Here is a 72089-nt window from a genome sequence, read left to right on the forward strand (position 1 = left end):
CTTCATGAACATTATCTTCTGTATGAACATTGTTAAAATGCACGTGGAATATTTTCAAAGTTCATTATTTGCTAGAGGGTAATGGTTATCCTAAATGAATGTGTCAATAAGTACCAAATAATTAATAAACAACGTATATTTACTTGGTACTGTGATATAAATGGAATTTTGTTAATTTCAATGGGCAGTAAAAACATCTCTTTGGAAAATACATGAAAAATAGAAAATACTTCTAAGTAATTTATATTCTTAAATGTGTAATAATAACTATACTAAAATTTATAGAATTGAAAAAATGAATAAATTTTAACCTGAAATATAAGAATGTACCCAAAGTAATACTTTTAAGAAAAACAATTATTCCTAAGTTACTAGGAAACATGAAAGTTGTTTTGCCTTAGTTATCTCATTAAACTCAAAGAACAGAGAAAAATAGTGATTAAAAAGTATAAATTGGTCCTCTGGGAGAATGTTCCCTTAATGTACTTATCACAACTCGTAATAACATAAATATTTTTTTCTTTTAATAAAATATTTCTTAACAAAAAGTATAAATTGTTAAAACAGTAAATTTTCAGAAAATAATATAATTCAATTTTGCATCGTTTTGAAAAAACTACTAACTGAAATAGGCAAAATGGATCAAAATAGGAGTGAATATACAGTTAACAACATCAGCTATGAAGAGGGGATATTGCTTCAAATACAGTTGAATGTTTTAAAGCATAAACATAATATTATTTTAAATTTAATGCAAATACTTAACCATGCAGGAATGATTATTTCTTAGAAAAACTATGGTGAAGGCTGGGGTTATTTTCATGGTAAAGGGCTTGTTTAGCACAATCAAGATTGGATTCCATCCACAGAAAATGCTCTGGTTTCCATCAAAGGCACCACATACAAAAATAATAAACAGACAAACAAAACACAAATTGCCTAAATTGATGTAAGAGGATGAAAGGTGAAATAGACCAATATTCATACTAGACTAGTTCGAAGATTGTAATGGTTTATTTTGAATGTTTTAATGTTTCTCAACCTAGGTATTTCAGAGAAGTATATTTCAGACAAATATGTAATTTAAATTAATATACTCATAATTCTATATGTCTATAAAAATAGGTAACTGTATGCAAATGTGTAAATGTAAGTATACTTATATTGTTATATATAAAACTACATATCATTTAAATAAATTTGCTTAATTAATTAAATACCACACATAAATACATATGCTTACATAACCTATTCAGTGTTTGCAACAAGCCCACACCAAAAGGTATGAAGTGGCTTATAATAAGTTGCAGATTATGATTGTTACTATTAAAAATAATTACATAATGATGAGGTTAGGATTCCCATTGCTAGTTTTACTTAAAATTTTCCCTTGAATCCCTGTGATTAAAACCTGGACATGCTATTAGAGGGATAGAAATCAGATAAACTTCTTGTTTTGGGCAAGTATGGACTACCTCAGGACTTGACCATCAATATGACTATTACCAGACCTGATTCAGTTCCATTGCTATATCCTTGAACCTCCATAGCAGTGTACTCAATTAACTCATTTTATTTATATAATAAATAACATAAATATGATTTGCTCTTGAGTTTCCTTGTCATCACAGTCAAATGATAATATATTTCCCTGTGTCTGACAGTGAAAAGTCACTCTCTTGATCTGCTGGTAAATTTATTGTTAGCCCTACAGCAAAGCTTTTCCTTTATGTCTAGAGTAAGGAACATCAAACTGTGGGTTAAAACGTGTCTTCTTCAGCAGAATTACAAAAGGATACCTTTAAAAATCTTAAAGCTATTTTTAGCCATGCAAATTATCCATTTTTAAAAGGTTATGCTTTAGTGTCTGTACTAGAAAGATGCAAAATTGAATACACTTGTTTATAATATGTGAAAAGATGAGTGTTTAAAATTAGTGTGGAATAACTGAATAATCTTCCTGTAATACTATTTAAAAGGTGTAACATGGAAAACCTCTTACTAAGCATTTTCTACCCCAAATAGCTGCCCTTCCATACCAAGCCTAAATGTATTGTATTTTAAGGCCCCAGAGCCCTACCTCCTCCTGTCATTTTGTGTTTCAGTGATTTGCACACATAATTCTCCCCTCTGAGTTGAGAGCTCCTTTTCACAGGAAATAGATCTTAGCCATATTTATTTTGTCAACAATCAACACCTGTGGGTCTCAGAAGATGTGCATACAACATACACAAATGTAAATAAAAACGGAAGCATGGTGAAGAAATAAACTTCTTCCTTCTTCTGCTGCTTCCTTCACAGTTTTTTTTTTATTGGTTGTCACTTATTCTAAGCCATAGCTTATTTAGTAATGAAATTTCCAAATAAATTGGCCTTATTTTTCTCTCATCATGAAAATGTCAGGGTCTTTATGTAAATTGGAAACCCCAATGGAATTAGTTCCTTGGTCTCCTGGAAAGCTCATACTCACTCAGGATGCTTAGCTCTCTTTGTGTCCATCATGGGTAAACCAGGTTAGGGAGGATACCATGCTTAGGCATGGGGAAAACACACTAAAACGCCAAGTAATAACCATAAATTATGGCAATCGTGGGCTTTAGAAATGAATGGTGGTGGCTTGAAGGTTAAACATGTACTGGTTCCATTAGTGTAGTGTGGGCTTTTATAGCTGTTTTCCATCCTTCTGAAAATGCCTGTCATTCAGGAACACTATTATTAGATTACACTGAAAATGAGAATACATTTTAAAGAAGGAGTTCTGGGGTAGCATCCTTTGCCCCTAACTGCTTATGTTAGTCAGATATTTTTTTCATGTAGACATTATTGTTTTTTCAGTTCTATTTACATGTTTTCCTGACATCAAACTGTTTTGCGTTTAAGCTCTGTCGACATTTCAGACCAACAATACGTTTTCTGGATGTAGTCCAAAAAATTGGAACAAAGACATGCTTTTTCTAAATTGAAACATGGAATAAATGATTTATGCAAAGTATAATTCCCACAATGAACATCTGACACTCTCCAGCGCCTCTAGAGCAGCATTAAAAGCTCTTTCTCTTGTACTTTAAAGTATCTTTCTTGTGCACACACTGTTTCCCTTGGGTCCATACAGGTCATATCTTTCATTTTTGGGTTTATGAACATGTCCTTCCCAGCCACTAATTTGTTAGCTTCTTTGACAAAAGAAGCTAAGCTTATTTCACATGTAAGTACATGTTCAATACCTTGTTCTATAGATGCACAAGAGATTTAAAAACTCAATGCATATCTTACAAAGATTAAGACAATTGAAGGGAGAAATTGGGTGGGAAGGAGGGAGAAAAAGGATGAAAAGGATGACACTGATTAAGATACATTATATTCTTAAATTGATTTGTTGAACACTAACTCATTGGAACAATTACTAAAATATATTGAAAATGTAATTTAAATTAAAAGACATACAACATGCATAAAGTGCCAGTTTACTTTTGTAGATAAGTTCAAGAGAGCACATTGCAATCTCTGTCTTTAACTTTGTATTCATTATCTATTAATTTGGTGGCTTAACAGGTAAAGTTATCATCCCACAGTTTATATGGACCGAGAGTGTGGCACAGTAGCACTAGGATTTCTGCTCAGGTCCTGTGTGGCTGAAATACAGGCAATGTCTGGAGCTGTAATTTCTTGTGGAGCTGAATCCTTGCCCGGTCTCACTTAGGTTCCTGGTTGGCATGCCTTTTTTTCATTGTAGGAGGTCAGAATTTGATTAATATCTCAATTAGAGGATATCTTAGATGGTTAGATTTTCACCTTAACTATATGTGTGTGTTTTTGCAATGGGTCTACTTCTAGATGGAGCCTCAAATTATACCCCAAAATACAAAATGAATATGAATACATAACACTGAAATTAGTAGGTCACTGAAGAAATCCCAACCCTTCTTCATGTTGCCCTCAGGACATATGAGAAATTCATCCATCCATGACATTTGTTGATCATATTTGTTTTAGGCTTCACAAATACTGAAGATCTTTGGATGGCTTTTATCCTCTCATGTCCCTGAAGAAAGCAAGGGAAAACCCCAAATCTAAGAAAATACTTGGCTCTCTCTATACATCTCTAGCTTCCCATGAAGATGGAAGTGTTATCTGGTAAAAAGCCTGCACTCTTTTCAGCAAGGATTTTTCTATTTTTTGTGTGATTTCCTCAACTATCTTCATTAGGAATTTCACAAGGACATCTTTTTTTCTTCTTAGCCAAGAATCTAGTTTTCTGTATTGATCCATCACTGATCTAAACTCCCCAATGTATTATGTAGATTTTCTTTAGGCTGATGCCTTACGGGTACAGATATGACTCAATGAATGCTTTTAAAGAAGCTAGATATCTATCTATCTATCTATCTATCTATCTATCTATCTATCTATACACACACATACATACATACATGTGGAGAGAGAATATATGTGTATATATACCTATATGTATATGTATACATATATATGAAAATACTATTCTCCAGTTTCTGTACTCAGCATTTTATACCTCAATTCAAATAGAAGGAAATATTTCACTATTTTTCATGTCATATAGCCAGAAACAACTGGAATCTGAACTAAAATCTAAAATGACTTGTAGTCAAATTTTATACTCATAGAATTAGTTTTGTCTTCTCATGAGTTTTCCATTCTGTTGATTATCAAGAATCTTACATCTTTTCCACAGTCATTCTTCCAATTTATAAGTAAGATACTCAATTAGATAAACTCTTAGATAAACCACACGCATTGGTTTATTTTAGCCAGACTTTTGAACCAGGATTAGTGTTACTTATTTGACAAAATAAAATATTAAATATTAATAGCATGTTATATATAAATATTTACATATTTTACAAATAATTGAACATGATATTTTTCTTTGAATTTGATAATGACACTGAAACTAATATTCATTCTTTTATATATGTGTGTGTATGTATAAGGGAAAAATATATGTATATAGGTATATATTCATTATCATTCATCATCCTTACCATATATATGTACTCTATACTTGATATGCTGCTAGAATTTATATAAATCATCTCAAACATGCCTCACAGAAGTTTCCAGAATAAATATTAGAGCATCATTTTATTGATTTAAGGAATTTAGACTCAGAAAATTTAAATACCTGCTGGAAGCCTTATCAATAATATTCATGCTAGAATTTGTGCTTCTTTTAAATATGTAATGCAATTCTTCTTATGTATACAACCTTTTCTGAAGGACAAGGTTCAGGACTTTATTTTTTAGGTTTTATTTCCCTCTCAATGCTTAATGTCCTGTTTTGTAAATACCTACTGATCAGAAAATACTTGTTTGAACTTAGAATTTGAGGCCTCTCACCTCCTCAAACACATTTACCATGAAGAGAAATTTGAAGAGCAGATAGGACTATGGAATATTCATATATATTTTCACATATATTTTTTCATGCCTTAAATAAAGAGAATTCATTGCAGTAAAGATGAGATTTATGCTAACAATAGCAGTTATTATTAGTGTTTTATTTAAGAAATAGTAGTAATTTTTGCTTTGGAAAGCATTTTAAAGTTTCTGACAGCATTTCACTATTTTCTCCCATCAAGAAATCATTTCCATTAATATAATCATAAATGCATCCTCCACAATATCATGCTAATAAAAATAAGTATCACCTAAAAGTCAATTTTTTTTTGTTTTTTTTTGTTTTTTGCCAGTCCTGGGCCTTGGACTCAGGGCCTGAGCACTGTCCCTGGCTTCTTCCCGCTCAAGGCTAGCACTCTGCCACTTGAGCCACAGCGCCGCTTCTGGCCGTTTTCTGTATATGTGGTGCTGGGGAATCGAACCTAGGGCCTCGTGTATCCGAGGCAGGCACTCTTGCCACTAGGCCATATCCCCAGCCCATAAAAGTCAATTTTTAAAATTATCTTTAAATAGTTGGAGAAATGAGTTGCCATTTAACAAAACTGTTTGTGAATGTAATATATCTTGATCAATGTCACCTCTCACAACATTTTTCACTCATCCCTCCAAATTCACCCCTTCCGAACTTCACTCTTCTTATTTTTATAGGACATATATTGGATTTTTTTACTGCATTCTCTCCCCTTATCCTCTTCATTTGCCCACCTTTTTAAGGAATTCCACTATCTGATTGCTCCCTTGAATCTACTGTATTTAAATTAATATATTTGTATATACTTGCATACCACTCAATGTTTACTAATAATAGGATAAACTAAACCTAGCTTCCACATATAAAAGAAAAGCATCCTTTTTCTCTCTGGGCCTTACTTACTTCACTTAACATATCTTTTCCAGGTCTTTCCATTTACTCCTCTTAGTTAGCTAAGTGCATTTTCTGTTGGGGCTGTTTCAAACAAGCCATTTCATAGCATAAGAGTATGAACAACTTTAGAATTACATTGTAAAAAGTGTTTTTCAATCTTGTGTTGCAATTACATGTCAAATGTAAAAAAATTAGAATACTGAAATTCTAAAAACTGTTGACAGGAAGGTAGAAGTCACTTGGTTTTTTTTATAAGGACACAATTGTCCATTAGCTGGGTTGGCTTGTACAGAGCAGCTAACTTCTTGTCATGTGGACACATTGATTTCATTCATGAGAAAGTCCTGGCAAAGAATGTGTAAGTTCATAGATCTTTTTTTCTCACTTTCAGAATTTACCCTAATGAAGGGTATTGGAGCACAAGAGGCAGGCACAACAGAGTGGCCAAAATTGTGGATATTAGAAACTCTCAGTCTGGGTTCAAAGTAGAAGAATGGAACCTAAAAGCATTTTGAAAAGTTATTTAACACTCCCGGGATTAAGTTCCTCATCTATACACATTCTCTATCTCCCTGCATCAAACTAGATATTCAGGTCTTTATTGCATTGTTTTTTGGGTTTTTAACAAATGCAAGTTCCTGAATTTCTGGTCTTTATTGCATTGTTTTTTGGGTTTTTAACAAATGCAATTTCCTGAATTTATATCAGTCAAATCAGACATAGAATTCGTTTTGTACACTAAAATGTCTCCTGATGACACATGGCCATCTATCATTTTGGAGTTGTATACCCTTCTAATGTCTATCATTATACATTAATTTTTACAGATATTGAATTTTATGAAATTGGAGTCTTTGTGTGTTCAATCTAGCTCTTTTCTTCCTAAATACTAATTTGAAGACCGTCCAGTGCACATTTAGGTTTAAACACTCCATTCTTTTAAAATTCTGGTTTGTTTCCACTGTATGACTATAGCATAATTTGTTTACCTGGTCTTTTATTTACTGTGAGAAACATTTCTTCTTCACACCACTTTTAAAAAATTATAGTTTATTAATAGCTGGACAGTAGGCTGTCACGTCTCTGCTAATTAGGTTAGCAACAGTGGGTCACAATGAACTCTAAAATCTAAACCTCTTACAACTGAATTTTTTAAAATGATGGCATTGCAAATGCAAAGCCCCAAGAATTGATTTATTACAAAGTTCCGTGCTATTTAAAGTTTGGATACCTCAAATTTATATCTTCCATAAGCACACTAAATTATTAAAATTACATGCTCTGATAAATCCTTCCATTAAAGAATCCCACTTTCTAAATTCAGATTTCCAAAGTTTATTAACTTTTAAATTTCTAATATGTTTATTTAGTTGGAAGTATTGATCTGTATACCTTGCTTTAGTTTAAGTGAAGGGCCATCAAAACCCATACCTCGGGGGCTGGGGATATGGCCTAGTGGCAAGAGCGCTTGCCTTGTATACATGAGGCCCTGGGTTCAATTCCCCAGCACCACATATACAGAAAATGGCCAGAAGTGGCGCTGTGGCTCAAGCGGCAGAGTGCTAGCCTTGAGCAAAAAGAAGCCTGGGACAGTGTTCAGGCCCTGAGTCCAAAGCCCCAGGACTGGCCAAAAAAAAAACAAACCCATACCTCATAACAAGGAACACTGTGGTGACCTTAACATAAATGAAATTATACATCTCATAGGTGCTTATTAAGGAATGGATTATTACAGAAATTATCAGGTTAATTTAATGAATATTTTAACCTAAACTCAGTTTTCAGGGCCATAAGAAATGGAAAGACACACGAGATTTCCAAATTGCCTAATAATTTTGATGTTTAGTATAAGATTCAAAGAATAACAAAATTTTGTCAAAGCCACATAAGATTTAATGGCATAACAGTAGAATGTATTTGGTTACTCACTCTACTCTGTCTATGTATATATAAAACCTCAAGGTCTTTAAAAATAAAGATATATGTGAAAATAGGAGACTGTGAAAAGTGGGGCCAGATGCATACTTTATGGGGTGCTACTACTAAGAATGTAGCATTGCAATAAAAAGAAACTAAGTTTCCATGGTGGTGGTTCTTGGATTTTTTTTTCCAATCCCCATATATTGATTTCCAGATTTTTGAAGCATGGAATACAGCTGTATCCATGATTTATTGTTCTGATATCTTAGAACGATGGAACATAAATGTAAGGCTCATGTCATAACCTTTTAATGGAAGATGCCCACATGTGCTGGGTCTATGACTTCTTGGTAAAGACATCTTAGGTATTTTTGTTTTTCCATTTATACAGTTATTCAGCTAAGACTCTCTTAAGATTTTTTTCCTTTTATATTTTTCAGAAAGGTATTTAACATGGTCAATAGTAAGACTCCGATAATAACTTGTGAAAAATTAATCACCTCTGAGAGTTAAAATGTAAAATCAATGTAGAATGCCAGAAATCCAAAATTGACAAAAAAATATCTTGAACTGATGGAAAGTCTCAAAGGATTTAAGCTGAAGGATTAACTTCCCAATAGAGGAATCTGCCTGTGAGAAAGTAGTTCACTAGTAAATATGCCATTAAAAAAGCAGTAGACAGGGCTGGGGATATAGCCTAGCGGCAAGAGTGCCAGCCTCGGATACACGAGGCCCTAGGTTCGATTCCCCACCACCACATATACAGAAAACGGCCAGAAGCGGCGCTGTGGCTCAAGTGGCAGAGTGCTAGCCTTGAGCGGGAAGAAGCCAGGGACAGTGCTCAGGCCCTGAGTCCAAGGCCCAGGACTGGCAAAAAAAAAAAAAAAAAAAGCAGTAGACAGGCAGAGGTTGGTAGGATCTATCTACGGTGAAGGGATACCTGGCACAGACCTGTGGCATCCTAGTCCCCATGGTAAAATAACTTCTCCTGAGAAGGTACTTATTAGACATAGGACCTTATACTTGGTGAAACCAAACACACTCTAGACTCACTCATTAACTTGCCCTCTTTCCAAGTTCTGTAACCAAATCTAGGATGGAACTTTGCTTCCAAAAATTTGTTTCCTAGGAGAATGAACTGGTCATATTGATATAAATACACCCAGCCTGTGATAGTTACCATTCTCCTTATAATTAAATAAGATTTTTCATTCTAATCACTCATCCTGATCTTGATGTGAGAATTTATTTGTAACAGAGTCATCTGACCTCAATTAATTAACAGAATTTTATACCTAAGCTGGTGATATAGAAGACCAGGCTGTGGACCACAGCGAATTCATCCAAATATAGCTTTTTATGCCCTTGACTACCAGATAGCTTTTCCCCCAAGCTCTTGACTCTTCTACATTTTTACCTCATGCCTTTACTATTTCCTGTCTAAATAAGAAAGATATAATTAAAATAACCCATAAATTGAATTCACCTGACTGAGAAAGAAAAAGAAATTCTTAAGTTCATAGATTTTTTTAGTCAAGCCCATGAAAATGCTAAATAAAATGGTTTTAATGATTAAAGGCTACTATGTAGAAAATAATTTTCCCCACTTAAAAACTTTTCGTTACATTTACTAAGGTGTCAATTTGGATTTTTCTTATTCTGGTATATTTATAGAAGAGATTTTAAGGCAATAATATCTATCGACTGCTAATGTGTATTATTAGTAAATTGCTATACTGTGCTATTTAATAAACATTTTTATCTAAAAGGCATCTTCTGTATTTCAGTACTGGTAAAAATAAGTTCATTTTTGCTAATATTTATCTACTTGCCTGTAAATTCTAACTAATGCACCAATAATGGCTCCAGATAGACCAATGATTATTTCACATATGCTAATTGAAATCACATTATCCAACCAGCCACACACATCAGTACACAAATAAAATGAATTTCCCAATGAGAAGATTAAAAAAACATTTTTTTTCACTGTTTGTCTTCTATGCCAGGAGTAGTTAGAGAAGGAAAGAAAGAGGAAAGATCAGAGTTGCAGGTGTGAGCTCTTGGTGAGACAAATATCTTTGCCAAGATTACATTAAAATGGACATGTTCATTACCAACCAAGTGTAGAGAATTAAATTAGTTATCATACTCTCCTCTCAGAAGTAAGGAAAAATATAATCAAATTGTTTGTTTTTATAGGAAAACAAATTGGAATGTAATCATTCCATTTACATGCTAGGTTCCCAGAAGGGAACAAAAGGAAATTAATTTGATTCTAATTGTTTACTCATTATTACAAATGTTTGTCCCATCAACATTAAGATTATTGGTGTTAATTTTTGATTGTACCATTCACAGGAGAAGGTTTTCCTTTTGGCTTATGGCTCAGGGAATAAAATAAGAGGCAGAGGTAGTACAAGAGAAGGGCATCATTAAACCAGTGGATATAACTCAATTTGTATGATACTTTCCATGTATTAATCTATTTTAGGTCCCAGCATTATTTCTGAATACTCTCATGTAGAGGAAAGAAATGTGACTTTATATGTGCATTTATTTATGCATAATATTTTAAATATATGCTATGTTTTTCTTATCAAGACAGTATCTCCTGTGATCTACCTTCTCCCATTTCCAAATGCTCAAGTTCATTTGTCAGCTATTGTTACACAGTCCCAGTAAATAAAATTGCATAACTAACTAAGATTCATGTTAGTTACAGAAAAATTTCTCAGAGGTACTATAGTTCACGTGAGGATGGGAGAAGGACATTTTAAATATCTGGAAACCAGTCAAACAGCAAATCAAACGTTAAGAGACTAGAAACTTCTTTGTAAAAATCACAATTCTGCTTCTGGGTTTTCATAATAATTTGTTTTAAAAAAAAGCTTTAGAAAATATCCCCAGAAAATGCTTTAGAAAAAGTCAACAAGCCATTCTATAAGCCCTAAAGAAGGAAAAAAGTCTTGAACTCACAAACAATTGTCTGGAATTAGGGGGAAAGGTCCCAGGTTATTACAATTAGATTAGAAAGGCAATCAATATCTGTTTACTTACTCTGTTCATCCAGCCATATTACCAGATATATGCTTCAGTTCTATTTTACTTCCACTGACAGTTTACTAAAAATTAGTTTAGGGTAAGGAAGTTTGGTCATTTTTGGACAACACATTGGAAAAGAGTTACCAGAGGAGTTACTTCTCATGCATTTAGTTGTAGCGTTCTGATAGACAAAATTAGATTGCTTATAGGAGGTAACCACATAAAAATAATTTGGAAAAGGAATACTTGAGAACTTAAACAATATATTTTTTTAAAGTTTAAGGAGCACTTCTGTAGTTTAAATATGTTTGCAAAGGCACCTCTGCCTCTTATTTCAAAGGTAAAAATTATTTCAAAAGTGTCATAACACAGCCTCAAATATTTAGACATAGGCCAGATATGTTGTGTTTAGTTGAATAAGATTATGAAGATGAAAGATCTGTTACATTGTGAATGATGTGTTTAGTGGTCATGACCAACAATAGGCTCCATATGGGGTAAAGGTACTGTGTAGTTCACCTCTCGATACTAAGTCTAATTTTCAGGTGAGTGTTCCTCAAAACCCATTAGCAGAGACCACTTGGAAACTGGAAGTCTTACTTAATCCTGAAAGATTGAGAGACATACAAAGAGTTTAAAGAGAGAGAGAGGGAAAGAGAGAGAGCGAGAGAGCATCAAATACATTTATTGTGCATTGAGTAATTGTGAAAGAAATCCTAGATCAGATGCTACAAAGGACATTGGAACATCAAACTCAAATACTTTGGATTTCTCCAAGAGCACCAGTTACTTATAAGCAATGTAGGAATTTGAAGGAACATTTTAAGACTTTCAATTTGGTGTTTATTCTACTGTATCCAGAAATGTTATTTTACTTTAAACACTTTGGAAGAAAAATATGTGAAATAGGGAAGCAGTTATGAATGGAATAAAGTAATCTCATTGTTTGAGTCACTTCTAAACAATTACTCACTTTGAGTGTATACATATTACTTTTCATAGGTTGTATTTCTAAAAGATGTCTATGTTTACTGATACCCTTTCACAATCACACTTAAAGAATTACCTTAGGAAGAATTTCTTTTCATCATCCAACAAACCGGCTAGAAAAGAATCATACCCACCGAAATGGTGAATGTCAGTATCAGAGATGTGAATGCTGATGAATTTCTTCCTTATTTGTTTGGACAAGAGAGTTGCATGAACATTAAGTGTGTCAAAAGAATTCGTAGTCAAATTAAATATTCTTGGCTAGGTGTGGTGGCCCATATGGGTAATCCTAGCCACCCAGGAGATTGAGATCTAGAAAATGGAGATTTGAAGGCAGCCCTGATAGAAAAGTCCACAAGATTCCATCCACAGTTTACCAGCAAGGAAGATGTGCTAGAATTGTGGCTCAGGCTGTAGACTGCCAAACATGTAACCAAATCAAGTAAGAGGCAGACCCTGAATTCAGGCCCTGGTGGGTGTGGAGAATATTCATATGCACTCAAATTATTAAATACTGACATAAATGATGGTTAAAACTGATAGATGACTCCTCTATTGCCTAAAAATACAGTAGAACATTTCTATTTCAAGGATGCAATAGTGTGAAAGGTGAAAGCATTCAGACAGTTGGAAATCTACCCTTTGGAATCACACTACTGGGATGTGAATCTTGGCTTTCAACTTACAGTCTAGGGGATTCTGCATAAGTAAAGTAACCCTTCTCTAAAGTTTCCAGTTAGTATAAATGAGACCTAATGGCACCTGCCATATGAGGCCTTCAGTGAGAGCTAAATGTACTAAAATATAGGTTCACAAATAAGACACAGTAAGTACTCAATAAGTACATGTTTCTGTGACATTATCACTAATTCCCTTTTTACTTTGCTGCATCATAACCTAAGGATGTTTGATCTTACCAATCAGCATTTAGGATATTGGACTAAAGTATACTCCACATTTCAAAAGGGCAATTTTAGATTATATTTCAGCAAAACACAGCCTGATTAAGATGACACCAAAGGTTTGTTCTTTTTCATCTTCAAGTTAGTTATAAGTGCTTAAATTACATGTTTCTCATGCACTTTACTCTAAATCATCAACAAATGCAAAATTTTAGGGTAAAATATATAAATCAGATAAATCAAATATAAAATTCCTTGGCTAAATGCCTATGTCAAGATTATAAACATAGATTGCATTGAGTTTGCATATTAAAAAATGAGTCACTTTACATTAAACAGAATCATTTAATTTTGCCAACAGCTTGATTGTAATGTTACACTGATATATAGAATCAAAAAATATATGCAAACATGATCCATGATCCATGTTTTATGGACACTTTAGAGTTGGAGACTAAATTTTCCAGAAAATTGACCAACAGCATTTATTGGCTTGCTCCTACATACTGATGATTACCTTAGAAACCAAGATATAGCTTTAAATTGCTCATTTACCAGCATTTTCTAAAAATTGCAAGTTGAAATAGAAAATGAGGGAAGCTTATAAATTCAATTTTGCAAACATTACTAGTACTTAGCACTCTGCTAGATGCATACAAACATATTAAATAGTTGAAATGAGATTTAATTCTTGTTTGTTTTTTTTCCCCCCCAGTCCTGGGGCTTGAACTCAGGGCCTGAGCACTGTCCCTGGCTTTGTTTTGCTCAAGGCTATCACTCTGCCACTTGAGCCACAGTGCTACTTCTGGCTTTTTCTATATACATGGTGCTGAGGACTCGAACCCAGGGCTTCATGTATATGAGATGAGCACTTAACCACTAGGCCATATTCCCAGCCCAAGATGTAATTAATAAGGAGAGTATATTTTTGTCATGGGAATATTTTTAATAATGCATCTATTTTGAGTTCTTACTAGGAGTCAAAAATTATAACAAGTATTTCAAATATATGGTCTCAAGTTAATTTCACAAACTCCTTATATTTACCTACCAACTGATCCTACTCACAGTACAAATACTGTGGCTTAAGAAGGGTGCCAGCCCTGAAGACACTAAAGGAAGGAGTAGGAGAAACACTTGGGCTCCTTGGCACAGGACAGAACTTCCTTAACAAAAACCCTGAAAGGCTACAAATCAAAGAAAGGTTGGACAAATGGGACTGCATCAAACTCCAGAGCTTCTGCACGGCAAAGGACATAGCTCTCAAGATAAACAGAAAGCCCACAGACTGGGAGAAGATCTTTACCGGACATTCAACAGACAAAGGCCTCATCTCTAAAATATATGCAGAACTAAAAAAATTACCTTCTTCCAAAACAAAACTGCAAAGAACCAATAGCCCTCTCATCAAGTGGGCTAAAGACTTACAAAGAAACTTCTCTGATGAGGAAATGAGAATGGCCAATAGACATATGAAAAAATGCTCTACATCACTGGCCATAAAGGAAATGCAAATCAAAACAACATTGAGATTCCATCTCACCCCAGCAAGAATGTCATATATCAAGAAAACTAATAATAACAATTGTTGGAGGGGATGTGGCCAAAAGGGAACCCTACTTCATTGTTGGTGGGAATGTAAACTGGTTCAGCCACTCTGGCAAGCAGTATGGAGATTCCTCAGAAGGCTCAATATAGAACTCCCCTATGACCCAGCAGCCCCACTTTTGGGTATCTATCCAAAAGCCCACAAACAAAATCACAGTAATGCCACCAGCACAACAATGTTCATCGCAGCACAATTTGTCATAGCGAGAAGCTGGAACCAACCCAGATGCCCCTCCATAGATGAATGGATCAGGAAAATGTGGTACATTTACACAATGGAATTTTATGCCTCTATCAGAAAGAATGACATTGTGTTCCATTTGTAAGGAAATGGAAGGACTTGGAAAAAGTTATACTAAGTGAAGTGAGCCAGACCCAAAGAAACATGGACTCTATGGCCTCCCTTATTGGGAATAATTAGTACAGGTTTAGGCAAGCCATAGCAGAGCATCACAAGGCCCAATAGCTATACCCTTAGAAACACATAAGATGATGCTAATTGAAATGAACTCCATGTTATGGAAACAAGTGATATATCACAGTTGTAACTACTTTCAACGTCCTATGTGTATGTGTAGTTTCTATTATTGATAATGTTTTGTATCACCTTCCTATGTTTGTACCTACACTATCTCTGTAATCTTATCTGAGTATATTGGAAACCGTGTTTACTGGTATTGGAAGTAGGAAATTCAAAGGGAATACCAAATTCGAGAGACACAGGGTAAAAAAAAGAGAAATAACTACAAAAGCAATACTTGCAAAACTGTTTAGTGTAAGTGAACTGAACACCTGGGGGGGGGAGGGAAAGGGGGGAAGGGAGGGGGGCATGAGGGACAAGGCAACAAACAGTACAAGAAATGTATCCAATGCCCAACGTATGATACTGTAACCTCTCTGTACGTCAGTTTGATAATAAAAATTTGAGAAAAAAAAATAAATAAAATAAAATAAGATAGTCTTTTCTCAATAAAATTAAGAAACTGTACAAATTGTAGGAATAGGTATGCTGTACCTTTCTGTGATTACCTTTAAATTAAATTATTTTTTGAGTTAAAAAAAAAAAAAAAGAAGGGTGACAGACTTGGCCTGATGAAATGATGGAGGTGGAGGGAGGTTAATTATTCCCTCATCAAGCTTTATATGTGAGTAAACTGATTCCCTCCAAAATGGCCTCAAGTTCTGCGACTGGACTGATTTTCCTTAAAGAGCTCTAGATCTTACATCCTTCCATCTTTCTAAATTGTGGCATATGGACAGGAGTCTTAGGTACAGAAAGTTTCAGGAACATATTTTTATCCCAAGATCACATTCACTGTCATGTTCATAACTTCTTTCAAGACCTTGAGTCAATAACTGCTTTCATTTATAGAAGCAATTTCAAGAATTATAGTTCCATAGCCTCTGCCACTTATCCTTCTATTATTTGTATTATATAGAATCAGAATAATTTTTGACCCTGCAGAAAGAAGAGAAGAGAGGGAAAAATGCAGGCAACGTATATCCTACAAAATTAAGAAGAGTGAGGGAAGGGGCGGGTAGGAACAGGATGGGTGAGAATGTTGAAAGGAGTGACATTGATTAGGATAATTGTACTCATAAAATGCTTTCTATAAAGGCAACTCCTTTGTACAACTACTTAAAAGGAAAAAAAAGACTGCTGAACTTTCATTTTTTTTCTTTTTATATACTTACTTATTGTTAAAATGATTTACAGAGGTGACAGTTTCATACGTTCGGCCTTGGGTATATTTCTTGTACGGTTTGTTATCTCCTCCCTCATTCCCCCCTCGCCATCCCCCTCTCCCTCTCCCCCCATGAGTTGTTCAGTTGGTTGACACCAAATGGTTTTGTAAGTATAGCTTTTGGAGTCATTTGTCTTTTTATCCTTTATCTCTCGATTTTGATATCCCCTTTCACTTCCCTAGTTCTACTACCAGTACATACAGTATCCAGAGTACTCAGATGAGATACAGTGATAGCGCAGGTACAACCACAGGAAGGGGATACAAGAGGATCATCAACAAAAGAAGCTACCGTTTCACATGGCATGTTGAAAGTAATTAAAACAGTGATATAACACTCGTTTCCATAACATGGAGTTCATTTCACTTAGCATCATCTTTTGTGTTCATAAGGGTATAGCTATTGGGCTCTTGTGATCCTCTGCTGTGACTAGCCTTAACCTGTGCTAATTATCTGTTTTTATTTCGAGGTCCTTGACCCATTTGGAATTGATTTTGGTGCAGGTTGATATATAAGGACTTTTTATGTCCTATTTTCAGCTTTAGTGAACATGAATTCCAAAATAGTTCATCTCTCTTAGTCTCTTAAATTCCAAAATAGCTCTCCTCTCTCACTTTTCCTCCCTTCTCATCTCTCCCTCCATCACCAACTCCTCCCTTCCCTTCCCCAGTCTTGCATTCCCTGGAAACATCTTACCATGCAACAATTCACTGTCTTGTCTACATTCAGTGTCATGTCTACTTTATGACACTAATCAGGAATATAAATTTTATAAAAATAAAATATTTGAAAATTGACTGGTTTTATTTTAAATGTAAGCACTAAAATGTACCTTTAAAACTGCACAGGGGGCTGGGGATATAGCCTAGTGGCAAGAGTGCCTGCCTCGGATACACGAGGCCCTAGGTTCGATTCCCCAGCACCACATATACAGAAAATGGCCAGAAGCTGCGCTGTGGCTCAAGTGGCAGAGTGCTAGCCTTGAGCGGGAAGAAGCCAGGGACAGTGCTCAGGCCCTGAGTCCAAGGCCCAGGACTGGCCAAAAAAAAAAAAAAAAAACTGCACAGGAATCAAACTAAATTTCACAAGCCAGTCAGTTTCAAACTTTCCTGCCCATTAAAGCCCTTACAATGATTAAATTTAGAACTTTTGTTCATAAGGGTTAAACCTCACAAAATTCGTGAAATCAGAAGTGAAAATTGAGTGTGTTAAATATTTTACTATATAGACAAAATATAAATCCATTATAAATATTATAAATACTTTAGAAATAAAAGCTCTACTTTTTAAGCAAAAATCATTGTCGAAAAGTGTATTTTCTATTTTGTAAATGTCTTTGAGACAGAACGGCATTAGAAAACCTTTAAATTCTCATATCTGCTTTTTTCTTTTTATTTGTCATACTATATTGTGTACTGAAGATACATCAGTCCTTAAACATCAGGCTATATGGTGAGGAATGTGTAATGTTTTGTAAGAAACATTGTGTATATATACCACATTATCTTGATCCATTCATCCATGGAGAGACATCTGGGTTGATATCATATCTCACCTATGGGAAATAATACTACAACAAATATGGTTGTGCTGGTGGCTTTAGTGCAGCCTTGTTTGTGGTAATTTGGGTGAAGGGCCAATAGTAGAATTTCTGTGTTAGGGAATCTCTATGTTATTCTTTTCTGGAACCTCCATACTGCTTTCCAGAGTGGTTGAACAAGTTTACATACCCACCAACAGCATAGTAGTAGTAGTGTTCTCTTTTGGACACATTTCTGTCAGCATCTGTTATTGTTAGGTTTTTTTTTTTTTTTTATAATGACTATTCTAGTTGGAGTGAGTTAAAATCTCATTGATCTAATTTCCTGGTTCTAATACCAGTATACACGGTTTCCAATATACTCAGATAAGATACAGAGATAGTGTAGGTACAACCACAGGAAGGTGATACAGAAATATCATCAATAATAGAGACTACAGTTACATATGGCCCGTTGAAAGTATTTACACCTATGATAGGAAGGGAATACCAAAATCGAGAGACACAGGGTAAAAAAAAGACAAATGACTACAAAAGCAATAATTACAAACTGTTTGATGAAAATGAACTGAACAACTGAACAACTCGTATGGGGAGGAGGGGGAAGGGAAAGAGGGAGGGGGAGGGGGGAATGAGGGACAAGGTAACAGTACAAGAAATGTATCCAATGCTTAATGTATGAAACTGTAACCTCTCTGTAATTCAGTTTGATAATAAAAATATATATAAAAATAAAAAATCTCATTGTTGTTTTGATTTGTATTTCTTTTATGGCCAGAGATGTTGAACATATAGCTATTTTTTCTTCAGTGCTAGTGATCGGACCCAAGGATTTGCACATGGACTTTATTGCTCCTTGAGAGAAGTCTCTAGCCCACTTATTGATGAGGTTGTTTCTTTGAAGATTTATTTGGAGGGGGTAATTTTTTTTAGCTCTAAGTATATTTTAGATATAAGGCCTTTGTTTGATGTGTATCTAGTAAAGATCTTCTCCCAATCTTTAGACTTTCTATTTATCCTGCTATTTATGTCCTTTGCTTTGCAGAAACTCTGCAGTTTAATGCAATCTCATTTATCCAGCCTTTCTTTGATTTGTTTTTTCTGGATCTTTACTTCAGAAGTTTTGACCTGTGCCAAGTACCCCTAGTATTTCCCCTATTCTTTCCTGTAATATTTTCAAGGTATCTGGTCGTATATTGAAGTCTTTAATCCATTTGGAATTGTTTCTGTAACAGGTTAATACAAAGGATACAACTTCAGTTTTCTATTTGTGTGTAGACTATTCTACTTGTACCATTTGTTGAAGAGGCTATCTTTCTTCCATCCTGTGTTTTTGCTCCCTTATCAAAGATTAGGTGGCAACAGGTCTGTGGGCTCATTTCTAGGTTTTCAATTCTGTTCCTTTGGTTGTCGGGCCTGTTCATGTGCCAGTACCGAGCTATTTTTATAACTACAGCTTTGTAATAATTTGAAGTTTGGTATTATTCATCCAGTACTGTTCTTGCTAATAAAGTTTCTTTTTTGCTGTTCGGGGTCTTCTATTATTCTATATGACTTTTTGGATTGCGTCTTCTATAATCATTGAAGAATATTGTTTGGACTTTGATTTGCAACAGTTATTTTTTCACATTTAGTGGCATAATATTCATGCTGTTTAGTGTAAAATTTAGGCACGTTTTCAAATAGTATTTTTCCTGAGAAATACTGATTTGATTTTGAAGTACAAATAAAATCATATCTGATTACATTTTGATTTGTGGGCAACATCATAGAAGGATAAGGAGCCACAGGAGAGATTCGTATAACAATCTCAGCCTCTTCCAAATTGTATCAAAATATTCATGTTGTAATAAAGTTTCTCAAACCAAATAATAAAGAAGCATGCATGTTAGAGACATTATAACATGATGCCAGTATCAACAATTTTCTCCATTATGAGTCAAATCATTATTTTGTGTCAAGCCTTATATCTTTAATATGTCTTTGGCTGTTTATGATTGGGGCTAAACAGATTTTTGTACTTCTGAGATGCTGCAAACCAACAAGAAAGTACATTGTTCAAATAGCCTATATTATGTTCTCACATCATAACATTTGCCTTCAGTATTTTTTTTCCAATTCACATACTCACTTTTCAATATCTACTCAAAAGTAAAATCTCACTATCTCAGATTTTTCCCGAGCACATAGAAAATTGGTTTCAGGTAGTAAAATTAAACGATTCCTTGCTAAATTATTTAATTTTAAGCCACATTTGCTAAAAAAAAAAAAAAGAGAAAAAATGCTTTAGAGACATATATAGTGGAGATTTTCTTTTTAATTTTTAAGTACAAAATCAGAAGGTACATTTTAAAGAAAAAGTAACAGTTATATGAGTAATTATATTCATGTATTCCTATAGATTCATATTTATGTATATTTATATGTAATTTTACTCTGAATATGTGTTACATTAATTAATAGAAACATTGTGAGAAAGTTCCACTTAAAAGATGGTAGTCTCTATTTAGCTCATTTGCTCATTTATTGAATTGTGTTATTAATTCTTTGAGGGTTCAGTTCCGTGAGTGCTTTGTGTAGTCTAGATTTTAGGCCATTGCTGGCCATATAGCTGGCAAAAATCTCCCTATCTGTAGGCTGTATTCTCAGATTACTAGATATATTTTTTGCTGTGCAGAAACTTCCTAGATTGATGCAACTCCATTTGTCAATTTTTCTCTTTGATTTGCTGAGCTCATGGAACTTCACCCAGAAGTTTGCCCTTGTGCCCTGATATTATACAGTTTCCCCTACTTTCTCCTGCAGTAGGTTCTAGGTTTTAGTTAATGCTTAATTTCTTAGAACATTCATTTTATTCTTACTTTATCCCAAGTATGTTTCACTCATTTTCAAGAAGTCATGTTTCCAAAGTGCTCATGGACTGATCTGTACCACAGGTCACATTTACATGAATGGATGATTGCACAAACATTTTATATTTTTTTAGGCTCAGAAAAGAGCATTAATACATAAAAATACTATGAAGCTATAGTAAAAAAAAGTTCCATATTTCCATAAAATGTGGCAAATAAAAAGAACAGAGGATTAAAACCCACATACTTACAGTCAACTAATTTTTGACAAAAGCTACATTTGAAAAACTACTTTTTTCAATAAATAATACTTGGAAAACTGAATATTCACATGTTAAAGAATAGAATTATGTCCCCATCCTTTACCATACACAAAGAAATCAAAGACTGGGGTTTAAGACCTGAGAGAATATGAACATTGAAAAAAAAATTTAAAAACCCAAACCAAGTAAACACACAAACATTGATAATGGACAACATATTTTTAAGAGGCAAGACCCAAAATTATAAGAAATAATGGACAAAATGTGCAAACATATTTAAATTATAAAGGTTTACACAGCAAACAAGAGAAAAGAGATAGCCTATGGAAAGGGAGAAAGTATTTATATCCTAATCACTTAATAAAGTATTAACATACAAAGAAGACCAGCAACTGAATGGCTAGATAAATGTCATTAAGACACAAGCATGTTCACTGTAGCACAATTCACCATTGCTAAAATATGGAACCAATCCAGGTGCCCCCCCAGTAGATGAGAGGGTCAAGAAAATGTGGTACACATACACAATGGATTTCTATGCTTCTATCAGAAAGAATGACATTACCCCATTCATAAGGATATGGAAGGACTTGGAAAAAGTGAAAGTGAGCCAGACCCAAAGAAACATAGACTCTATGGTTTCCCTCACTGTTAATAATTACTACATGTGTATGATAATTCTAGCAGAAGATCACAATAGTTCAATAGCTATGTACATATGAACACTTAAGATGATGCTAAGTGAAATGAACTACAAGTTACAGAAATAAGTGGTTTATCATTGTTGTTATTTTCAATGTACCATGTGAAATTATGCCTTTTTCTTTGTCTTTCTTCCCCATGGTTTTACCCCTGATGTCAGTGTAACTGATTTTGGTATCATATATATAAATATATGTAATATATATATGATATATATATATATGTTTATTGGAACCACAGAAGGGAGGTAGAACATCAAAATGAAGAGACAAATTTTTAAAACATGAACCAATGGAACAGCAATAGTTAGAAGACAATATGCTGTAGACCAACTCTACATATGGGGCGGGGTGGGTAATGGGGAAGGGGAAGAAAACTGAGGGATGAGGTAACAAACTTGATAAGAAATGTACTCACTGCCTTACATATGAAACTGTAACCCGTCTGTACACACACAACTGACAATAAATACATTTAGACAGAAAGAATTGAGCATATGTATTGCCTTACTATGAAACTATAACCTCTCTGTACATCACTTTTACACTAGATGCATTAGACACACCAAAAAGAAATTGGAACTCTCAGGCAGTTTTAAGAGCTAAGGGGAAAGATATAGTCATTTAATGAATGAAAATAGTTGGAGCTATAAAAAGAAGATGCGAACACATATATAGTCTCAAAGGAAGATATACAAATTCCAAATCATATGTATGAAAATATTCAATGTTATTATTCACAAACAAAACACAAATCAAATATCACAATGAATATGTTCTCCAGTGAGAACAATTTTTACTTAAACGACCAAAAGACCAAAATCACAATCTTGGAAGAATGCAGAGAAAGGGGAACTTCATTCACTCTTGGTTGTTAGAAATGTAAATCCAGGGGCTGGGGATATAGCCTAGTGGCAAGAGTGCCTGCCTCGGATACACTAGGCCCTAGGTTCGATTCCCCAGCACCACATATACAGAAAATGGCCAGAAGCGGCGCTGTGGCTCAAGTGGCAGAGTGCTAGCCTTGAGCGGGAAGAAGCCAGGGACAGTGCTCAGGCCCTGAGTCCAAGGCCCAGGACTGGCCAAAAAAAAAATCTAAAAAAAAAAAAGAAATGTAAATCCATAGAGCCATTCTCAAAAAATGGAATGGATACTCTTCAAAAAAATTAAAATAACACAGTCATTATTATGCAGCTAACTTGCTATCTACCAGGCACATGGACAATAAAAAGGAAATCAGTGTTTCATAGAGTCCTGCACCCATGTTCATTTAGCACTGGTCACAATAGTGAATAGAATAGATCAAGAGAAGTATCCACTGATGAATGAAAGGACAAATTGTATTATTTTTACCACTGGATTGCTCATCTGTAAAAGGAGATAAAATCCTGTCATCTGCAGCAAAATGAATGGAGGTTTAGGGTATTAGGTGAAGGGAATTAACTATGTCATTAAAAGACAGTATATTATGTTCACACTGATGGGAACACAGTTAAAAAAAATTACTGTTATCCCAGAGTAGAGTATACAGCAGGGCTGACTAGAAGCTTGAACGGTGAAGATAGCTTGAAGGGAGAGGTCAGATAAGGGATATTAAATAGGAGAGGTAAGTTCCACATTCCATAGAAGGATGAGTATAGTTTCCAAAAATGTAGTGTTTATTTCATTAAAAATGAAGAGAAATTAAAAGTTTGAGGGAAAAAGAAATAATATTTAAGGAAATAGAAATGACAATATTTTAATTAGATCAGCCTATAATATCACATTTGATTTGGGGTAGAAATTACCACACTGTACTGATAAATATGTGCATTCATTATTCATCAATTAATAATTATATCAAGTTGCCTTTAATCTATAACAAACATGAACCAATACTGAAGAAAGTGACCAAATTTAAGATCAATGAAATTTTCTTCCTACATCTATCTGTCCATGTCTTACTACTTTGACCGAGATGATGTGGCTTTGAAGAACTTTGCCAAATATTTTCTTCACCAATCTCATGAGGAAAGGGAACATGCAGAGAAACTGATGAAGCTGCAGAACCACCGAGGTGGCCGCATCTTCCTGCAGGATATCAAGAAACCAGACCGTGATGACTGGGAAAACAGGCTGAATGCAATGGAGTGTGCATTGCACTTGGAAAAAAGTGTGAATCAGTCACTACTGGAACTACACAAACTGGCCACTGACAAAAATGACCCCCATTTGTGTGACTTCATTGAGACTCATTACCTGAATGAGCAGGTGAAATCCAACAAGGAATTGGGCCACCATGTCACCAACTTACACAAGATGGGAGCCCCTGAATCTGGCATGGCGGAGTATCTCTTGGACAAGCACACTCTGGGAGACAGTAACAGTGACAGCTAAGCCTCAGGCCGATCCCCCAAAGCCACAGTGACTGCCCCTCACCGAGGCAGTGCATGCATGCTGGGGTTACCATTACCTTTTCTATAAATTGTACCAGAGCATCCTAAGTTCTTTTAATTTGTACCATTCCTTCAAATAAAGAAATTTGGTACCTAAAAAAAAAAGAAAGAAAGAAAAGAAATTTTCAACAGATGCAAGTTCAGGAAATATATTGAAAACCAGTAGAGTCTATGCTTTAAACATTTCTAGAATTACAATGAAATTTCAATCTGCTCTCCCCAGAATCTAGAATATTGTATATTATAACGGTTTTTGTTTTGCATCTTAGCAAAACAGCTTATATAATGTTATATCAAACTTTGAATTGTCCTTTGGATCTAAGGTGAATAGTTCTAATTTTCCTCATTGTCCCAATCATTGAAATGCATGGAGTTTTACATTAACATACCCACAATATCGCAGTCTATCATATTTTGTATTGCATGTCTACTAAAAAACCAAGACCTCAGCAAAGTAAGAAAAGAGAAAATAAAATAGAATGACCACAATTGAAACCCCAATGCAAATGTTTTCTGGAGTAACGTATTTAAAACCTTCAAAGTGTCCCTGTGAGTGAGAAGATAAAATTCCAACTTCTTATCCTCTACCATTTAGCCAAAATTTCAAACCTTACCAAATTTCCCATTTATTTTACTTAAGTAAAGCCTAACTACTCCTGCTGTTAATAATTTATTCTTTTTCACTTTGTGATTTTTGTCTGTTTTCCTTAGTTATCACAGATCCTTTCTCATCCACATCTAACAAAAATCCTTCTTACCTTTACATACAGACTACCTGTACATATTAATTAATGTTCAGGAATAAAAGCTGGACAAAACAATTAACTACTCATTCTAAGATGATTTTAAACTAATAAATAGTTTGCTGGTTGCTTTAGGATATTTCTATGTATCAATGTACCTAAGGAAATAATTTGGTCATCTGTACAAATATTTTTATAACACAATAGATTGCTCAACTGGGCAAATAGCTTGCTTGTTAAACAGTTTGCTCACTTTGGCTTGCTAGCTTCATCAACCCTAACAAATTATGCCTTGTTATTTCCCCAGTTCCAAGTAATTACCACCTTGGAAGACATGATTAAATTTAGACCTCAAATTCATCTGCTGATCTTTTCCTGTGACAGATTAGTAAGGCTTTATCAAGGTATGATTGCTCCAGCCTGTCATAACCCTGCTTTTCTTAAGGATATTGTAGGTTTTGTTTGTTTGATCAGTCTACAGTCAGCAATATTAATATATTTCAGAATTCCTGTAGAGACAAGCAGTAGAGAGTTAGAGTTGCATTTCAGTGGTAGAATGCTTGCTTAGCTTGTGTGAGAACCTTTGATCTTCAGCATGACAGAAAATAGAGAAAGGCAATGGAAGACCTCTGTGCAAAAGCAATGAACACAAACAACAAGAAAAATTAATTTTCAGCTCTCATGACATGAAGGCCACAGAAAGACATATAGTTAAATGATTCTAAATGCAGCCATCAAAACTCATCTATTCTGGGACAAGTTTTATACTGCAATAACTTCTTTCTAGGTATGTATTCTTATTGCAGAATGTACTGTTTATGCTTAGCTTTAGGTTTACTTTCTGTATCTGGATTACCCAGAAGTAAACTTATAAAAAAAATTCCTTTCCCCCTCTTTTGTTCCTTCCTTTCTTCTTTTTCTTTCTTACTTTTTATAGCTGAGAAGTGAACTCAGGGCCCTGCATTTGCTATGCAAGAATACTTCCCCAACCCTAAATCCCCAACCCTATTCGTGTGTGTGTGTGTGTGTGTGTGTGTGTGTGTGTGTGTGTGTGTGTGTTTTAATTTAGCGTATTACTGAATAAAATATCTAGCAAAAATTTATTGTATGTCATATTGGGATCACTCTGTTACCTATCCCTATCATGATGAAACATGATTAAGAGGTGGTGAAGGACCGAATTTTGTGTTTTCCACAAGTAGGAACCTTTGAAAATATGAAATATATTATCCTTTGTAAATGTTTGGGCACAGGTTTCAGTTGTGGTTAGTTTTTCTCTTAGGCTTTGCTAGGAAATGTTGCTTTGAGGAGGCATTTCAATACAATAATACTATTAACTGATTCATTGGTTATTTCAAGCTTCCCTAAAAGTTTGTATTACTTAGAAATATTAAGACAAAGCTTCATATAGCTAAGCTTGATTGAAAGAATTATTTAAATTATCCTCAATTCCGAGAGGGAGAAATTGAGATTGTGAATATGTTGTCTCTAATTCTGCATCTATTATGGGAGCTGTGGGGGGGGGGAGGCATTGTTTATCCATTATGGAGCTGAAGAAGGGACAGTGTAAGGTTTGGCTTTATATTAGTCAAATTGCACTGCTGAGATTTGGGACAAAAAATCCCTCATAATCATAATGTCACTATTTTAAGATCCAGAGGAAGCTTAAGAAGAGAACCAAAAGAAAGAAAGAAATACTCTTAGGTTAATGCTGAATTTCATATTTAGACTAATCTTGAATCTAATCCTGATTTAGGAGTTAAATATATATATGACTGTGAGCAAGTTATGTTCTCCAATTTATTTATTCTTTTATTCTGTTAAGATGATATGACTTTGTAAATGTGAAAACTAAATAAGGAATAAAAAGTATTTAACATAAAATTAGAAAGCAATAAAGGCTAATCTCTTCTTTGCCTTCTTTATGAAATATGTGTGAAAGAAGAGGAAGCAAAACTTGACAAGCAGATGAATGTGACAAAATTTCTATCACTACACAGAAAAATAAACTTCAAATATATTAAACCTTACATGTAAGACTTTAAATTCTAAGAAGAAGACAAAAAGTTTGGGAATGACTCAGAATTTTGTTATGGACAGTGAAATTTTGGATATGACCCAAATGCACAGGCAATACAACCAATAATTGACAAATATGGCACGGCCAAATTAAAAACCAAACTTTTTCACAGCAAAGGAAACAGCCAACAGAACAAAGAAAGGCACTGCATTGTGAGATAAGATACTTGCAAATTACATATGATAAGGAGTTAATATCCAGAGTATATGAAAAAAACTAATATTTAAATAGCCAAACCTCCCAATACTCCAATTTATAAATTATGTAAAGGTTTGGACAGACATTTTTTCAAAAGAGGACATATAAATGACTAGCAAATGTATGAAAAATGTTTCACATCAGTAACCATTTGAAAAATCTAAATACTAGCCACAATGAGATGAGACCTTATTCTCATAAGAATGGCTACTACTGAAAAAAATAGTGAATCCTAGGAAGAATCTGGAGAAAGGAAAACTGTGACAAACTGTTAGTATTAATGTAAATTAGTACACCCATTGTGGAAAACAGTATGGAGATTTTCCGAAAGGCTGAAGATGCAGCTAACTTAGACCTAGCAATTGTACCACTGGTTATCTACAGAAAAAAGAAAGGCCACATATCAATACATGCAAATTCCGATGTATATTGTATCACTATTCACCACAGCCAGGGTGAGACTGCAACATAAATATCCATCAACAGACAAAAGGGTAAAGAAAATAAGGCATGCATACAAAATGAATTCCTATTCCTCCATAAAAATGCAATGAATCCTGTCACTGCAACATAGGCCAGGAAGACATTATGTTACATGAAATAAGTCAAGCATTAAGAAAGACAGGCCCTGAATGATCTGACTTTATAAGTGGAATGTAAGCCAAACTGAACTCATATAAATTGAGAGTATAATGTTAGTCACCCCAGGCTTTGGAAAATAGGAGGAAGAGGAAGACAAAAAGTGAATTGAGGAGAAACTTACTGTTTGATAACACTGAATAAATTCAGTGTTCTGGTATATATAATGAACAAAAAATATTTTACATTAAACCTACTTTATTTGTAGGGGTAACATATAATTTTGAACAAACATGGTCAATAATAATAATAATAATAATGGAAATAATAGTAAGATATAAAAAGAAATTTCAAAAATATTTTTTTCTTTCTACATGTGATGGCTCATACCCCTAAGTCTTAACTTCTTATAAAACAGAGATCAAGCAGATTATGTGTAGTTTGAGCATAGTTCGGGCAAAATCTTTATAATAATTCATCTCAACCAATCAGTAAGGTGTAGCAGTGTTTCTGAAAAAATCTTACAAGATCTTTAAATGCTCAGCTCATGAGATTTCAGTGAAGGAAAGTTTCAAATACAAATATAGTACTCTCAATACTTTTTCACTTATTCTTCACAACGTGAAAATGAAAACTACCATTTATTATTCAGATAACTACTCACTTATGTAACTTTATGAGTCTTTATTGAACATCTGCTGTATACAAAAATGTTCATCCAGGAAGCACTTAACAATTTTAAATAATTATACCATTTCATATCTGTAAGAGTTCTAAAGGTTGGTGATGATATACCTCTTAATGTATCAGGAAACAGACACAGAAAGATAAGGTTATTAGCTTAAGGTAAATATTACATAGAGTTTTGGCAAAATGGAAATCTAAATATGCAGCATTGCAGAGATTGTACCTTTACACATGACATTCTCACATTCAGGTAAGTTTTATAAAAAGTCTTTACACTTATAGACCTTATTTACTATAATTTTCCAAAGTTTCTTTGAAACATACAAAAAGTGAGACTTAATTCTCATCCTTTTTAGGAGACTTAATTCTCATCCTTTTTAGAATTATATTGCTTTCTTCAGGAATTTATAGTCCAAGAAGGGAATGTAAATTATATCAATAAACAACTGACTATTCTCATCAGGACATTTTTTTTTTTTTTTGGCAAGTCCTAGGGCTTGGACTCAGGGCCTGAGCACTGTCCCTGGCTTCTTTTTGCTCAAGGCTAGCACTCTGCCACTTGAGCCACAGCGCCACTTCTGGCCATTTTCTGTATATGTGGTGCTTGGGAATCGAACCCAGGGTCTCATGTATATGAGGCAGGCACTCTTGCCTCTAGGCCATATCCCCAGCCCCTCATCAGGACATTTTTTAAAGAAACTTTTATTTCATAGTAAATTATGAGCAGTGGAGACTTAAACACTCTTTGTGGCACCTGAACATATAGGAATCAGACATAACATGGTCAAAATGTTCATATTGTGATTCGGGACGGGAAGCAAAGATGCTCTCTGGAAGTATAAATGTATATCTTGCATTCTGGTTTATTCCATTAAAGCACGTATCATTGCTGCTCTTCCAAGTCACCTTGGATGCAATACCTGAGCATGCTAGATGATTTGCAATTGTAGAATGGAAGGGAGAGAGAACAGTTGGAGGACATGGGAAAGACAGTGGTTCTCAGTTTCCAATACTTTGTCATTGACAATATTGATGCATTCAGATGTTGAAATGGCAACCAACCCATAAAAAACACTCGAGAAGAAATAGCAATTTGTGATGCCATCAGTGACATAATCAATGAGTTCTTTTTGTTTGTTTGTTTGAACACTCCTAGTCTGAAAATCCAAAGTTCAAAATGCTGCAAAATCTGAATTCCTTTGAGTGCTTTGCAATGAGTTTCAGTCAAAATGCAGATTCATTTAAAACACTATGAAATTATCTTTAGCACATGTGCATATGGTGGATAACAAACTTAAATATATTTCATGTTAGGACTTGATTTCTTTCTCTAAGATAACTCATTACGTATGTGCAAATCATCTAAGCACCAAAAAACCCAAAACAAAACAAAACAAAAAAAACAACCCCAAAACCCTGAAAAAAAAAAAAAAAGAGGACATTTCTGCCTGAAGAACTTCAGATAAGTGATACTGGGATTACATTACATTCTCAGTTTTACATTGAAAGAAAAGCTATAATGGCTATACACCACAAACTTAGGTCCTTAAAATTTTTCTCATTGATGAGGATTACATAGGAAGAGATTTTGTTGCTTGGACCCCCCCCAAATAAAAATAAAAATAAAAAAAGAAACAAAATACCAAACACAGTTTTGGAGGACTACAGATTTCTCTTTGATAGCAACATATCAGGCAGGCAGGCTGCTAACCCACAATCTGCCTTTTCCATTAATCTGAGGACACTTCCTCAGCAGAGGATTTAAGATGGCATCAAAATGTTTATCTCCCAGCAGCAGGTAGAAGCCATAGGATGTCTACCAAAGTTGTGAAAGCATGTATCTCTGGTACAGAAAAGAGGTAGCTGCTGCTAGGAGTATGTTATGAGGGATTCGAAGCATGGGGCGTCCAGATTCCACTCTGCATGAACGCACAGCAGGTTAGCTGGAATGAGCCACAGCTCTGACATTATTACAAGATGTCCTTTGCATTTGGTGTTGAGACTTTTTACATGTACAGAAGGTGAAGAAGTACAACTGCAGGAATTTCTGCATCATACACATAACAAGATAGGGACATTCTAAGTCTAGTTTAGAAGTCCAGTTTCCATCATGCTTGTGACCACATGGCACAAAGACGATTCTATCCAATTAGTTAGGTTGTATGATTTTCAGGTAATCATTCTAGAAGATGATTTAGCAACACCGATTTAAACCTTTATACATATTCTCCAGGAAATTTCAAACCTAGGAATGTATTTTTATGGAGTATGTGTTCAAAAATTTAGCTGAAAAATGAATGTTTGTGATAATATGAATCATGTAACTATGTTAGTTTTGGTAATAGGATTAAGTAAACTGTCCTGTGTAAGTAGAGTAAATGCTATCATATATATAATATATAATATATGTATCTATTATATACAATAATATAATATAATATATAATATAATATATGTATATATACATATATACAATGTACATATATGTATATACATATATGTACATATGTGTAGATATGTGTACATATATGTGTATATACCTTTATGTATATATACATACATATATGTATATATACATATATGTATATACATACATATGTGTATATACATACACATATGTGTATATACATATATATGTATATACATACATATATGTATATATGTTGGTTTTTTGGGGGGTCAGGAATGGGGCTTGACTCTGGGCCTGGATGCTGTCCCTAAACTCTTCATCTCAAAGCTAGCATTCTACCACTTAAGGACAGAGCCACTTCTGGATTTTTCTGTGATCAACTGGAGGTAAGAATCTCACAAACTTCCCTGCCTGGGTTCGCTTTGAACCAGGTCCTCAGATTTCAGCCTCTAGGATTGCAGGCATAAGCCATGGGTGCCCAGCAATCTTTTTAGATTTAAAATATTAAACTAGAACAAGCCAGTGGAAATAAAAGCTAAATTTAGAATTCAAATCAGTGAAAATAGAGAAGAGAAAGGTAATCAAACTTTAAAAAATAAGTTATGTGATAAAACATCAACAAAACTAATCAACTTAAACTGACCAGGAAAAGAAAATTAGAGAAGGTCCAAGTTATTAAGACAAGAATGAAGGTGAAAGTATCACTATTAATCTTTAAGCAGGGGGAGGGCAGGAGGAAGCAATCGTAAAGCATATTATTATAAGTCAGCAAGCTAGATAGATTAGTTGAAATGGACACATTCCCTCATGGAAAAGCAACCATAACTTATGGAAAATTGGAAAGAGCAAATATACCTACCATAACTGAATGAAAAAATAATAATGATAGAGCTGTATTCTGTGACTCATGACAGCTTCTCAGGAGGCTGAAGTCTGAGGATAGCCATTCAAAGCCAGTCCAGGAAGGAAAGTCTATAAAACTCTTATCTCCAATTAATCACAGAAAAACCAGAAGTGGTGTTGTGGCTAAAGTGGTAGAGTGCTAGCCTTGAAGAAAAGAAGCTCAGAGACAGAATCCAGGCCCAGAGTTCATGTCCCAGAACTGGGGGAAAAAAAGAAAGTAGTACTTTAAAACATTAGTTGCGGGGGCTGGGAATATGGTCCATTGACAAGTGTGCTTGCTTTCTACACAGGAAGCCCAAGGTTCGATTCCTCAGTACCACATACACAGAAAAAGCCAGAAGTAGGCGCTGTGGCTCAAGTTGACAGAGTGCTAGCCTTGAGCAAAAAGAAACCAGGGACAGTGCTAAGGTCCTGAGTTCAAGCCCCAGGACTGGCAAACAAAACAAACAAAACAAACAAAAAAATTAGTTGTGTATTAGTAACACAGTAAATCATACATTGAAATGGCTTACCTGGTTAAGTTCTTCCAGGTAGTTAAAGAGGAATGCAAAAATGTCTTCATTAATTTTTCCAAAGTATAGAAAGAAGGAAAAAAATCATATCTTACTATAAGGCAAGTATTAACTTTATAACATTAAAAATAAAGATATCACAAAGTAACTACAGACAAACATGTTTTATAATGTTTTATGAAATCCTCTCAGAAATATAACATTGAATCCCAGAAAATGTAAATACAATTATACAACCAAGTGGGATTTTACATAGAAATGAATGAAGAGAACAAAGTGGGGAGAATTCAGTCATAAAATTCAATGCATATTGTGTATAAAAGGAAATTCAGGGAAGAGATAAATTTGGGTGGAATTGAGGAGAATGATAAATGGGGTTGCATTTACCAAGATGCATTGTATTCAGACTGTTTTGTTTAATTGCAACTTCTTTGTAAAACTATTAAAAGATAATAAAAAGTAGGATAAAATAAAAATAAACCCAAAAGATGAAGGGCATTTTTATTTGTGTTTTCCTATTGTTACAGCAGTGGAGTTTGAACTGAGTCTTGTAGTTGCTAGGCAAGTGCTCTTCCATCTAAGCCACACCTCCAGCCTCTTTCACTTTTGCTGTTTTTTAGATAGGGCTTCAGTTTTAGCTTGGGCTGACCTGGGGTTGAGATCTTTCTATATGCTTTCTGAGTAGCAAAGATCGTGGGGAGCATCACAATGATAACTTATTTGTTTATATGATTGAGATACTTCAATCTGACTGACAGAAAATTTGGGAAAATGATAATCTCTCTCTTGCCCAGTAAATAGAAACAAATTCATCCATTCCCCCATACTTGAAAGGTAAGGAATCTCATGAAATCCTTTCATTCCCTTAGCTGTAAAGAATTCCTTGAAAGGTAAGGAAAAACTTGCCTCTATTGAACAGTAAAACAGGAAAAATACATATAATAGATTATATATAATTATAAGCCCTTTCACTTAAAACAGACTGTATAGACTGACATGTATGTACTAAAAATTCTGAAAGGCTATAAGATTTTTTTTAAACTGAGGCATTTCCCTATTTACATTAATCAGTGTTTTATTATTTTAGACAATAAAGGAGCATTTACTTTTATTAATAACTCTTTTATAGTGTTCATTTCTTTGTTTAATAATTCCACCAACTATTGATAGGAATATTCAACTAGAAGAGACCCCAATAGTCCATTTCTTAATTTTAATTAAATTGAGAATATACCTCACAGCACTTTCAAAGTGATTGTCTCTCCCCTATGCATTTGTAAGAGTTTCGCATATTACCATATCTGTCATTCTTGGTTCATTCACACACACTCATAAATCTTCCACGGGCAGTGCAGTCTATTTCTAATGAAAGTCTTCAGCTTAGAATAAGATGCGCTCAGCTGAAGCACTTGCAAAGTCTTAGTCGATCTGTATTGCTGAGGAAGCTTTAAGTACTCTGCTATCCAATGACTGAGTGAAATTAATGATCCAAAATAAAAGTTTAAACCTCTATATTTCTTTCTGGAAACAAAAGGTGAACACCAAAAACTGGGGGGGGGGGGGGGGGGGGGGAGAAACAGCTGCCAAGAGTTACAGTGGCATGGTATCAGTATCAAAGTTTTTATATGGAGCTAATAAATCATCATTATTTCAAATTCTCAAGGTTCATTAAAAAGAGCAACTTCATTAGTAGAAAAATCCCAGAGTTGAGGCTGGGGTCTGCATCGCATGTCAAGTAGGATGAGAATACACACACACACACACACACACACACACACACACACACACACACACACACACTTAGGGCAATGAGGTAATGGGGTAATTATATTTATTGAATAAAATATGCCTTAGGAATTTGCAAATAAAATGTGATTTGGGTTTATAGCTGGACACTTAGTAGGTGCTTGCTCATAAAAATTGCCACAGTAAGCATATGTATTAAAACGTAATAATTTTAAACAATTTGTCTACATTCTGCCCACACCAGAAAGCTGAAGGCTCCCACCTATAACTTCATACATGAATTGGACAATAAATTTACCTGATTGATTGAAAAGAATTTAATATAATAAGAAATAGTTAATTAAATAACTAAAGATAATACAATCAATCAATTAAATATAGCTCACCTCCAAGGGGATCTTTCCTCTGAGTTGTTCATGTACTAATATAATTTGGCAAATATTGACTGAACACCTACTACATGTTTATGTTTGTATGAATAAAGCAGCAAAATGAGGGATAACAGTAAGGAAGTTATGCATAAAGCACCTTAGCTATATTATTGAACTGAGGAATTGGGCAGAGTGGTTTAAAAAAAACACATCTGACAGGTAGTGGGTGGGGTGAGGATATAGCTAAGAAATAGAATACTTGTTCAGTATGCATAACATCTGGGGTTCAACCTCCCACACTGCAGAGAAAAAATAAATTATTAATTTTTATTACATACAATAATGCAAATGAGAATTTCATATACATCACATAAGGTAAGGGATTCCATCATCCTTATGAATCCAGATCATTTTGAGTCCACAAGTCTGATTTTGTTTCAATTTAAATGAATTTAATAGATTAACGCATCATCTAGTAGATACCTTAGCTATGTAAAATTTGACATACTTAAACTCGAAAATTCAAAACGATGTGACAGCTGAGAATATGGCCTAGTGGCCTCATATACATGAAGTCCTGGGTTTGATTCCTCAGCACCAATATATACAGAAAATGGCCAGAAGTGGTGCTGTGTATCAAGAGGTAGAATGCTAGCCTTGAGCAAAAAGAAGGCAGGGACAGTGCTCAGGCCCTTAGTTCAAGGCCCAGGACTGACAAAAAATAAAAACAAACAAACAAACAAAAAAAGATGTGACAATTATTTGTTACATACCAGTCCATGTGAATAGGCTGAGGCCACTTATTAAAAGTAAATTTTCAGTTTGGCTACCAAAGAAAGACACACCTATCATCATACATAGGGACACACCAGAAACTGAGTTCCAGAAAGATTAAAATAAAATGGACAGACATCCTTATTTCAACAACAGGCACTTTACAACTGCCAAAAACAATTCAGAAGTATTATAAAACAGCTAAGAATATCTATGTATAAATGGTAGCAACCATCTTTAGTCAGCAAAAAGTACAAGAGATATCAGGATCCATTGATAAAATATACTAATACAGACAACAATTTTAAGCCCACCCCCATAAAAGATATTGTCAGTAAAAAAAAAAATGTGAAGATAAAGAAGACTTGAATAATATGGCCAATAACAACAATGTTATGACTATGTACTGAACCCATAATATTGTACAAACGTTGAAATTCGTGAAGTCCTACCCTGAACCTCCGTGGTCCAGACAGAGAACTAATAGATGAGAGCATCCTGATGAATGAATGAGTCTTCCTTGGTTTTCAAGCTGCAGATTTCACCCAGCCACCGCAAATTCTCAGGAAGATAAATATCTCAAATTGTTTCATAGGAACTGCTTTCTGATAAATGTGGTTGTTATGCAAGACTTTGATCAGATAGATCAATTTACCGTATAAATTATTATAGCATTTCTTGGAAAGAATCATCACAATTGGGTTAATCTTTTTTTTTAAAGATGCTTTTCATTCATGCTTTTAAAACTGTGAAGGTAGCTTGCTCCAATCATGTTGATTTACATTTTTTGATTTACATTTTTAATAACACATTTCATGACTGAAAGTTAATCTCATAATGAATATCCATTAAGTAAAGATTGAGGAGTAGTTAGAAGGTTAGAGATTCTCTTCGGTAACAACAGGCAAGGGAGATGGATCATTCTCTCCATTAAGAAGAGTATAATTGCATTTCAAAGCGAGGGAATTGTTTAGAATTCGCCAATGTATGTACATACTAGGTCTTGTCTGTATATCAGAAACAGTAAGCTTATCTCCACATGTTAGTGTATTTTGAAGAACAAGTTTGATTGACAAGGCACAGACTGTGATAGGTAAACATAAATCCTTATGTGTAAAGAAAAATCTTATTTCCCCTTAACCATTTTTGTGTTAGGCATTTCTGGATTTATTATTTGGTTCACATTTTTATTGTATATAAGCTCATTGTGTATATGTTCATACACACACATTTGCACACATACTGACACAGTGAAAACAGATCTTAACCTTGCTTCAAGAAAATATCTTCTATTTTGATTGAAATTCAGCTCTCCTACCTCATAAGAGGTGGAGATGCCCTTTCTCTTGGTCTCTTAGCTGTTATGGAAATGAAATCTTTCATAAATTGGATTTCTAATCATTATAGTTCTTTGTTTAATTTCCTTTAAGAGCCATCAGCTACAGAATAAACTCCTCAATTTTTATAATTGTTTTCAAAGTCCCCATACTCATTTATTCTCTAAAACCTCTTTCTGTTATCTTCACTTTTATTTCATTTTAGGAAGGTTTTAATTCCCCCCTTCCCACCTTAATTCTTCAGTGACCTATTGACAGACAGTTCAAAAGTGTATTATGTAATCAGCATGTGTTGGTGTTATTTTCTGAGTTTTGTTTAACTGTTGATTTCTAGTTTTACTCCATAATGATACAATAAACTATATGAATTTATTGTGGGATTGTTTCAGTATTTTTTTTCAATTCCCCTTTATTACTTTTTTGGGGCTCTTGGAGCAATGTCATTTTTCAATATGGAAAAAAAAGCAGTAATTTCAACACAAAATGGAAACCTGAAGTGTAGGATAGAACAAAACCAAGGGTAGGAGGGAAAAGGAAATAGGCAGAGATGTTGCAAAAAAGATGGGGTCTAGTTGCCTCTCCAGGGCAGTGACCAAAGATGGTAGTGTCCGGAATTATTTTCTTTTCTTTAAAGAAAAATAGGGTGGGATGTTTCTAGAGAACAGGGCTGGCTGGTCCCTTGCTGTGGTCAGAGGAAAGGAATGTATTCCATGAGGCAAAGTTCGAGGGGAATCCCACTTAGCAGAGCAAGCATATCCCCAAAGCAGATGGAAGCTCAAGACAGCTGAGACTGCAAACAGAGATAATACCATTAAACTTCTAAAGCTGACAATACCTCATTTGATTTCCTTCCTGAACTGTCCTAGAATGGAAAATCCCACCCTCCTTGCAATGAAGCATGCAAACTTCTACCCCTTCTGCCTGTCTTCTTACTTGGGATTAGGATGCTAGGCTACTACCCATGATTTCAGCACCTGGTTAGTTCTAGAGACTTGGATGAGACCCAGCTTCTTGAGAATTATTTTGAGAAACAGAAATATCAGCTAGACAGACGTGGGTGTCAGAAGGAAATTAAAAGCAACCCAGAATGGCAGAAATCTAGGTTTTCCAAGTGGAAAAAGAGAGGAGACATTCAACAAACAAATATTTATTGAGTGCCTACTATGTGCCAGGCACTGTTCTATACCCTGAGAAACAAGACAGAGTCAGCAGAAACAAATTCTGAAAGAAGAGGAAAGGGGGCAGCTGATGGAGGCTGAGGGAATTGAGAAGCCTGAGATGAGGCGGGTATCTCTTCGTTAGGCCTTCTCTTCAGCCTCCTTACTGAAATCCTCTTCCTCTTCTGCGGTGGCATCCTGGTACTGCTGATACTCAGAGACGAGGTCATTCATGTTGCTCTCGGGCTCGGTGAACTCCATCTCGTCCATGCTCTCACCTGTGTACCAGTGGAGGAAGGTTTTTCTGCCGAACATGGCAGTAAACTGCTCGGAGATGCGCTTGAAGAGCTCCTGGATGGCTGTGCTGTTGCCGATGAAAGTGACTGCCATCTTGAGGCCATGAGGTAGGATGTCACACACGGCCATCTTCACGTTGTTGGGGATCCACTCCATGAAGTAGCTGCTGTTCTTGTTCTGCACATTGAGCATCTGCTCGTCCACCCCCTTCATAGACATGCGGCCACGGAAGACAGCAGCCACAGTGAGGTACCGGCCATGACATGGTTCACAGGCAGCCATCATATTCTTGGCATCGAAGACTTGTTGGGTGAGTTCAGGCACAGTGAGGGCCCCATATTGCTGGCTTCCACGGCTAGTGAGAGGGGCAAAGCTAGGCATGAAGAAGTGGAGACATGGGAAGGGCACCATGTTGACTGCCAGCTTGCGGAGGTCAGCATTGAGCTGGCCAGGGAAGCGGAGGCAGGTGGTGACACCTCTCATGTTGGCAGAGATGAGGTGGTTGAGGTCCCCGTAGGTTGGTGTAGTCAGCTTGAGGGTACGGAAGCAGATGTCGTAAAGGGCCTTGTTGTCAGTGCAGTAGGTCTCATCAGTATTCTCTACCAACTGATGGACAGAAAGGGTGGCATTGTAGGGCTCAACCATGGTGTCAGACACTTTGGGTGAGGGTACCACACTGAAGGTGTTCATGATGCGCTCAGGATACTCTTCACGGATCTTGCTGATGAGCAGGGTGCCCATTCCGGAGCCTGTGCCCCCACCCAGGGAGTGGGTCAGCTGGAATCCTTGCAGGCAGTCACAGCTCTCGGCTTCCTTCCTCACCACTTCAAGGACTGATTCAACCAGCTCCCCGCCTCTGTACAATGGCCGTTGGCCCAGTTGTTGCCTGCCTCCGACTCACCAAAAACTATGTTGTCTGGTCTGAAGATCTAGCCAAAGGGACCTGGAGGAACAGAGTCCATGGTTCCGGATTCTGGATCCACCAATATAGCGCGAGAAACATATTTGCCACCTGTGGCTTCATTGTAGTAGACAGAGATGCGGTCCAACTACAGGTCGCTGTCCCAGTGGTAGGCACCACTGGGGTCGATGCCATGTTCATCACTGATAATCTTCCAGAACTTGGCACCGATCTGGTTGCCACACTGACCGGCCTGGATATGCACGATTTCCCTCATGGTTAAAAATTAATTTCAATTTTGTTTGCTTGCCTCAAGTTATGTGCGGGGCAAGAAAATATGTTAAGTTTGTTTTCTGTGCGGATCCTGGGCTGAAAGGATGGAGTGTGCCCCGTGTGCCAGAGCAGTGAGATCCGCACACAACGGCAGCAAGATTCTGAGAGCTTGTTTCAGTATTTTTAAGGCTTGTTATAATGCCCATGATGTGATCTATTAGGAGAAAATGAGCAATATTTTAATTGAATTTCTATTAGTATAAGGAAATGTTTCTAAGTTGGTCATTGATTAAAATGGTGAGTATATTAAATCATTTCCCAGCAATATAGTGGGGATCTACTTTAAAAAGGCAAGATATATAGCTTTCTGATTATTTGACTTGATATGAGAACATCCTGGAAGAAAGATTATTAGAAGGATAATTTTTAATATATGCAAGCGCCAATATTCAGGAAAAGTCTCCAAGGAATGTCAAAGAGCACAGTACTGGATTTGGTTTTGGTATACAAATCTGAATTGTACCTGTACCTAAATAAGATCAGTTTTCTTTTTATTCATTTATATATTGAGTTTCTGCACAAGAATCATTTTTAAAAGAGACCATGATACTCAAAAGAGAAGTAAAAAATTATTGATCTAAAAAATATTTAGTTACTATACCTGAACTTTAATATCATTTTAAGACCACTTTAACATCTATCAGTATGGAAGGCCAGGACAAGAACCTCAATAAACTTACTTCTGAACTGTGTTCCTTTTCCTTTTCTTTTCTACAGTGACCATTGTAACCTGTAATTGGCTTTCTAGATATCTAGCTTTAATGTGTAATGTGTCCTTTCTGTCTTGCTTCACCCATTGGACTTTATATTGTTCAACACTTTCGTAGCTATCACCTTAGACCTTGACTGTTCCTCAGAATCTGCTTTTGTCCAAGTTCTCTTGCTCTAGGTAACCCCTTCTAAACATTGGTATTGTTTCAATTTACAGTGTGACCCTCCCAATCGTGATACGACTCCTCAAAATAATGTGTCCACCTGTGAAATCCTCAGTAGGATGGTGAATAAGAGATACTCCATCATAGATAATAGGTTTTAGAAAGTCAATTTTATATTTAGCTCTCGTTAGGAATTTCCCCCTCCTTGATTCATCCTTTTTCTTTTCTAGCTTATTTTTAACCGAGACAATATCAGACACAAGTAGGTTCAAATCCTATTTGACTAACTTTGGTTATGGCTAGAAGTTACCACTAGCCATTCAATGATCTTTCTTATTTTGTGTTTTTGGGAGAATTACATGGTTTCTCATGTATGCAAAAGCAACATTCAAAAATGTAAAAGTGTTAGTTATCATTGTGTTTCAGTTACAGGTTTAAATTTTACATTAGTTCCCTCTAGAGGTGATTTATTGACTTATCGGTCCTTTCTTCCTCTGAAGACAAAGACAATTTTTCTAAGTCCCTTTTCCTTTAGTGGTTTGTAATAAATCCAGATATCATCTTTGTATAGTATTGGAAATGCAGTCAGAAGATTCACCAAGCCAACAAAATTGGAGAGGAATTTCTTCAAATGGGAAATTATAATCAATAAATTTAAGTCACTACAGTTTAGGTCTTGGTATATGAAAACAAACTTTCTGTGTCAATATAAAAAGTATTTCAAAATAAAGTAGCACAGGATATTGAGCGTTTATAACTGAAAAAGAAAAATATTATTTACAGTAACAACAGGTAAAAATTCAGATTCTTATAAACATAAGATTTGGGCACCTCATTTGAGAAAAATAATTCAAAATTATGAACACAAAATTAAGAGTGAAAGTAAAAGTTCATTGAAACTTAGAGATGACATTTTTAAAAAATCTGAAAACAACATAAGGTTTATAAAAATTTTACTTTGAATTATTTACCTGTTTAACATATATAAATAATGCCATGTATTTCTTACTATTTGACTTCATACTCACTGATCGTGTTTGATATAACAGTGCTTTCATAATTTAATTTTCTAAAGAAACAATAAAATTTGGGTTTACCTTAGACATTAATATTTTCAAAATTTTAATAATTATGTATGTAATTTTACCTTGTTTATTTGCTTTTTATTATGTTGTATAGTTGTTTGGGGATTTTTGTCACATTTACAATTAGTCAAATTTCTTTGAAGTTCATAACATTTAGGCCCAAACATCACTGCAGTCTACTTAAATATATAAACTTGAATCATCAGTAAATGAATTCATAATTCAAATTCTACTTCTAGTTGTATGCAAAAGATGCTCATATTTACTCCAAGGTCACCCAGCTAAAGGGAGGATATAATAGAGTTTCTGTGACTGCAGTCTTAACATTTGAAACATTATTTGAAACATTATTTGAAAATAGTTTTTGAATATGTTATAAAAATATACAACTTGTGCAATCATGTTATGAAGGCTCCTAGATCCTTGGAATAAAAAGGTAAAGAGTTTTCATGTTTAACCTTTTCAATCCTCATATTAAATTATCTTCTGAAGAAAAGAATTAATGTCAGGACAGATATAAAAGAGCTAAGGATTTCTGACCTTTGAACTCAGAGCAGAATGCAGAAGTTACCAGATTCTGTAGCATATTGCTCTAACTTCATCACTATTCCACTTCATATTAAAAAGTTTTACAAGATGAACAGCTGTGTGTTTGAATGGTAGTCAAATGACAAGAGACCATGCCTTTTAGTAAAACTATTCTTTTTCATAGCCTCAGACAATGTAAAAATGTCACTCCATGACCTACATTCTATTTTCTTATGGTTATCTTTATAGCACATAAAAAAATTTACTTTCTCCAGGTTAATCCAATTTAATTCCTATTATACATTGATTTAGTTGAACAAAATCTATTACATAATAATGCTTGGTGATTATTGCTTTTATAAACTTAATTTTAGCCTGCTTTACTCAGTTCAGTGCCTCTCTAAATGCACTGTGCTATGAAATGAATTAAATTTCTCTCTCTTACTTTTACCTTGCCCCAGGTTAAAGTAGAGAACAAGGTGGAGATAGTAGAGAAAATTCTAAAATAAGTCTCAAGATTCCTTCTCCCTTGCCCACATTCAGTGAATAATCCTCTCCCCTTGCCATACAATAGGACATCAGTACCTCTGTGAATTTGATGACCTATCACTCCCCTGATTGGTCTGCATTAAACCTAAAAGATAGTTATGTGGATGCATTTTGTAGATGCATTTTGTGCATGCATTTAAGGTTACTATCTGTTAACTTTTAATTGGTAAAAAATGGAATAATACTGGGTGTACATAGCTAGGTAACAAGGATGACTTACAGGTCAGAGGTAGAAAACAAATCATAAAAGACTCTCACACTTCGCCTTGTTGTGAAAAAAAAAAAAAAGACACATCACAGAGAATACATGATGGAGAACTTCAAAAGCCAAAGTCTTCAGTCCAACAACCACAATTAAAAACATATAAAAAAGGAATTGTGCATAACAAATGATACTGCAGCTCTACAATTTGAGTTCAGCCTGGTGACATCTGGCCAAGAGGATCTGTGCCCAAATTTCTGATTCATAAAAACTCTAACAAAGTTAGCAATGATTTGCTATTAGCAATAGAAACTTGATACAGACAGAATTATCCAAGAAGGTTACAAAGTAAATTAGTATAGTAATAACAAAAATGAATATATAGATAGATAGATATCACCTATGATTTATTAATAAAGCTTCATTTTCTTTTATTTTGTGTTGGTTATGGGGCTTGGATTCAGGCCTGGATACTGCCTGGACACTGTCCCTGAGCTTTTCTGCTCAAAGCTAGTGCTCTATAAGTTTGAGCCGCAGCTTGGTATGGAATAGGAAGTAAGAGTTTCATGAACTTTTCTGCCCTAACTGGCTTTGAACCTCGATCCTCGGATCCCAAGTAGCTAGGAATACCAGGGTGAGCCACCAGTGCCCAGCATAAATATTCTTTTTAAATTTCAGTATCTCCCAAACCAGGATTATAGCAGACAAATATTATGGTTTTTTGGTGGCTTGTGAACTTTTAGGTTTTATATGGCAGTTAAAATTTCCAAAGATTTTGAGGCTAATTTAGAATGTTCTATATTATTTTACTTACAATGTAAATAGCCATTCATTCTCACTTACTAAAATGAAAAATATAATGTGGTAATGAAAGTTATAATAGTTTTATGAATCAATATGATTAAGCAATAATATATATTCAATTTAATTAAAAAGTAGTTGGGATGGTACTATGAAGGTACTTTGTAAATGTGACTAAAGTCTAATTGAATAAAGGATATTATAATATGTTACCTTGGAGATTTTGATGCAATTAAAGGGAAGACTTTGAGATCAGTGTTAAAGTTTTCTCAAGAAAGCTAGCAACTTTAGCTCAAGTATGAGTTGAAGATTTCAGACTTGGCTTAGTATTCCTGTAATTACATTAACCAATATCTCCAAAATACTTTTAGTCTTATTTATTCCATGCATTTGGTGAAGCCTGAATGTTATGTCAGTATAAATAGTAAAATAATAATAAATCTAGAGTTAGAAAGAGCCACTATAATAGTTATTTCATTTATTACTTCAGGATTTGGCCTTGATGTTCAATCAATTCACAAGTGTCTTGTATTTGATTCTTATCAATTTAATTATTTCAAGCATCAAGATACAGCACAGCATTTAGTGTCTTCTGTCTCTCCAGTTGTCAACCTGGTTAACTGGGTATGAAAATTTATGTGGTTAACTTGAAATGCTTTCTTGTAGAGAAATGAAAAGGAAGAGCAGAGGAGGAAAGAACAGGAAACAGAAAGCAAAATCTAGCTGATTGTCTGGTTCATCTTTGGAGTTAATCTCACCAGCTTGTAGAAGGTTGCATAAAGTGTGTATTTCATCTTGTGGGCCACAGTCATCTCAAACTCCATACCTAGTTTAAACATAACAAAATTCTCAAAGATTTAAAAGATCATTTTTCTAAAGTAAAGCTCAGAAGAACCACTAATACAATTTCAATAAGCAATACTATTTTCCACTTTTGAAAAGGAAGTGTCCCCCGATTGTTCAAATTGCACACATTGCTTTGATAAATTAGGTTTGGTTTTTACCGAATCTGTCACAGAAAATTTTGCTCAGTGGAATTGTGGTGTTTTCATAATGATTACTTAGTCTTTTGTAAGTACTTTATAATTTTCTTTAGGATGGGCCATCTTGATCTTGCATAAAAGCATGATAATCTTATTAGCACCTCTATGTTCCCAGAATATATATATATATATATATTTTTTTTTTTTTCTTTTTTGCCTGTCTTGGGGCTTGAACTCAGGGCCTGACCACTGTCCCTGGCTTCCTTTTGCTCAAGGCTAGCACTCTGCCAACTTGAGCCACAGCGCCACTTATGGCCTTTTCTGTATATATGGTGCTGAGGAATCGAACCCAGGGCTTCATGTATACGAGGCAAGCACTCTTGCCACTAGGCCATATTCTCAGCCCCCCCTGAATATTTTTTTAAGACTTGGTAAGCTTTCCTGGTCAATGAGTATAGACCTACATTTGAGTTCTTAAACTTTCCAAACTTCTTTCAGGCCAAGAAACCTCAGTTCTGCTCAAGTAACATTTATTGAGCATATTAGAACCAAGCAAGGCCAAGTTGTAAATAAATAATAGCAATAAGGGTAATGAGTGTAATTTTGTGGGAATTGAAATTGTGGGGAATTGAAATGTGAACCTCTGGAAATTCTTGGATAACAATAAAAACCTGTGTGTTTCCTCACTAAATCTTCAAAGCTGTTATTATTTTTCTGTAGTCAAGAGATTTCATTAAGCTCTTTTCAAACTTTTTTCTCCTGTGCCTAATTACAAAACCCTGCCTCATCAATGCTCAGTGAAAGGGACACGTTTTAATGTATATCTTTCTCACAGTCATTGGTGTTTTTGTTTAGAGCAACAGAAATGTGCTGTCTACTATTCTTGAAATCTAAAATCAAACTGCTGCCAAGGCCATACTATATCTCTGAATGCTAAATGGAACAATGTGTTTTGTTTTATTCTTTGCTTTTCTGATATTATGGGAATTCTATAAGTTCCAACATTTGTAGATTTATCATTATCCAAACTCCTCTGCCATCATGTGGTATTCTACTTGCATTTGCCTCTTTCCCTTCTCGAGAAGAGAATTCCAATCTATTGGAAGATTCACAGTTCAGCCAATAATGGGGAATAAAGATGATATAAGGAATAGTATTATTTATTATAGCTATTGGAAAGAAACCCTTATATATTTTACCACCATTTGGATTTTCAGGAGCCCAAACCTGCACCCAAATTTTATAGCTATAAAGTTGCTGAACTACTGATGTTTTATTGATTATTTTTATCTTTTTGAATATTGCCATTATCTTTAAGTAGCTGTACAAGGAGTTGCCATTCACCAAAGCAGTTTATGAGTACAGTGCATCATCTTTGTTACCCCCTTTCAACATTCTATCCCACTCCTCCTAAGGTACCCCTCCCCTCATTTATCTCAATGTTTTGCCATTTAATGAAGCAGTTTCTGTATTACAATTCATCTTTTTTGGGGGGAGGGGGTTTGTGCCAATCCTGGGGCTTGAACTCAAGGCCTTGGTGTGCTGTGGTCCCTGAGATTCTTTTTCTCAAGGCTAGCACTCTAACATTTGAGCCATAGAGACATTTTGTGCTTCTTTTTTTTCCTAATATGATACATGCATGAATTCATATCTTCATAGCTACCCATAGAGGGAAAGTGTAGACATTCTTGGTGTTAGTACCATTTATAGAGGAGCAAACTCTAGCTAATGTCTCAAAAATGTCAGTATGTAATCCAAATTTTCAAAACTCTAAATTCTGTTCTTTCCAGCCATACTAGAATGCCTTTCCTAGCATATTCCAAAGTGGACCACCAAAAGTGAATTAAAATTAGGTATAGTATGCAGTAAAATGTAGCTATTAAATACATCTGCTAATGTTGAATTTCAAAAGTTTGTTAGGCTAGTATCCATGTAAACTGGAAAAAAGATAAGCAAAGTCTTATTATACAAATATGGTCAGAGTGAGGAGTTTTTTTGCATTAATGCAAATCGGCTTACAATATTTACAATGTCAAGCTCTTAACTAGAGCAGTAAGATGAGGTCTTAGTAATTTGTTGATTTAACTAGCTTTTGCAACATTAAGTAGGATGAAGAAACAGACCTTATCTAAAATGGCAAAATCTATTAATAGTTTTAAATATTGGCTTAGTGACTGGAAAATAATTATTTTTCGTGTCTGCGGGTTCATAGAGCATTGGTTTTATGGTTAGTAGCTTATCTGCCTTTCAGCTAAAAAACACTTTATATTTTTAATTGTGTGTCCAAATACATTTTATGGTGAAATGCTCTCCCATCAAAATGTCAGAAAGTTATTTTCTTTCTCCTGATGGCAAAAGATAAAGGTACATATAATCTAGAGCAAGAGGAATATAGGTACCTCAGAATGTTTTGCATAGCAGAAGATGACCTTCACATACTTCTTTCCCTCTCTCCCTTCTCTACTTATCTGCCTCCCTCTCCCCTTCATAGAAAGACTTTGTTAGAAACTCATTTCCTTGACTTTCTCTTCTGATTTCTTCACACTAAAATTGGCATCATAAATGATTAAGAATATTTATTAGAGATATCAACTGATCTGCTTCCATTTAATTGGGCCATTGATCTTTTTTGTTGTTCTTGTTCTTTCTTCTTTTCATTTTTTGTATGGACAAAAAAATCAGCATCATTTTTATTTTTATAGACTCAGTGTATTTGGTCAAAAATGTACTTTGTTCAGTAAAATGGATTAAAGTACTTTCTGTCAATTGTCCTGTTACAGTAGCACCATTTTGATACCACAACTTACTTTCCTAAATATAGAACTGATCACTTGCATTATTTTGTGAGTTTTTCCCTCAGTAAGATCTTATTTGTATACCCACAAAGAAACTATCTCTGAATCATACAGGCCACATAGATGACAGAAGTTATCATCCTTTAGCTCCGACATGGGCTTAATTCTTTATGTTTTCACATTTTATTTTGTACCCACCTCTGGGTCTCCAGATTATTATTCTTGCTATCATCATCATCATCATCATCATCATCATCATCATCATCACTTCTTGGAGCATTCAGAAAGGACAAGAAAAGGGGAAATCCTCTTTGCAAAAATAAATGAGTTCCTATAAAATAGCCCGAATAAACTCTTGTTAGGTTATCAAATAAAGAAGCAAGCCATTCTAGGAAACTGCAGCTCAATAAGCATTCTTGCTCCATCCACTGAGTGCTCAAAGTAATCCTGCTATGTAATTTGCAATGGAAAATATATCCTCTGAGTTTAGCATGTCTGAGCACAAACTAAGGCAAATTCTGCAAGCAATGCAATCTTGTACACAACTTGACAAGACTGGACAAGACTGGTATTTTTTCTGTCTCTAATTCTTAAGTCCTTTGCTTAGTTCTTTAATTTCAGGTAACTGACTCACTATAGGAAGAAGCTAATACACTTAACCTCACAGGTAGAAATGTCCTAGGAGGATGCTGATTGCTTTTTGTGTGTGCATAATTCAAAAAAAAAATCTGGAATGGTCTTTGTGAATGCATATTCTTAAATTAAAATTGACATTCTCATAATGAGAGTTCTTTACTACTGAAAATCTGCTCATCATAGTCACAGACTTAATTGATGTTTATAATGATGACTTAAAAGCTTGCAAAGATCCCCAGGTGACATCTGAAATGTTCAAATAATTAAATTATGCTTAATAAAGATTCTCTTGACTATTATAAAATGTTTAACCTGTTTTGTCTTTTTACTGTGAAGCTATACTTTGTTAACTTTTATATTTAATTTTCTAGAAAATTCTTTTTCACACTCATCCCAAATAATAACAAGAGTACTGGAATAATTTTAGGCTATGTATGACTTAGACAAGTAATCATTAAAAGGATCTATTTCTTCTTGAAGGCCCACCATATGCCAGGCATTTCAAATTAACAGTTGTAATTTAAAATATTTACAGACAGAAAAGCCCTAAGGATAGCACAAAGCAAGCCAGGTGCCAATGGCTCACACATACTCAGAAGGTCGAGATCTGAGGATTGTGGTTCAAAGCCAGCGTGGGCAGGAATGTCTGTGAGACTCTTATCTCCAATTAACCACCAGAAAGCCAGACATGGTGCCTTGGCTCAAACTGGTAGAGTACTAACCTTCAGTGAATCAGGGACAGTGCTCAGGCCCTGAGTTCAAGCCCTAAAACTGACAAAAAATAAAAAAGCACAAATTCCCCACATACCCCATACCTAGTTTCTCCTTTTATTAAGAAATAATGAGACAACAATAAATCATTAACTAAAATCTATAGTTTAGAATTATTACTAACTCGGATTTGCACTTTTGTTCTACAAGTATTGACAATGTTTAATGTCATGCATCCATCATTATGTTACTTTAAGTTGACTTTACTCTTCTAGAAAGCCCTTGTGCCTCACATGTTCAACCTCTTTTCCCTCCCCTTGCATCTCTGGAAACCTGTTCCAGATTGTTCTGATCTTTCTATTGCCTTTGTAGTGTGGCTTTTCCCAAAATATTATAGAAATGGAATCGTGCAGCCTTTGCAGACTGACATATTTTGCTCAACAATATTTAATTTAAAAATCCCTTCAGAAAGCCAGACATGGTAGGCTCGAGCCTATAATTCTAGCTACTTAGGAGGTTGAGATATGAGGACCACGGTTCCAAACCAGCCCAGGCAAGAAATTTTGTAATACTCTTATCTCCAATAAAATAACAACAACAACAACACAAAAAGCTGGAAGAGGTACTGTGGCTATAGTGCTAGATTGGAGGAAGTGGAGCTGAGAGACAACACCCAGGTCCAGAGTTCAAGCCGCAGGAAAGACAAATAAATAAATAAATAAATATCCCTCAGGTATTTCAGTGTGGTTTGAGAGTTGTTTCCTTTTTTGTTGTTGTGGGATATCATTGCATTTTACAGCTTACCAGAGTTCATTTAACCATTCTTTATAGAAGTGTATGCTGGGTGCTGGGCATGTGGCCTAGTGGCAAGAGTGCTAGCCTTGAGCAAAAAGAAGCCAGGGATAGTGCTCAGGCCCTGAGTCCAGGCCCCTGGACTGGTTAAAAAAAAAAAAAAGAAGTGTATGCTGTTTACAATTAAGATTTGGTAATTGTAAATAAAAGTGACAGAGAAATTGTTCAAATGATTACAAAATAGATATTTTTGACCAGATTCTGTCCAATCTGTAAGCCAAGTTGGGAAGAACTGGTATCTTCTATTAGTTCTTTGCTATTCAAAATATATGCTATTATTATAACTTAATTTACCAACATGAGGGATTTTTAATATATTATGAAATATGCCTATCCACATACATGGAATATCTGTACATTTATTTATGCATTGTTTAAATTTTTAGATAAAAGTTTTATAGCTTTCATCACATGGACTTTTAACAATGGATTATTAGATTGATACCTAATATTTACATTTTGGTGCTAATGAAAATGATGGGTGTTTTAAATATCAAATTTCAATTGTAATAGAGTTACTTTATCCACAGGGAATAAATTATTTTTAGAACTTATCCAATATGATCCCTGGTGAATGCTTGAGTCTTATAACTAATACTGAACTCTATTTTTTCCGTATGTGTATACTTATGTCAGCCAGACATGGTCCACAGTAAGATATTAACAACAACCTACCATGGGTCTCAACACACTCAGCACACTAGTCTTTCTCTTGTGTGAAGAACTTTCATTTTCATTTTTTCAATTTTTAAAAGAATTTTTTATTTGCGTACATTAGATATACCTTGTTACATTGCCACATAAATGTATTCTTTGGTAGATTTTCTTTTTCTAAATTAATTTACTTTATTGATACTATAGGACTGGGGTAGGGTTTACAATTACATCAGTCATGTAATGACTACATTTCCTTTTGTACAGTGACTTATGTTCCCTCATTTCCTTCCAGTCCCTTCCTCCCATCTCCACCTGCAAGTTATATAGTTCCTTTTCATCAGTGTCCAGTGAGCTCCACTGCAGCACATTTTTAACCATTTTCCCTGAATTCTGTATCCTGTTCTCAACTCTCCAAAAGGAGGTTGGCATACATCATACATAAGGTTAAAAATTGCAGAATCGTCAGAAATCACTTTGTGGCCTCTTTGTAATTTCTGTATTGCAAAATAAATAAGAATAATAACTAAAATCCAAATATACATAATCCTAAAATGGCTTTTGTGCTAAATGAAGATTTACTTAAAGACAAGTACCATGATACCAATCAGTTGATCTGATAACCTAAGTAGTTGCTGACTAAGGCAGTTGGCATACACAAAATGTACAGGCTACTTAAGATGGCTCATATATATATATATATATATATATGCATGCATAAAGAGAATGTAATAGAACTCTTTGTGGCATGTTCTATGAAAATAGGAAGGCTTTCCTATGACTGTAAAAAGAACCCACATTTCGGGGGCTGGGGATATGGCCTAGTGGCAAGAGTGCTTGCCTCATATACATGAGGCCCTGGGTTCGATTCCCCAGCACCACATATACAGAAAATGGCCAGAAGTGGCGCTGTGGCTCAAGTGGCAGAGTGCTAGCCTTGAGCAAAAAAAGAAGCCAGGGACAGTGCTCAGGCCCTGAGTCCAAGGCCCAGGACTGGCCAAAAAAAAAACCCACATTTCCACTCTCAAGCTACTTCACATTCAGGCTCTCATAAGTCATCAAAATTACTAGTGCTATGTTTTTTCCTGTTCTACTTCCAGCAGTTTTTGTTCCACATATGTCTTGGTTGTGTCCTCTGAAGTTGTTCATTTCTTCAGATTGGAAGGTAGCTATTTGTCCAAAAACACAGTTTTCTGTCAGCCTCAACAAATACAGTAGATTTTCAGGTTGTTCTATAGTTTCTTGTTGCAAAGATTTACAATGACTATTTTCAAATTTGTTTCATTTCACAGCTAGATCTGAATTGTCAGTGTTTGAAAAGTGAACTATTTAGTTCCTAAACTTCATATTAGTACCTAAAATGAAGAAAACAATTTAGCTAAGGCCAATTCCATTACTAAAACAGAGAAAGAACTAAGTTTAAGTTTATATCACATCTATCCAAATCTTTCTGTTCTCACATTCTATCACATGCTACTCTGGCACATTTTGTGTGTTGTTTCATAGGCTCTCCAATAGCAGCAACCAGAACATGAAGGATTGGTATGAACTGAGGAGGCAGACGTTTAAATGGCCATCTGAGATCTGCAATTACTTTCAAACTGAAAAATAATTTGATCCAGTAACTACTATTTAAGAAAGGTCAAATCATTTCCGGCTGTATTTAGTGAGGGCTATTACAGTTCAGTAGTTTCACATGGGGAGTTTGTAATGTGGTCATTGACCTTGTACATTGGCACCTGCATTAGAAAAGGATAAATTTATTTTGCAACTGAAAAACTCAGAAACATTGCTATAGGCCAAAATGATACACTGCACATTCATTCAAAGGCCAATAACATAAAAAATTATGGGAAAATTATGGGAAAAGAGAATAGAACTAGAAATCAGAATCAAATACTGATTCTCCAAGTAATTTTTTAAAACCTTCTCTTAGTTTACATATATACAAAATATACACTTATTATTATTAATTATTATTAATTTATTCAGCAGTGTAAGGAATTTTTCAGAGGCACCATTTATAAACCTCACAATGCATGCCAAACAGATTCTATCCTCTAAACTTTGAAAATATTTTTTAAAGTGGAGAGTGTGCCCAGATCGTAGATATATAAAGTCATTGAGCTCTAAGAACTAGATTTGTTTTTAACAAAGTTCATCTTCCTTCCACCAAGCTGAGCTGTGGCAAAATTGATTTTCATGTTTTATGTGTGAGAGCTTCACAAGTAGAGTTGAGTGGAATTGGAAGAAGGTGGCCAGCCCTGATAAAGTAATGATCTATATATACTTTATAATTCTTCTTTGACATTCTTCGGCTAGATTTTCTCTGTAGATCCTGTGTAGGCAATGACAAAAATCAGCTTCTGGCTTCTGGAAGAATAAATACACATATGACTTGCAAGAAAGAATAGGCCACAGTATTCAGAAATACTGAGTGTAATTTTTTTCACTTGTGTGAATGGATGTTCTATTACTTTGTAATCACATGTGATCTTGCAGAACATAATGCAATCTTCAGTCATGGTCAACCAAAATCTGCCTTGACTTCTTTCATATTCTGGCATTTAAATATTTACAGTTACATATATCTGGGCTTTTAGTAAAATGTTCTTGACACAAATCAATAGAATTAGTCACATGGGTCAATAATAAAGTTTTAGTTGTTTTTTTTTTTACATACAATGTATAATTCCCTTAAACTTTAAACAAGTTTTAAGTAAATAATATGGTTATTTAAATATTATTGTGGTTTCAGTAGCTATTACTCAGTAAAGTCCCATTTTGTAGATATACACACAGTAAAATATTTTCAAAGCAAGAATTACAAGTAGGTAGAAATTATATAGATGTCTACCTGCCTAAAATCATGCCTCTTTCTCACCTATTTCATGGAATGTTTTCTAACAACAGAGTTTAAATCCTTTGGGTAATAAGACTTATAATCTTGAGATTTAAGAATATCATTGTGCTCAAGAATATCTTAGTAGGTTAAATCATTTCAATTTGGGCAAAGGGGAGATTATAGAGACCATAGAAAATGAATATAATAAAGATAGTATGCTTATATGATTATTACTGTTTAACTCTGTTTTCTTTTTTGGATATCAACATGGGATAAATCAATTTAAGAGTCATGAGAACATGTAGTTTTCAAATTCAATTTCTGTCTTAAGAGGACAGTCTTATAATAACGGCAAACATATGCTAAGATAGATATAGATATAGATATGATGTTACAAATTGGTTTAAAGTACCATGGTGCAATGTCTGGACTGGAATGTGGGAACTAGTGGGAGGATGCAGGTAAATGGAGAAGGGGAAAGGAGGGTAAATGCAATCTATGTACATGAGTAAAAAATGGAACAAGGACATTGGATGTGACTTATTGGGAAACTAGGATGAGTGAGAGGGAGAACTTACTCAAGATGTATTGTATCAATAAAGGCACTGTTAAAATAAATCATCCTGTACAACTAATTTTTAAGAATTGAATAAGAATGCATGGACTTTGGTACAATCCTTCACATTTGGGCAAATCACCTCTCTGCTTAAGTTTCTTCCTTATTTAAAATAGGAATTACTGAAAATGGGACTAAAAATAAATACATGTCTCTAAGCTACTCTAACAGGTTTGCTAAGGAAGCATATTGCTTTTCTTGTTAAGCCTAGATGAAGCCTCAAAATCCTTTCCAAAATAGCAGGAAAATGTAGATAACCTTATGGAATCTATAAAGAAAAAAGCATTGCTAGAAATAATAAGTAAATGAAGTAAAGCTTCAGAATGCTAAATCAACACAGGAAAGTCCATTACATTTGTATATTCTAGTGATGAAGTATTGAAATGTGAAATCAAGGGCACAAAAAGCTACCTCAGTATAATTATTTTTATAGTAAGTGAAATGAGCCAGACCCAAAGAAACATGAACTTTATGGTCTCCCTCATAGGGAATAATTAGCACAGGTTTAGGCTAGTCACAGAAGAGGATCACAAGAGCCCAATAGCTATACCCTTATGAACACATAAGATGATGCTAAGTGAAATGAACTCCATGTTATGGAAACGACTGTTATATCACTGTTGTAATTACTTTCAACATGCCATGTGAAACCATAGCTTCTATTGTTGATGATCCTCTTGTATCCCCTTCCTGTTTTTGAACCTGCACTATCACTGTATCTTAGCTGAGTATATTGGAAACTGTGTATACTGGTATTAGAACTATCAAAGTGAAAGGGAATACCAAAATCGAGAGACACAGTGTAAAAAGACAAACGACTACAAAAGCAATACTTGCAAAACTGTTTGGTGTAAACCAACTGAACAACTCATGTGGGGAGAGGGGAAGGGGGAGGGGGAAGGGGAAAATGAGGGAGGAGGTACAAGAAATGTATCCAATGCCTAATGTATGAAACTGTAACCTCTCTGTACATCAGTTTGACAATTAAAAAAAAAAAAAAAGCTACCGCAGCAAATCTCTCCATGTACTGCATCCTGCACCCTGCATCCCGACAAATGCTTGGCCAATTCACTCCTTAATTCTCATCATTCTAGGAAATAAGGAAAGTATTTCATGGTTTTGACTCGCACTTTTCTAATTATTGATGACATTCTGCATCTTTCCATGTACTCATCTATATATCTTTGATATACTTTTTGTTCAGACTTTTTGTTTAAGTTGATTTTTACATTATTGAGTTTCAATGGTTCTTGCCATTTTCTGGATGTTTCCTGTTCATATATAATTTGCAAATATTTTCTGTTGATCTACAGCTTGAGTTGTTTGTTTGTTTGTTTGTTTTGGCCAGTGCTGGGCCTTGGACTCAGGGCCTGAGCACCATCCCTGGCTTCTTTTTGCTCAATCAAGGCTAGCACTCTACCACTTGAGCCACAGCGCCCCTTCTGGCCGTTTTTCATATATGTTATGCTGGGGAATCAAACCGAGAGCTTCATGTGTAGGAGGCAAGCACTCTTGCCACTAGGCCATATTCCCAGTCCCAGCTTGAGTTTTTATTATCTTTCTTCTGGCTGGGGATGGTACTGTGGCTTGAAATTGGGTCCCTTGCAGTTTCTAGGCAGGAGCTCTAGGTCATGAGCCACCCACCACAAGAAAACTGACTTTCCTTTCTCAATACTAGTTGTTGAAGAGTGTAAGTTCTTAACTGGGGCTTGAACTCAGACCCTGATGATTGTTTAGTAGGGACTCTTCCGTGAGAACTATATCTATAGCACTGTATAGTTTTGTTACTTTTCAGATAGTCTTAGGTCTTAGTTTCTGTCTGGGGCTGAGATGGGACCACAAAACTCCTATCTATTCCTCCCATATAGCTGAGATCATAGGCAAAAGCAACAAACTCAGCTTACTTGTTGAGATGAAGTCTCTTTACTTTTTGCCCAGCTGGCCTTTTCCCAAAATAACTGTGATTACAGAGACTCATCACTGTGCTGCCAGGGATTATTAAATTTTGGATCCTAATTTATCAGAGATTCTTTTATGTGCCAGTCTTTGATGACATAGCTGAGAAAAATTTGCCTAATCCTGACAAAGATTTTCTCCTATAATTTTCAGTGGAATTAAAGTTAGATGACAAATATAGGTTAGATGCAAGGAAGTTGTTAAAGTTTACAAATCCATGCTGTAAGATGTTGGTGATGGCAGACAGTAGAGGGCTCATGAAGATTTTTTTATGCCCAGCATTGCTCATTAGAGTTGCTTTGTCATCTGATGTAATCAGCCATATTCAGTATGATTTTTCCTGATTTTACTTTCTTCCTCATTGACACTAAGTTTTGCAAACAAAACCAATGGCCAGAGGCAAGTTGGACTTCCATATTTTATCCATGTGGACTATGTTTAGAAAGTATGCCATTACTGTGGATTTAACCATACATTAGATGGCCAAACACTTGGATATATTTTATTCCCAGCAGGTCTAGGCTAGTTCTGGTCCTTTTATAGTCTTCATTTGATAGTAGATAATGATTGTGCACAGATTTAGTGAAAAATCCTGAGACTTGTCATCGGATGGACCTTGTGACTAATTCCTCAACCTCTGTATCCTTCCAGCTTCTAGCCTATTCTGAATGATATCATTCTGTCACATTTCGGCCAAGGTGATCAGTTGGGGGGAAATGGTCTTCACTCCAAAGATAGATAGCGAGATACTATTCCACGTCTTTATTTGAATGTTGAGAACGTCTGTTAGAACTGTACCCATCATGCTACACAGAGACAGAAAACAACCACCCAAAGGAAGAAGAACAAAAAGACAGAGATATCTTATTTTTAAAAGCAATTTTCCTAGTGGAACCACCATTTTTGAACACCTACTGTCTTTTTTTAATTCCAATTAGATGAGATATTAAATATTTAATTGCTTTCTATTATTTCAAAACAGGAATTTCACAGATGAGGACATTAGTAACTTAACTGGTACCTCATATAAGAGATTTCAGTTATTGCTCCCCAGCTCCCTCCACAGATTAAATCTAAGATTTTAATATTTAGTTTAATAGAAAAGCAATATGATGAGGAGGTTTTTTCTTCTTCCATTTTGTCAGTTCAAGTCCTAAAATTAATCCATTTATGTTCAATTCTCATGTAGAATTTTCCCTGCAATACTAAAAATTAAAATTATTCTGAATGTGAAAGTCTCTATCTTTAGATTTGAACTAAGAAAGCTTTTTCAAATGGAATCTTTATTACACATTCTAAAGAATTGTACCTGGGCTCACTTGATTTTGAAAGTAACAGATAAGGAAAATATAACTGAATCATTTTATTAATGGATTAGGTTTTCAAAACCTCTTGAGAAAACTGAAAACTAGTAGTGAAAATAAATTTTAGATCAGTTCCTGGGTGCCTGATTCTCTTCTTAGAGAATTTAAGAATTGCTATTATTTGTCTCACTCTAGAAAGCTGAAACTCTTGGCTAGGAGATGAATTGGATGGTGAGACTTTGAACTGCAATCCATTGAAACAAGGTTTCAGTTCCTTCTCATAGCACTTATCTGAACCAACAGAAGTCATTGGAGGGATCCCAATGCAGAGAATAGAATTCGGATCATGAATAAAACCTGAGAGGAGCCAGGCCCTACTGGGTCATGCCAGTAATTGTATCTACTCAGGAGGCTGAGGTCTGAGGATCACCGTTCAAGCCAGCTCAGGAAGGGAAAAATCTATGAGACAACTATCTCCAATTAACTATCAAAAGGCTAGAAGTAAAACTATGAATCAAATGGTAGAGCACTAGCCTTGAACAAAAAAAAAAAACCTGAAAAACAAACAGCAAAAAGAAAACCAAAAAACAAAATATGCCCTTTTTCTTTTGTATTTCTTTCCCATGGTTTTACCTGATATCAGTGTAAGTGATTTCAGTATCCTAGATATTGTATATAGGTGTATTGGAACTAGGGAAGGGAAAGGGAATACCAAAATAGAGGGACAAAGGATAAAAAGACAAACAAATGCAACAGGAATACTTACAGAACTATATGGTGTAAACCAACTGTACAACTCATGGGGAGAGAGGGAAATGGAGAGGGGAGAGGCAGAGGAAAAATGAGGGAGGAGGTAACAAGTTGGATAAGAAATGTACTCACTGCCTTACATATGAATCTGTAACCCCTCTGTACTACACTTTGACCAACTGTACCACTCATGGCGGGGAGAGAGAAATGGGAAGGGGAGAGGAGGGGGGAAAGTGAGGGAGGAAGAAACAAGTTGGATAAGAAATGTACTCACTGGGCTGGGAATGAGGCCTAGTGGCAAGAGTGCTGCCTCTTATGCATTAAACCCTGGGTTCGATTCCCCAGCACCACATATATAGAAAATGGCCAGAAGTGGTGCTGTGGCTCAAGTGGCAGAGTGATAGCCTTGAGCAAAAAGAAGGCAGGGCCAGTGCTCAGGCCCTGAGTTCAAGCCCCAGGACTGGCAAAAAGAAAGAAAGAAAGAAAGAAAGAAAGAAAGAAAGAAAGAAAGAAAGAAAGAAAGAAAGAAAGAAAGAAAGAAAGAAAGAAAGAAAGAAAGAAAGAAAGAAAGAAAGAAAGAAAGAAGAAGGAAGGAAGGAAGGAAGGAAGGAAGGAAGGAAGGAAGGAAGGAAAGAAAGAAAGAAAGAAAGGTACTCATTGCCTTACATATGAAACTGTAACCCCTCTGTACATCGACAATAAAGAAATGAAATAAAACCCCCAAAACAAAAAACTCAGGCAGGCCATGATTTTAAGCCAAAAAGAAGGAGAAAGAGAGAGAGAGAGAGGGAGAGAGAGAGAGAGAGAGAGAGGAAGAAGAAGAAGAAGAAGAAGAAGAAGAAGAAGAAGAAGAAGAAGAAGAAGAAGAAGAAGAAGAAGAAAGAAAGAAACAAAGAAACAAAGAAAGAGGGAAGGAGGGAGGGAGAAAGAGAAGGAGGACAGGAGGGAAGGAGGGGAATGCAGAAAGGCAGGCAGGCAGACAGGAAGGAAGGAAGGAAGGAAGGAAGGAAGGAAGGAAGGAAGGAAGGAAGGAAGGAAGGAAGGAAGGAAGGAAGGAAAGAAGGAAGGAAGGAAACCTTGGGGGGTTGACAAGAATAGGGAGAGCAACAGACAGGCAGGCAGAAAAGTGGGGGGCTGTAGGAAGGAGAAAGGAAGGAAGCGTAGAACAATGGGGTTATGAAGAATGCTTTGTAGCTGAGAAAAAAGTGACTTCCCTTCAAATATGATGAAAAGCAGTTTAAGATATCAAGCTATTAATATATTAAGCAGTAACCTGATTCATTGCTTGACAATCAATTTTGACCAGACTACAAGCAGCTCCATCAATGAATGATAATTTCTGAAACAATTCTTTACTCCAGTGTACTGCCTCTTCTGCATGGTGAGCTTTAAAGCAGAGAGCCAAGTAGCTGACATCTTTGTAGTAAATAATGACAGTTTGTACAGCATGCTAATCGATGAGGATTCATAAAGGCAGGTTAAGAGGAAGCAGGAAGGTCTGACTTGAAGGTTGACAGCAAGAAGGAACCAATTTGAAGAGTTAAGTCAGTCAACTAGTCTGACAAATCTGACTTTGAATCCCACCTCTGTTGCCTACTGAGTAACCGTTGGCCAATTATTTAACATCTCTATTGCTTCCATTTCCTATCTATAAAATAATGTGTATGTAGCGAGCATATGATATCTGGGTGGGCAGATAAATAGATGAAGTCAATCTAACTGAATTATCATATATGCTCAGGCAATGGTAAGACTCCTTTGAACAAGTTATTTACTAAATATTTTTTAAGTGAGTGGCAGAAAAGTAAAATAGGCTGTGTTTGGGGAGCAAGTATCAGTGGGAGGGTGAATTGGGGTAAATATAGTCAAAATATTTTACATTCATGTGTGAAAATAGAGAAATGAAACTTGTTTAAATTTTTTCTTTTTATTCCATAAATTAATAGTATGCTCCAGTTCAATCATTTATACAGCCTGGTGTAACCTATTATTGTTAGGTTTTTAAAGTAGGTAGCCGGTAAAGGAGAACGCCACGCGGTATTCAGGCAGGAAAGAAAGTTTATTACCGAACTGCTGGCCTGTGGCCAAGATGATCCATGGCCGGAGAGAAGGGAGAGAGAGAGAGCCCCACTCAGCCCTGCTTTATTTAGGGCAGGGGCATGGGGTGTGGCCAGGTAGATTAGGAGGTGACCTCAGGGAAAGGGGAGGTAACTGCCTCCAGGTCTGCAGGTTACCCAGGTAACTGGGTGGAGACTTAATGAGGTGGGGGCATCTGCATGTAGCCCTCAGGGAGAGGACCTAACAATTATGTCTAGTTAAAGAATAAGGGGCTGGGGATATAGCCTAGTGGCAAGAGTGCCTGCCTCGGATACACGAGGCCCTAGGTTCGATTCCCCAGCTCCACATATACAGAAAATGGCCAGAAGCAGCGCTGTGGCTCAAGTGGCAGAGTGCTAGCCTTGAGCAGGAAGAAGCCAGGGACAGTGCTCAGGCCCTGAGTCCAAGGCCCAGGACTCGCCAAAAAAAAAAAAAGAATAAGAAAACTCTTAATGCACTTGTGATTTAATACCTGAAGATGAAAGGTGTCCAGAGTGACCAAGAAAATCATTTGGAGCTTCCTTAATATTTACTCTGACTTTCTTTTTTAAAATTTAATTTTATACTTTTTATGAAATTGATGTGAAGATGGGTTACAGTTTCATAAGTTAGGTAATGAATACCTTTCTTGTCAAACAGTGTTACCCCCCCCTCTCATTTTCTCCCACTTTCTCTCCCTTCCCTGATGACACAAGACACTATGTTGGAAATGAAATTATTTTTAAGAAATGGAAGATGAGCGATGTTAGGTTTTTAAAGTAGGTAACCGGTAAAGGAGAATGCCACGCGGTATTCAGGCAGGAGAGAACGTTTATTACCGAACTGCTGGCCTGTGTCCAAGATGATCCATGGCTGGAGAGAAGGGAGAGAGAGAGAGAGAGAGAGAGACCCCCACCCAGCCCTGCTTTATTTAGGGCAGGGGCAAGGGGTGTGGCCAGGTGGATTAGGATGTGAACTCAGGGCAAGGGGAGGTAACTGCCTCCAGGTCTGCTGGTTACCCAGGTAACTGGGTGGAGACTTAATGAGGTGGGGGCATCTGCATGTAGCCCTCAGGGAGAGGACCTAACATTCCAGCCTTTTAATAGTAATGAAAAAGGACGAAGACTCTCTCTGGCTGCTTCCTGCTGGCAAGGGGCGTCGGCATTAGGGGTAAAAGGCAGAAATGTGGCCTCTCCTGGAGAAGGCGAACAGCAGGGTCCCTTGGTGGTAGATGCCAGTCCTTGAATGAAGCCTGGAAGAAGTCTCATGAGGCAGGGGATGGACAAAAAAAAAAAATATTAAGGCAAAAGGAAGGGTTTAGGGCACAAAATTAAAAATTGGATGACTTGGACAGTTCTTATACTCAGGCATGGACATTAGATGGACAAGCTACTATTTCTTGATCCCCCGGCTCTGATTAATTTTGAAAGGGCGAGACAAAGTGACTCCATTTAGGATCTGACATAATTCTCCTCTTACTCCTCTCCATGATCCTTGTTCCCTGAACTGGCTGAGTCCCAGGGATCTAGGTGCTTGTTGCTGGGATGGCTTGTCCCTGATGACATTCACAGGATTTGAACTCAGGGCCTGGGCACTGTCCCTGAACACTTCTGCTCGAGACTAGTACTCTACCACTTGAGCTCCACTTCCAGCATTTGTCTGGTAAGAGATAAGTCTCTTCAGCCATGCTTCCAGCCTGGCTCTTCGCTGATTAATTGGGAGTTGGAGTTTGAGAGAGATTTTCAGCCCGGGCTGGCTTCAAACTGCAATCCAAGGCGTCTTTGTCACAAAAGCCCTTTTTTATTTCCAATTAAAACAAGGAGACCAAGGGGACTAGAGCTTACCTGTACCTTGTCAAGAATTGACCAAATAGGGGCTGGGGATATGGCCTAGTGGCAAGAGTGCCTGCCTCATATACATGAGGCCCTGGGTTCGATTCCCCAGCACCACATATACAGAAAATGGCCAGAAGTGGCGCTGTGGCTCAAGTGGCAGAGTGCTAGCCTTGAGCAAAAAGAAGCCAGGGACAGTGCTCAGGCCCTGAGTCCAAGCCCCAGGACTGGCAAAAAAAAAAAAAAGAATTGACCAAATACTTGCCAGAATTCTGCAATGACAAAACTCAATAGATGTGATGAGTTTTAGCACAGATATATAGCTAGATGAACATATTAACAAATGACATTTACACAGACATACACACTGTGCACATAGGTTTTACAGCATGCAAAAATGAATTTCAGCAGTAGACTCTTTTGGAATTCCAATAGTAAATGACAGGGGGTTTTTTGCCCAATATTTTAAAACCACGTGGTCGGTTAGAAAAACAATTTTGCTAGCAAACAACAATTTTCAGATTATCAAATGAAGAAACCATATTTTGATAAACTCCAGTGGGATGCCATGTTGAGGGGGGTGGCAGGAGGACACAAACACTCTAATAGAGAACACGTGGCATGGCATAAAGGTGCCTGAGCTGATGCCTGTTAAACCCAATATTCACCACGTGGTAAATGCTAGAGAAAAGAACTTTAAGATATCTTTGCTGACAAAGCACATTGGTGGTCAATCCTCAGTTTCAGAGGTCTGTGAAAAGAGGCAGCTTTGTGAGCAAGGCACACAACGATGGTACGACTTGGGAATTTTATAAAGTAAGCAAGTAAGCAGGAAGATGAGAGAGAGAGGGAGAAAAAGGAAGAGAAAGAGAGGAAAAGAGAGAGAGAGAGCCTGAATATAAGTGACTTCTGACCATTTACCATTGCAGTGGCAAAAACTGTATCTGAGTGAGTATTTCGAGCAGGCCTCACTGTCAAGAGGCGTGCTAGCAGCGTCCTGGCTCGGGTGTGACTGTGATGCAAAACCCAAAAAGCACGGGAGGGAGGCGCCTGGTGAGTGAATGAGCTTACCGGGCAGAAGCAACAGGCAGAAGCGGCGGACGGAGCGGCAGAGAACCCGAGCAGCAGCAGTTTCACTCACCAGGGTAGACAAGTGGTGTGGAGGTGGAGGTGGATGTGGAGGCCAGCAATGATATTAGTGAAAATTGCCACGTGGCGACTCGCAGCAGTTTGGTTCGCGGAAAAAGGGCCGTCAGGACTGGGGATATTCCCAGAAAAAGAAGAAAAATAGATGGGAATTCCGCCTGTCCTGACTCTTAAGCCCTTCCCGGGTTTCGGCACCATATATGTTAGGTTTTTAAAGTAGGTAGCCGGTAAAGGAGAACACCACGCGGTATTCAGGCAGGAGAGAACGTTTATTACCGAACTGCTGGCCTGTGGCCAAGATGATCCATGGCCGGAGAGAAGGGAGAGAGAGAGAGAGAGACCCCCACCCAGCCCTGCTTTATTTAGGGCAGGGGCAAGGGGTGTGGCCAGGTGGATTAGGAGGTGACCTCAGGGCAAGGGGAGGTAACTGCCTCCAGGTCTGCTGGTTACCCAGGTAACTGGGTGGAGACTTAATGAGGTGGGGGCATCTGCATGTAGCCCTCAGGGAGAGGACCTAACAAGCGAGAGTGACAGAAGGTGTGTTTGATGGGATGCCACTGTATGTATGCATGAAAATATAACAATTGAAACTCCATTGCACTGGTAATAGTTGCTAGTAATAATAATAAGAAAACTTTAACAAACAAAACCTTAGTAATACTGCCTATTTTGTAGATGGTAGATGAAGAGTTTCACAGTGGAAGGATTCCATAATGGTTTGTTTGTTTGTCTGTTTTTTACTAATGGAAGACAATAGTGAACTGCTCATGTGTCAGAAGATAGGAAACTCTGAATACCAGAATGAAAGATGGAAAATGTGCTCACTATGTATTGCGTGACTACTGGAAAATCTTATACAGTGAAGAAACTCTGAAATACAAAATTATATTTGTAGTAAATTAGTGTCATAATTAAGAATTTTTCATAAATTAACATTAAGATAAAAGACAGGAGAAAAAAACACCATTTAAATAATGGAAAGAGGAGACTGATTTTTCTAATGGTACAGAAGGCAGTCCCATGCTATCTCAGCATCTAAACTGACACTAGGGGCCGAGGAAAAGGAATGTCACTATCCACAAAGTTAGGAGACAAAGGTTGGCATTCTGGGTGTCAGGCATCATTACCAATTTTAAACAAGCCCTTCATGTGTATGATGTTTAGGTCTGCCATAGTGAACTCAACAGCAGAAGGATTTGCTGAGATTATAATACTTCAAAGCCTTATTTCTCTTGAACGAATCCTTCTCTCAGTCTGAGGTCAGATGATTTATCTCAAGAAAACTTCAAGGATGAAAGAACACGCTTCAAAAGCAAATTACTTCCTAATTGCTATGAATCTCAGTGACTATTTAAGCTATGCACTTACCAAATAATTAGATCTTTTACAATGATGGGACATACAGAGGATACAAATCAACATGAAAATATTGTGTTTTGCATACAATTAGATCTTTTGTAGCTAGCTATACTCAGTAATTCGTAGTTGGCTTTTTATGTATGTAGGTCGGTAGGTATATAGGTATGTATGTAGATATTTATTTATGTCAAGGCCTTTGCATAAAATGGGCCAAGGAAAAAGAAGTACTTCTTCCCATGTTCTAAATGCTAAATGGACTTCACAGAAATGTATCCAACTATAAATATATTTTTTGTTTAAGGTAATGAACAGTAAATTAGGGCTACAGAATTACCTTCATCAAAGAGAAAATCTCCAGAAATTCATTCTAATAGTATGTGAAAATCAAAAGTTATAAAATCAAATACTTTCAGGTAAGTAAATTTCCAATAATAAAAGACGTAGAACACTGTGTACAGTTAGACAGTAATGCAGGGACTAATGTATTTTTCAGTACAGAGGAAATATGTTGATAATAATTTGAGAGAAAGAAAAGATGCCATAAACTGTCAGGAGTCAACAGCTAGGATAATTTTGAAGCTAAAGGAAGCTATTAAATTCTTACTTCCAAGGAAGTAAATGAGTAACTCCCATCAAGAATGAAGACCTTAGACCTTCACTCGAGAAATTTGCATTAAATAGGCATCAGGTATCCTAAGACCACATTGCTTTATTGTCTATAGAAGAGAACTTTAAATTCCAATCATAGAAAATCAGCAAAGTCTAATCTGAGAACTCTAATGCCTTGCCAGCTTTTGAGGAATTCTGGTGTGGAAGAGAGTGCAATTTGTTTACTACTTCAAGGACAGTTTTGACTTCCTGCTTAGTTTTTCATATATCACTGAGTGGCCTCATAATCCTGCCAAGGTTGAGAAGTGTTTCTTTCAACTCTCTCCTGGTCTGTATTGCTCCAATAACTTGACTACATTGTCCCTTTACCAAACTGGTTTTTTTCCCCTCAGTATTAATCCCTTACCGTATAAGCAAAAATTTCATTGGAGATTGAGGAAAACAGCAAAGCACAAGGGACTATGCTTATGATCTCAGCTACTCCAGGGTAGGGGTGGGGCGTTAGAGAATGAGATGAACTTGGTTCAAAGCCAACCACTAGAGAAATAGCAAGATCTCATCTCTATCAATGAGTTTAGTACTGTGTTGTGCAGTTGTTAATCCAACCATGCAGCCAAGCATAGCTACCAGGGGTGTGGTTTAATGCCAGGCCCTGGTAGAAAAGAACACAAGACTTTATCTTAAAATGGACTAAAGCAAAAAGGGCTAGGGAACTTGCCTAAGAAGCATGAGACCAGTACTTAAATAATTTAAGGAAAACTAAGCAAAATTAATAAGTCATTCAGAGCTAGTACCACAGGATTTCTGTGCCCAGGTCATAGATTTCGTGTAGGCTTACTTGTATGGATTACTTGTGTCTATGTATGTGAGTGAATGGGATTGAAAATAAGAGTGGGGAAAGTAATATAGCATGTCTACTCTCTAACAGGGCAAATCCTATCTATATCAGGGTTTGCTTTGTGTTTGCTGACACTTTCATCTTCTTCAGCATCCTTTCACTCTTTCTTTGCTTTCTCCTAGTCTTCATTTTCTTCATCCTGATGGTTTATTTTCTTCATCTCCATGTTTATTTTATCCTTCCCACTTCTTCTACCTTCTTTCTCATTTCTTCCTTTCCTTCTTAAACTAATATATTGATTAATCCTAAAATGAATTTATGATTTATTCTGCCAATGAAAATTCAAAATCCTGAACTTGTTATTCCAAGCTCATTTATAAGCTTATTCTGGCTTACTTCTCAATTAACTCATTTTTCACACTACATCTTTCAGTCAAATTAAATCACTTTCAGATTTCTCACTCCATATCTGAGACCCTGCTCATTTCATTTCTTCCAGTCTCACGTCTGCAGAGTCGCCCAGTTTTTGAAGGTTCAATTAGGCATCACTTTCCCATAGCTCAAGTGCAAGGTTCCTATTTTGTCAACTCTTCAGAGCCCTTTGATGACTGCTTCTCAGCGCTCTTTCAAGCTTTGAATCCACGCTCTGATTCTGCCACTGCAAGCCAGATTGCAGGGTCAGGAAAAACTGAATTTAGAATCTTGACCTGCTACTTCCTAGTATGCTTGTTTGTTTCTAATTGCGCAAGTTACTTTAGCTCCATATACTTCTTTTTCTTCATCTGTAAGTGAAAATTAAAACAATGCCTACCCTCAAGAATTGTTGGAAGGATGAAACAAGATAACACAGGTGCACGCTTCTGCAAGGTATGTGCACATAGAAAACATGAGCTGGATAATATGATTTCCTGTATTTGAATTAGACTCTGTGGCTTAAAAATATTTTCCCAGGTTATTAGCTCAAAATACCCTGTGAAATAGGTAGAACATATGCTTTAGTGCATATTATAGAGAGGAGGAAACAGAGTCTTACAGATAATGAGCAACATTGCCTAGACCACATCACAAAACAAAACCTAAGCTGAGTGCCAGCTTGTTTATGTTTCACCCTGCATTTAGTTATGGATGAATTTAGGACCATTGAAGTCTTGGAGAAATCCCTTTATGGAAATAAGGTAAAAGTTGAGAGAAGTATGCACTACCCCATTGGCACAACTGCTTACTGAGGAGACTGAAGAATGGAAGGAAGAAAACAAGGTCTCGTCTTGGGTTTTCAATTCCCCAATGGGGAAACATAATTGAAGTACAGTTTGGGATAGAAAGCTATAATCAGGAAAAATGGGATGAAATAAAGGGGAAAAATAAGTTTATAATAAGGTTCTAGTATGAGGTATTCACATTTAATTGTGTTTTTCTTAAGTAATGTCAGACTCCCATATGCTGTAGCAATGAAGACGATAAACAAATGAGTGCATAAATAAATGACTTTATAATCCATACAATCAAACTGTGTCTTATAAGCCAAATGCCATTTTACAATTGCATATTTGAAACAGGCATATGTAGAACAGTTTCCTGTGGGTAGAAAATGTTTCCTATTTCTTATAACTAGCCATAAAAGGAAAGTCTTTCCTCTCCCCTCTATATCTTCCCCTTCTTCCTCCTCTTCCCTCTCTTCTTTCTCCTCCTCCTCTTACACACACACACACACACACACACACACACACACACACACACACTTATTTTCCAACCTCTTTTGCTTACTAAATTTGCATAAGCTATGATCCATTTTTTAGTTGAAGCATTACACACTAGGAGGTTAATTTATCCAACAGAATGTTATAATCAACCTTTTCCTATGTATTGTTCAGATCTTCAGAGACTGAGGAGTAAAGGGGGAAAGAGGCTAATTTTTATGACTCTCATTGCTACAGAGACACAGCTAATAAAGTCATTCAGAATTAGTGCTGCTGAAATGTGGGATGTGGAAAAGAATTCCCAAATTTTCTGCTATTGGCTTTGCTGTGAATTCTGTGGAGTACTTTGTTTTAAAGTCATTATTTTTCATTAGATAAGCTGCTGCTGTTATCCAAAAGTTAATAGTGGGAATATGTCTGTCTGACACAACAAATACAGCCATAGTTCCACAGTTACTAATGCCAGTAACAATTTAAGATACAATAAATGATTGTGAAGTGTGGCATTTACCATTCACACCATAGCAGGCAACTGTGATCTGTCTTCTGAAATGAGAACTCACACATGCACATGTACACACACAAATACCCACACTGAGCTCATAATATTCTGAAGTTGTCTATTATATACATTATACTCACTAGATGGAATTTTTTTAATGTGGGTTTTCAAAGCCTGACTCATGATGCAAGAAGAGAAATTTTAATATAATGAAATATTTTGGGGAATTTAAGTTTGAGGCAGCACCACCAAACTTAATTGTTCTCTGTATTTCAAGGGCATGCTCATCACTCACTAAAATGCTTCCATATTCTTTCCAACCTTTCAGTTCGAGTGGTAATTTTGCTATTTGTTACTGAGTCCACTGTAGGAAGATTCACACATCATACTGGAATTTTTATCTTTTTAGACACTCAGAAGGTACACTGAGGAAGTGGTACTGTGGCTGGAAGTTGTACTGTGGCTCAAGTGGTAGAGCACTAGCCTTGAACTGAAGAGCTCAGGGACAGTGTCCCAGCCCAAAGTCCAAGTCCCACAACCAAAACAAACAAACAAACAAAAAAACAACCAAAAGAAGGTACACTGGCATATTAAAATCCCCATAGAGTTTTGTAGCACCTGGTTATGACATTTGCAATTGTATTTATACATTAAACCATTTCCTTTTGACTTGCTAATTAACATTTCCTATGAGAGCATCATATAATTCTTTTGTAATGCTTTTCCTACTTTTACATAAACCTACATACTGAAATTTTGAGATGCAGTAGACATAAATTAGCTCTCACATCCTTCTGATTGATTGAAACACAGAATCCTTCTGTCCTGTGTTCTTCAACTGACCCATCACCCAGAGAAGATGAGTTTGGTACACTCTCAGGTCTTTTGTCTTTTGTGTCTCTTCTTGTTCTATCTCAGTCTCTTCTATTATGAAATCCATTTTCAATCTCCACCCTTGTTGGTACTTTTCCTGTCCTTCCCACAGAAGCCCTCATTTATCATCACAACAATACATTTGATGAGAAAAAGTACAAAACTATGAAAGTAGCTGTCATTGTCTTGTCAGCAAGGCCTGGATACTTGCCTGCCACAGAATGAAGACCTATTAATACTGGCTAAATTACAGGGAAAGGACCAGAACCGGATATATATATTTATATATATATATATTTATAAAATCAGTTATAATTATATGGAACTAGTTTCCAACCAATATTTTAAGGTATATCCTTATTCTCTAGGCCTAGGGGCTCCATATTGGTCATCAATACATATTTATTCTGCAACCACATGAAGAGATGATTGCTCCACAGGACATGTGTAGCTGACATATTCTGTGCCCTTCCAGATCTGACAGTTGCAATTTCTTTAACCTGATAAGAGTACACAGTACTGTTCATTTACAGAATACTACATAAAGACCTCTTGTATATCTTTTTATATTCAGCAGTCTGACTCCCCTCCTGTTGTACCAGGTTCCCATACTCAATGTGCTGATCTAAAAGCATCCATAAGCCTGATTGTTCAAAATACAGCCTTTTCTACTCTACTTCACTGGTTAACTAAATATTGCATTCCCAAATTCTTGACTACTTTCTTTGAGATGAAAAGAGTCTCAAGTCATCAGAAAGGCATTCATGCTGTGCTGTGCTAGATGGAGAATGATAGACTCTTACAGTATTGGGAATGGCAATAGAATGGTAATAGAAATTGCCTAGTATATGCTGTAGTATGAATGGTAAAACTCACTAAGTTACTTGTGCATGAGATTTCAGATGTAGGAAGCACACTCCCATTTCATTTACACAGAAATACTATTGTATGAAGTTGGCAGCAAATAGATTCTAAGAGATATTTATGTGTTCAAGGTCATGCAACACTTTAACCTTGGCATGGCTCTTTTGACATTCAACTGTCCTTCATTCTCTTTTGTCTAAAAAAGGAGGAGGAGGAAAAATGGGAGAAATGGAGGATAGAGGACCAAAAAAGAAAAATTACCAGTGTGAGAAGTAAAAGAAGTGGTAAAAAATGATTTAAAAATACAAGTTATCAACACAAAATACAGCTTAACAAATAGTTTAAATGGCTAACAATTCTTATGTGTACATAAATTCTTTGTGTTTTAGTATTCTTATATTTAAACTGGTAATATTTTTACTTCATATTGTAGTAAAAATAAATGAATTATATCCAAACAGTAGATAATATATTTATGTCTATGTGTATTTATAACACTTACAAGTTCTTGGTGCATAGTAAATAAATAATGACAACTATTGTCAAATTGATGGTAATTTCCAACTTATAATATTTTGAAAATACTATCAAAATTATTCTTCAAATGTATCCTTCACAAGTGTAAACTGGAATAACCATTATGTAAAACAGCATCAAGTTCTTTAAAAAATTTTAAATGAATGAAACTATGATCCATCCACTTATCCAACTCCTGGATGAGGAATCAAAGGAAAGGATATCAGTTCACAGAACAGCCATCTGCACTCACATGTATGTATATACAATGGAATACTATTTAGCCACAACACAGAACTGCCTGTCATTTGTGGAAGCATCGACAAATCTGCAAGGCATATATTAAGTGAAATACTCCAAGTAACAGATAGAAAAACATTGAATGATCTCACTCATATGTGGAATCTAGAGAAAGCTGATCTCACCGAAGTAGAAAGTAGAATAGTGGCTCCCAGAGGTTAAAGATGGTAAAATAATAAAACATAGATACAAGAGTAGTAACATGTGCCAATAATCCCAGCACTCAGAAATCTAAGGCAGGAAGATACTAAGAGATCTTGCTTCCAAACACACACACACACACACACACACACACACACACACACACACACCCCAAAAAACAAGGGAGACCAAAAATCTGCATACAGTCAGAAGCAAGAATAATTTCAAGATATCTAATGTTTGGTAGGATGTCTATAGTGAGTGACAATATATTGTGTCCTTGAAAAAGAAAAGTGTTCCTTGTCATTGCAAATGATAACTATGTGAGATGATACTTCTGAAAACTAGCTAAATTCATCCATTTCAAAAACCCATCATACTGTACACAAGAAATGTACACAAGTACACTTTACAATTTAAAAATAAAACAAAAATACAAAATAACCCTTTGAAGTGAAGGATCCAATCCTCATTTTATAGATAACAAACGGAACCACTAGAGTTTATGTGACAGTATACAGATGGCTGTATTTGGCCTCCTGCCTCCCACAGAGTAGTTTCTTACACCAACCCATCAATTAGAATAGAGATTCCACAGTTTATTTACGTGCAGGGTTTTGGTACACCCTGGATCCCAGAAACATATTATTGTAACTGTTCTAATTGAGCTTCAACTCTACTCTTGAAAGAAACAGTTCAGGAAACAGTATCAGCAAACTAGTTGAGCTAGTTTGCTATTTAACTAAGCTCTTGCTTACTAATGAAACATTAGCTGTAAGGCAGTGATAATAGTGGAAGAGATAAAGGAAACTGGCCTGCATTCTCATTACATTTATAAACTAAGCCTTGGAAGTTATGGAGAGTCCTCCACCCTCAATGTAATACAATTTTCTTTGTTTGCTGCCCTCAATTTCTGCGGCTTGAAAAGAACAACATGACTCTCAGGCCAGTCACAATCCAATGTAATCTTTACCATGAGAAGAGACATAGAACCAAATTTCTTCTGTACTGGAAGCTTAAAGTAAGCTATGGCAGATGACATGTCCCTTGTACTGAAAGGCTCGAGAAGCGCATCCATGGAATGGAGGACACCAAGAGACGTTCTCATGCAAAAGCAAAGGGTTTATTCGAGCAAGCTCGGGCTCACAGCATGACCGTAAACCAGTCAACAACTGAGAGCCCCGAGCTTTTCTGAGGGTGACCTTATATAGGACTCTACTATCCGTTAGGGTAAAGCCCGCGCATTTGTAACCAATAGATTTAAAGTAACACATCGTGGTCTGCACGCAGGCAGCCAATCATTTTATACTGAGTCACATACATTTACCAATCATTTTAAGGAATCCTAATTTGGGCTGTTAAGGGATACGTGCCAAGTTGTATGTGTGCGAGGATTCTTGGAATGTGCAAGTGACCTTTTGGACGGGCTGGCGCCTTTTGTTTGTTCCCCTCAAGGTGGGGTTGGGTGACTGCTTGCAGGCTGCATAGTTCAGATAACTGCAAAGTCCAGATGACAATAGATGGCAGGATGGGGGGTTTGTCCTCGTGTCCCGGAGGGAGAGGGGCTTGGGTAACTTCCTACTCAAGGGGGCTCGTATAGCCTCTTTCAGTACATTATCGCAGGTGAATAGATGACATGCTGAGTTATGCTGTGTGTGTGTGTGTGTGTGTGTGTGTGTGTGTGTGTGACACATGAGAGAGAGAACTTCCCAATGTGTCAATTTTCTTGTTACATAGGATTTTCGTTCAATTGGTTAAATGATGTCATTACACACAATTTGAAATTAGAAGAGCTGAGTCAAATTTTAACCCTGTTTGCATATTAAATCTTTAGTATGGCTTCTGTATGTAATACCTCTATACATC

At 36.0% G+C, this 72089-nt stretch overlaps 1 protein-coding gene and 1 pseudogene across 1 annotated transcript; one reads left to right on the forward strand and one right to left on the reverse strand.

The window, feature by feature from the left end:
* The first annotated feature begins 23770 nt into the window (after positions 1-23770).
* Positions 23771-24411, forward strand: LOC125361429 (ferritin heavy chain-like). The gene has a single exon (XM_048359914.1). The coding sequence runs from the start codon at positions 23771-23773 to the stop codon at positions 24239-24241; it is 471 nt and encodes a 156-aa protein (XP_048215871.1). The 3' UTR covers positions 24242-24411.
* A 13527-nt stretch (positions 24412-37938) lies between these two features.
* Positions 37939-39376, reverse strand: LOC125362009 (annotated as a pseudogene).
* Between the last annotated feature and the right edge of the window lie 32713 nt (positions 39377-72089).

Source organism: Perognathus longimembris, chromosome 13 (genome assembly GCF_023159225.1).
Source record: "Perognathus longimembris pacificus isolate PPM17 chromosome 13, ASM2315922v1, whole genome shotgun sequence".
Classification (NCBI taxonomy): domain Eukaryota; kingdom Metazoa; phylum Chordata; class Mammalia; order Rodentia; family Heteromyidae; genus Perognathus; species Perognathus longimembris.

Bases quoted from the DNA above. Each gene is read 5' to 3' on its own strand.
- LOC125361429 (XM_048359914.1), top strand. From the start codon at position 23,771: ATGAAATTTTCTTCCTACATCTATCTGTCCATGTCTTACTACTTTGAC.